At 44.3% G+C, this 72089-nt stretch overlaps 1 protein-coding gene across 4 annotated transcripts; it reads right to left on the reverse strand.

Annotated features, from left to right (window-relative positions):
• Positions 1-1266: 1266 nt before the first annotated feature.
• On the reverse strand, positions 1267-28296 carry LOC141178624 (uncharacterized). Of its 4 annotated transcripts, none has more exons than XM_073660512.1 (8): positions 28215-28296; positions 8520-8667; positions 5632-5781; positions 5323-5502; positions 5117-5240; positions 4936-5033; positions 4648-4738; positions 1267-2655 (listed from the first exon to the last, which is right to left on the reverse strand). In XM_073660512.1, exons 3-8 carry the CDS (start codon positions 5707-5709, stop codon positions 1784-1786), a joined length of 1443 nt encoding a protein of 480 aa, XP_073516613.1. In that variant the 5' UTR covers positions 5710-5781; positions 8520-8667; positions 28215-28296; the 3' UTR covers positions 1267-1783. The 4 variants fall into 4 exon arrangements, with proteins under 4 accessions (XP_073516613.1, XP_073516611.1, XP_073516612.1 ...); XM_073660511.1 differs by having other exon boundaries at positions 1269-2652; positions 4648-4750; XM_073660509.1 differs by having other exon boundaries at positions 1269-2655; positions 4648-4750.
• Between the last annotated feature and the right edge of the window lie 43793 nt (positions 28297-72089).

A 72089-nucleotide genomic window follows, 5' to 3' on the forward strand; every position in this document is an offset into this window, starting at 1 on the left:
CAACGTCCTCACGTGTGGTCTGAGGCACAACCTAGCAACGTCCTCACATGTGGTCTGAGGCACAACGTAGCAATGTCCTCACGTGTGGTCAGAGGCACAACCTAGCAACATCCTCACGTGTGGTCAGAGGCACAACCTAGCAACGTCCCCACATGTGGTCTGAGGCACAACCTAGCAACGTCCCCACGTGTGGTCTGAGGCACAATCTAGCAATGTCCCCACGCGTGGTCTGAGGCACAATCTAGCAACGTCCTCACATGTGGTCTGAGGCACAACCTAGCAACATCCTCACGTGTGGTCAGAGGCACAACCTAGCAACGTCCCCACGTGTGGTCAGAGGCACAATCTAGTAATGTCCTCATGTGTGGCCTGAAGCACGGCAGGCACAATCTAGTAAGGTCATCGCGTCTGCCGCTTCCGGTCTGATGTATTAGCTGAATATGATATTCAACAGTAAATAACATTAAAATCTCAGTGACACCATACCATCTGCGAGGTCAGGCGTTATAGATGCCCCTGAAGGAGAGGCCTGGACCCACCGGAGGATTCTCCAGACAGCCAGTCTAATGATGAAGTCTATGGCTTCTAAAAGTATATTGTAATTGGAACACTGCAGCGTTTCACAGTTAATCATATATGATGAAGTGAGACTGACTGCTTGCTGTTCAGCCATCATGACTATTTAAATAGCAATGTTTGGATGGTTAAAAATATGTTAATTTTGGTTATAGGAAGTTTCGCCCCCAGCAATTTGCCCCCAGCAGTTCGTCCCCATCTGTTTGTCCCCAGGTACATTTCACCCCTATCAAGATTTGCCTCCGCACATTTTGCCCCCGGACGGAGGCGAACTGGGGGAGATATGTGTGGGGGTGAGATGTGCGGGGGCAAAAACATCCTGGGGGCCAAGTGCTGGGGACGAAATGTGCGGGGGCGACCGGCTGGAGGTTAACTGCTGGGGTCGAAACATCCAATTCCAGTTACGGAGATCGGCTTGGGGACTTATATGCAGCATTCTAGAATAGTGTATATAAAGGCCATACAGGTGGTGGTCGTACTTTATATGGGGAAAATCAGGTGACAGGTTCCCTTTAAGCAGGTTTTCATCTATGCAGCTTGTACAAGTGAACTACATAGTTTCAAAACTGCTTTACCTGTCTAAGCCAGTACCTTTTATATGGTTTACACAGATGCATCATGGGCTTTTCCTGCCCTATGAGTAAAATGAAAGGCTAAAATACAATGTGGAAACTTAACCAGAGAAATATTTTATTGACACTCAGAACAGGTTTAAAAGAAACAAATAACCATTACCACAGAAATCTCAAACTTTTACTTGTAGAAATATTGTCAAAAGAACATATATAGAAACAATTCTAATTTTACAAAAGTGCATTTTATTAGCATTGAAAACTTTATGCCTTTACTTGTTTCATTTAACGCATGTCTGATGTATTGTAAAACTGTGTAATAAGCTGTTGGTGCATAAGGGCAGGATTGTGGGTAGGCTTTGACTTTGCCCCGGCCCCTTGGCCTGCCTCCAGTGTCTGATGTTTCGGTGTCCTGGAACTGAGATCATGATGCCTGCTTTGGATAGCGAATCAATAGCCTTGAAAAAGCCGGCAATGAGGGAAAGAGTCTTACGGGGATGGGTCTCGAAAACAAGGGAGCATGGAAAATTCTATTTTGTAGCTGTAGGAGACAATGTCTCTGACCCAAGCGTTGGTGGCTATAGGTGTTGGTGATGTAGGTACGAGGTGATTTTAGTTGTGCAGCTAGGGCCTTTCTAGTCTGTACAGAGACCAGTTGGGTGTTGTTGCAGCATTCTCACCTGTGTGGGTTCTCCAGTGGCTACCAAAATGCGTTTTCTGATTAAAACATTTCGCACATTTTGAACATGAAAAGGCTTCTCACCTGTGTGACTTCTCTGATGTTTATTAAGAGTTGATTTCTGTACAAAACATTTCTCACATTCTGAACATGAAAAAGGCTTCTCTCCTGTGTGAGTTCTCTGATGCTTATTAAGAGTTGATTTCTGTACAAAGCATTTCCCACATTCTGAACATGAAAAAGGCTTCTCCCCTGTGTGGGTTCTCTGGTGCTTAACAAAATTTGATTTATGGTTAAAACATTTTCCACATTCTAAACATGAAAATGGCTTCTCCCCTGAGAGGGATATTTGGTGGATAACAATATCTGATTTATGGTTAAAACATTTTCCATATTCTGAACATGAATAAGGCTTCTCCCCTGTGTGAGTTCTCTGGTGCCTAACAAGATCGGATTTCTGGTTAAAACATTTCCCACACTTGGAACAAGAAAATCTATTCTCTGCCGTGTGAATTCTTTGATGTTTAAGAAAAGACTTTTTGAGGGGAAAACTATTTCCATATTCTGAACTTGAAAATGGCTTCTTTGCTTTAGGAGCAGTTCGTTTTTTAATGCTTATTTGACTTTGATTTTCCTTAGTAGTCGGTAATGTATCAGAAGACCGGACCTGTATGAAAGGATCAGATGACAGATCTTTGCTGTGAAGGGATGATGGTATATCTGGAGTAATGGCATTCACTTCAATTGTATCCTGTGGGATCTCAAGATCATCTGATCTAAAAATTGAAGATGTCAGCTGTCCTTCTGATCTCCTGGCACAGTCATCTGCTAAAGAATAAAACAAATTAATATTTTTTAATAAAATATCCTTGAATTTTATATTTTTGAACATTTCTACTTAAACTGTCCATTAAAATGGCAAGATATGTAAAAAAAAATATTATTAATTATTCACCAAGACAATGACAGTTCACAGTCCAATAGAAAACCTCATAGCATGAACCAGTAGAGCGTGGTGTTCAATTGTTTGTTCATTCTGCCTCCCAAATATGGAATAAAAAGCCACCAATGTTATGTAGGTAAAAATGATACCAATAAAAACTTCTACTCATCTCACAAAAAAACAAGTCCCCACTCAGGTCCATCATCTGTCAGTGGGAAAACAGAGGTTTCCACATTATTAGTGGCTCATAGGTTCTTGAGAATCAACATGGCTTCCATAAACCAATCCAGCAATATCCGCTCTCCCAAAGTCAGATCTCCCCTCACTTCTGAGCCTTGCAGTGTGCCCAAACCACATTCAGCATCCATGTATTTGGCATTACTATAGTGAGAAGAACCCACTTAATTTACGGTGTGTGTCTCCTGGAGCACAATCTGGGCACTATGTGTTGGGTAATAAAATGGCATATTTGTAATTTCACTCTCCAACATCCACTTCATGCTAATTTCTGGAAAGTGGCTGTAGAGTCAAAATAGTCACTATTTCTAAAGATTAATTATTTGAGGTTTATAATTTCCAAAATGGAGTCACTTTGTGTGGATCTATAAAAATTAGTAACTAGTGATGAAACCTCTCTGGGGTAATTAGAGTATGGGGCTCGATGGCTCTTGGGAATCTAAACTATCGTAAGGGACAATATTTTCTATTGGATGAGTTTCAAGAAGAAATATTAGACATTCAAAGAGAACTTTTTATAATAGTGCAGAGATGAGGTATCTTAAATTTGAACCTCGGGCATTTGGCAGAGATAATGGAGACTTTTTTTTAAAGAATATCAGGGAGTTACAGACTCAAATAAGTGAGACAGATCCCACCACAATCAAAGTATCATAGAGAATGAACCTGTAAAAAAAAGATATAGACTAAATAAATGTTAGATCCCCAACAACGTATATATAAGAGAGAGCTCCAACACTAAACCAGAGCCGCACTCATTTATGGTGGACCATTGGAGCTACTATGAGTACTGACCAGAAGAGTAGAGAAAGTATTAGCGCCCCCATTTCAGGAGAGATTGTGCAGTAATCTGAATTCTTTAGGATTGAAAACATAATGGAATTTATGACGTGGACTGAATCCACGAAACCAGGGCTCGAGCCAACACATCTCCTGCAAGCGTGAATAAATGTATATTACAGCCATCAGCCACGCACAGCTTAGAGATATATCATGGCACAGGTGTAATGTTTTTAGTATAGTTTATCGCAATCTTATTTGAAGTTAGTTGGTTTGAAAAGAAACTGTAAAGTCAGGATAAAGGGAAACTCTGCTGTTATTGTACAGAAATTCACACTTGGCCCTCACTGCACATTTAATGTTGTCGATCATAAAAGTGAAGTTTGGCCAGAAAGACTGGACCTGGTCTTGTAGGGACCATATGAGGACATTCAGCAGCACAGAAGGGAGAGATGGTAGATTCATCCAATAAGATATCAGGGTTCTAGGAAGCCAACAGCATCATTACCCTCCGCTTTCTCTTACAGGCCCATCATAATATTTTTCTTCAAGTGATTTTCTAACTTGTCAGCACATTCTACGTACGCTGTCATTTTACTTTGTAGTTTACAGATCTGGGCAGGTAACGTCTCCTAATCCCAGGGGGTAGGTGGATCTTACTGATTGTAAATTCTATACAAAAGGGCTTTCAATACCCAAAGTCATTTGAACAGTTTTGAGTGGAGGAAAATGTTGTGGTCTAGAGGCAAAATGGTGATCACACTATTGTGATACTGCCGGACTACACCACTGATAAAGCAACCACAGACGGGGACTGAGAAGAATCTGTGACTTCTCTGCATTTAGTGGTCACTACTCACCTGGGTAGTCATATGTAGGAATCTCCTCTTTACACCGCTCATCAGCCCTCACATATGTCTCTGTAGTATTAATATGGGTCAGATCTTCACCCTGAAACAAATACTGTAAAAGTCACAGACAGATGAGAAGTCACATCTATGATCAGCTCTAATACTGCCATCTCCACCTTTCTCATTACACAAGAATAAAACATAAAATAGTGGTGGGTAAAACAAGACTGAGCACAAGACCTTCACAGCCATCTACACATCATAGGGGAGATCTCATGACACCTTCTCTCGATCTACCTGATGATCCTGAGGAACATTGGGGTCTTCTTGTTTACAGTCCTGTGGAAGAAGAGGACGGGGACATCTCTCTGGTGTTGTCCTCTTACTGGATAGATCTGGAGGAAACACATACAGGGACTGAATTCATTCTTTACATACAGATAATTATAGCCCGCGTGTATTTAGTCCAGTCTATTACCTGGTGATGTGAGGGTCTGGGGAACCTCCATCATGACGTCCTTGTACAGATCTTTGTGTCCTTCTAAATACTCCCACTCCTCCATGGAAAAATAGACGGCGACATCCTGACGTCTTATAGGAACCTGACACATACAATGACATCGTCATCCCCCGATCCCTTCATAGCGTTACTGTATAATGTCCCAGCATTCCCAGCAGTGTCACCTCTCCAGTCAGCAGCTCAATCATCTTGTAGGCGAGTTCTAGGATCTTCTGGTCATTGATGTCCTCATGTATCAGGGGGTGAGGTGGAGGCCCTGTGATTGGGCTCAGGGGTCTTCCCCATCCCTCAGACACAGGGTCCTGACATCGCTCACTAGAGGTCTTCTTCACTACTGTGTAATCCTGGTTATGGAGAGACACATTAATAAATCTCACTCCAGACATTTCCAGAGTCCTCACCTCTCCAGTTCTGTCCATCTGTTATTCCCATAGATAAGAATGATGTAATGTGACGTCATCAGAATCTCTCACCTCTCCAGTAAGACGGAAGAGGATCTCTAGGGTGAGGGGTAATATCCTCTCTGCCATCTTGTGTCTGTCCATATCCATCTTTGATGGATAAATCAGGAAAATTCTCTTTTATAGAAGATCTTCTCTGAAAGCATCTGATATTGTAGAGACCTGAACGAGAAAAAGATGAGCCGATGTAACATCATAAAGAATCCTGTATAATAATACAATTACTGGAGATAATAAGGTAAATATATGAGGAGATTTATTATTTTACAGTATTTAGTTTCCTTCTTTACATCTAATAAAACCTATATACACTGCTCAAAAAAATAAAGGGAACACTTAACACAATGTAACTCCAAGTCAATAACACTTCTGTGAAATCTCCCTGTCCAGTTATGAAGCGACACTGATTGTGAATCAATTTCTCCTGCTGTTGTGCAAATGGAACAGACAACTGGTAGAAATGATAGGCAATTAGCCAGATACCCCCTATAAAAGGAGTGGTTCTGCAGATGGTGACCACAGACCATTTCTCTGTTCTCATCCTTTTTGGCTGTTGTTTTGGTCACTTTTTCATTTTGCTATTGCTCTCACCCCTAGCGGTACAGTAGATTGAGGCGATGTCTACAGTACAACCCACAGAAGTTGTAGTGCAGTTCATCCAGGATAGCACATCAGTGCGAGCTGTGGCAAGAAGTGTAGCTGTGTCTGTCAGCACAGTGTCCAGAGCATGGAGCAGATACCAGGAGATGTGGAGGGAGTAATAGGAGGGCAACAACCCAGCAGCAAGACCGTTACCTCCTCCTTTGTGCAAGGAGGAACAGGAGGAGCACTGCCAGAGCCCTGCAAAATGACCTCCAGCAGGCCACAAATGTGCATGTGTCTGCACAAACGGTTAGAAACCGACTCCATGAGGGTGGTATGAGGGCCCGACATCCACAGATGGGGGTTGTGCTCACAGCCCAACACCGTGCAGGACGCTTTACTTTTGCCACAGAACACCAGGATTGGCAAAGTCGCCACTGGCGCCCTGTGCTCTTCACAGATGAAAGCAGGTTCACACTGAGCACATGTGACAGACGTGACAGAGTCTGGAGACGCGGTGGAGAGCTATCTGCTGCCTGCAACATCCTTCAGCATGACCGGTTTGGCAGTGGGTCTGTAATGGTGTGGGGTGGCATTTCTTTGGAGGGCCGCACAGCCCTCCGTATACTCGCCACAGGTAGCCTGACTGCCATTAGGTACCAAGATGAGATCCTCAGACCCCTTGTGAGACCATATGCTGGTGCGGTTGGCCCTGGGTTCCTCCTAATGCAGGACAATGCCAGACCTCATGTGGATGGAGTGTGTCAGCAGTTCCTGCAAGATGAAGGCATTGAAGCTATGGACTGGCCCGCTCTTTCCCCAGACCTGAATCCAATTGAGCACATCTGGGACATCATGTCTCGCTCCATCCACCAACGTCACGTTGCACCACAGACTGTCCAGGAGTTGGCGGATGCTTTAGTCCAGGTCTGGGAGGAGATCCCACAGGAGACCATCCGCAACCTGATCAGGAGCATGCCCAGGCGTTGTAGGGAGGTCATGCAGGCACATGGAGACCACACACAATACTGAGCCTCATTTTGACTTGTTTTAAGGACATTACATCAAAGTTGGATCAGCCTGTAGTGTGTTTTTCCACTTTCATTTTGGGGATGACTCCAAATCCGGGCCTCCATTGGTTAATAAATTTGATTTCCATTGATGATTTTGTGTGATTTTGTTGTCAGCACATTCAACTTTGTACAGAACAAAGTATTCAATGGGAATATTTCATTCATTCTGATCTAGGATGTATTATTTGAGTGTTCCCTTTATTTTTTTGAGCAGTGTATTTTAGGCCACAGACAACAAGTCGTTTCTTCCTTGGAATCTGCAACTGAATACGTTTCTCATAGACCCATCGTCCATAACGCTAATTCTTGTTTCATTTACCGACACTGGAATCGGCATTAGCAATACTGCAGGAGATATTCATTACACATGAAATGAGAAATAACTACTTCATGATGAGGACGACATCTTCATCTTATACTACGGCTCTAGAAATAAATTTGGCCAGAGTTCTTCACTGACTACATCACCACCGGCCGTCTATATGAATGTTTCCTGTCTTCCCCAGACTGTAATCTTCTATCACGTTAGATCTCATTTCTGATTCACACACAGAAGTTTCAGGCTTTTATAAAAGCTTTTTTGTTTGCACAAACACCATGGACAGAAATTATTTGATACCCAAGTCTACAAGTACAGTGTTTATGGGGTTTATGTCTGGCCTTAGGCTTTTCTATATTACAAGAAAAACACCTGAAAAAAGCAGATTTTAAAAAGTTTCAAAAGAAAATTGGAACCAACAATTCTTGTAAAAACAAAAAAAATGCAATACGCATAAGACACATTTCATTTTTTTTTTAACATGTTAAACATTTGTTTAAAAAAAAATTAACTATTTTGGGCACCAGAACATAGATGTAGCGAAATCTCTCCAATTCCTTGGACGCCAAACCGGAGCTATCAATCCATAAACTCCATAACTTATATTTACAGATAACATCTCTTTTTTCCAAGTTTACTAGCCAATTAACTTTGTCTATAAATTCTGACATCACAGGTTCCTGATCTGCTATCCATTTTTGGGCTATTAATTTCCTTGCCATATACAACATACGTGCCACCGCTATTTTGCCATGCTCATCACTAGTCATATCTTCAACATATCCCAGTATACATAGCAATGGTGAAAGTTCTGCATTGAATAAGGACAAAATATGAAGCATGTCTGCTGAGTAAGTGTTGCATCTAGTACAATGAGGACTTGAACGAAATGTTATATAAGAATTGAAGCGTCCTATATACTGTACCTGATGTATCACGTTGTGGTAAATCGACTCACTTGGTTGCTCATAGAGGTACACAGGAACACTGTCTCTTTAAAGCTTCTGCTGAGTTTATTAAGAGCACTGCGTAAACTACAGCAATGTTAGCAAAAACAAACACGGACTTCCTGGCCTAACAGGAAAAGAAAACATAACCATAATGTATGGCAAAGTCCTTGTTGCTACGGGTAACCATCTGCTTAAGAAACAAAACAACCCAAGGTTTAGCTTTCCTTAACATGCACACCACAGCTCCAGAGCTTTCATCTCCAGGCCCTCTACCAAATGCTCTGAAAAGGCTGTGATTTTATCCTCTGAGTTCCTCCCTTTCTACAGGTGTTTAAACACCCTAGCACTAAGATGGCTGATTAACCCACTCATGTGCTGGAACCATTTTCTATGTATAATTACTGCAGCTATTAATCGCAGTGCTGCATATCTCCCCGCTAGTACTTTGCCAGTGACCTTGTCACAATGTATATATGAGACAATTGAGATTCGCTCAAGGATAATTGTGGGACATTTTCCAATATATCTAGCCAATGATTTTCTTCTATAGGGCCTACCACACTCTCCCATTTTGTCTTTGATCACATAGGATGGTTTGTCAATATTATATCCAGAAGAATGTTATAAAGTAGTGAAATCAGTCCTTGAGACCGATGTGAACTAGCTATTTTCTGTATTATTGTGTTTTGAGGTAGCCCCACATCCAGAACAATGCCTTCTGCCTTATGTGTGTGCCGAAATTGTAAATTTTTATAGAATTTATTTTGCAGCTGTGAAAATTCCTTAATCAAATCACCTATTAACACTTGATTAAATCTATTTAAACCCCTAGAACTCCAGGATTCCAGGATTAGAATCCCACCAGTTGGTATCGATTTGGAAGCCATGGAGTGTTCCATAATGAAGTAAATTGCGAAACACCTTCTACACCCTGTAATTTTTTTTCATCGACCCCCAAAGTTTGTGAATTAATAGAATAGTTGGTATTTTACCTCCAAGTGTCCAAAATGTATGCGCCTCCAGCACTTCATAAAGTTTATCTGAATGGAGATAATGTTGTAGCAACAAACGATGAGCTTCCCCGTCCCATGGTCATTCCATCCCTGAATATGTTGAAGTTGAGATACCACATAATATACCCATGGATTTGGGACTGCAAGGCCGCCCATTGTTTTATTCCTTTGCAGTATTTCCAGCTTAATTCTCGTTGTCTGTTTGCCCCATATTAATTTTCTAAACTCCTGGTTAGCTTTCAAGAAAAATCTCTGATTTATCCATAATGGGGAGTTGTGTAGAACATACAGCAACTGTGGCATCCAGATCATTTTGACCAGATTAGCACGGCCCACAACCGATAACGGTAGCTTGGACCAAGCCCCCAGTTTACCTCTAAACTTTATTAAATATTAGGTCAAGATTCTCATAATCATTTATTTTTGCCATTATGTTAATGCCTAAGTACTTAAACTCAGAGACCACCTGTAACCCCGAGTTAGTTTAACGGGAAGCATTTTCATCTATATTATCCAATGGAAGTATAACCGATTTGCTTCAGTTTATCACCAGACCCGAGTATTTTCCAAATGTTTCTATCATTTCTATTGCTATAGGAAGGAACTCAGAAGCTCTAGCCAAGAACAGCAAAGTGTCATCGACATAGAGGGCAACCTTCTCTCTTCTATTCCCTCTACGGAACCCAATTACTTCTGGATTCTCCCTGATAATCGCTGCCAGGGGCTCAATGGCCATTGCAAAGAGCAGGGGAGACAGTGAACACCCCTGCCGTGTGCCCGTGCTCAGTCCAAAGGCCGAGGTGAGATGCCTATTTACTCATATTCTAGCCACCAGCCTACTATATAGTAATTTAAGCCATGAGATGAAACCATATCCCATGGCAAACTTTTCCAACACCACCCATAAATATTCCCACTCAACAGAATCGAATGCCTTAGTGGCATCAAGCGAGCGTACAGGTCTATCCCCATCACGATCCACTGGTTAAGAAAAAATCTTCGGATATTGACAGTTGTGGATCTATCAGGCATGAAGCCTGACTGGTCAGTATGGATTGCTGTAGATATTACTGTGTTCAATCTAGAAGCCAAAACCTTCACAATGATCTTGATATTTATTTATTTTACTCATTTATATAGCGGCATTAATTCCACACCACTTCACAGGCATGATCAGTTGATAAAGATATGGACCTCTATGAATCGGGAAGTAAAGGATCTTTGCCTGTCTTAGGTATAACATCAATCACTGCCTCTTGTTATGATCTGCTACAAGCATTAAGGAAAGAGAGGAGATCTGTCCCTACAATAGAACTAAGCTAGATCCCTACGATGTAACGGGGAACCTGATCCTGAGATCAGACCCACTACAGTCCTCAGCTAGTCTGAACGAAGACCTATAGATGTGAGGGAGGGATCCCTACAAGAACTAGGGACTGGGAGAAAGATGGACACCTCCTAGCAGAAATTGTAGCAGTAAAAAGACAAACAAACAACATAGAACATAGAGGTCCAAAGACCTAGCTAAACTGGCAGAGAGGTTACAAAGCACCTGGCTAGCTTAAGAGTAGAAATTACAATGAAGTCCAGCATGGCCAGAAGGGCGGAGCAGGATTAAATAGGCAAAAAAGGTCATGTGACCAGCAAGATAGAAAAAAACTAACAGGAGAGTTCTAACAGTAGCCCCTCTTCTAAGAGGATCCTCCGGATCCCCTAGGCCCAGGCTTATCAGGAAACCTCTTATGAAACGCTCTGACAAGTCTGGAAGCAGAAACATCATCCGCCCTCACCCATGAGTTATCTTCGGGACCGAAACCCTTCCACACGACGAGATACTGCAAACTCCCTCTATACCGTCTAGAATTTAGGATGCGGGAAATTTCATATTCCCCGTCCTCCACCACCGGGGAAACACTGGCAGTGGCGTCTCTGATACATCAGCTTTTTTCAATAGAGAAACATGAAACACCGGATTAATCTTCCAGGAGGTGGGAACCTCCAACCTAACAGCAGATTGATTAACTACCTGAAGCACCTTAAAGGGCCCTACAAACTTGGGACCCAATTTTTTAGAAGGAATCCTCAACCGCAGATTCTTAGAGGACAACCAAACCATGTCACCAATAGCAAACAAAACCTCTTGCCGTTTCCTATCAAAGTACCTCTTAGATTTTTTGTTAGCCTCCTGAAGATTACCACGCACATCCGTCCAAACTCTCTCCGAATCACCAGAAAAACTCTCCTCCTCAGGCACAGCCGATACCAATTTGGAGAATGACCCAAAAGACGGATGTCTCCCAGAACAACAAATAAAAGGCGAACACCCAGCAGAAGAGGATGTATGGTTGTTAAGAGCAAATTCAGCAAGTGGCAGAAACTCAGACCACCCCTCTTGATTGTCTGCCACAAAACAACGCAAGAACTGCTCAACATCCTGATTCTTCCTTTCTGTCTAGCCATTAGACTCAGGATGATATCCAGATGAAAATGACAAATGAACTCCCAACCTGTCACAAAAGGTACGCCAAAAACGAGCCACGAACTGAGGTCCCCTATCAGAAACAATGTCAGTAGGAACACCATGGAGTCTGACAATTTCCTTGACAAAGGCCTTAGCGAGTGTCTTAGCACAGGGCAGTTTGATGAAGGGAACCAAGTGACACATCTTGCTAAAACGGTCCACGACCACCCAGATGACCGTGAAACCCTCAGAGGGGGGAAGGTCAGTAATAAAGTCCATAGCCAGATGTGTCCAAGGGGCACTAGGAACCTCCAGAGGGCAAAGCAACCCCGCAGCAGGAGCATGCAAAGACTTAGATCTAGCACACACAGTACATTGACGCACCCACTTAATGACTTCCTTCTGCCATCCAGGCCACCAAAAACTGCAACCCACAAGTCTCTTGGTCTCAGAAATTCCTGGATGACCTGCCAACCGAGACTCATGACACAACAAACAAATCTCTCCTAAAGGTCCTAGGCACAAACAACCTCCCATGGGGAGTGTTAGATGGGGCATTCTCCTGTGCTTTAAGAATCTCATCTTCCAAAACGGAGTCCAATGCAGCAATCACAACACCCTCCTGTAAAATGCTCTCCTCCTCCTCAGCACCGACCATGGGAGAAAAGCTGCGAGACAAAGCATCAGCTTTAACATTCTTGGTACCCGGGATGTAAGTAACGGAAAAATTAAACCGCAAGAAAAAAAGTGCCCACCTAGCCTGACGGGCATTCAAGCGCTTGGCAGCATCAAGATAGATCAGATTTTTATGATCAGTGAAAACCTGAATGGGAAATTCAGCACCTTCCAAGAGATGACGCCAGTGTTCAAATGCGAGTTTAATAGCCAGCAATTTCCGATTACCAATATCGTAATTAAGTTCAGTCTCAGAAAACTTTTTGGAAAAAAAGGCACAGGGATGCACTCCATCCTTGTTTTCCTGAGACAACACCGCACCGACCCCCACAGAAGAAGCATCAACCTCAACCAAAAACGGCTTAGTCACATCAGGCTGAATAAGGATGGGGGCAGAGCTGAACCTCTCCTTTAGAAACACAAAAGCTTCAATGGCCTCAGTAGTCCACTGAACCGTATTCGCACCTTTCCTGGTGAGATCGGTCAGTGGTTTAACAATAATAGAAACATTTTTAATGAATTTTCTGTAATAATTAGCGAAACCCAAAAACCTCTGTATCGATTTCAAACCAATAGGCCTAGGCCATTCCTGCACAGCTTGAACTTTCACCGGGTCCATCTCAAAGCCCTCGCTGGAGATAATGTAGCCCAAAAAACTAATTCTCTGTACAGTGAACTCACATTTCTCTAGCTTAGCAAAAAGCGAATTGTCAATTAATAACTAATACCTCACGTACGCTCCGCCAATGAAACTCCAGATCAGGCGAATAAATCAAAATGTCATCCAAATACACAACCACATTTTTGACGATCAAAGCTCTAAGGATGTCATTAATAAGATTCTGAAAAAATGCTGGTGCATTGGTAAGACCAAAAGGCATAACCAGGTTCTCAAAATGACCCACAGGAGTGTTAAAAGCAGTCTTCCATTCATCACCCTCCTTCATGCTTCATGCGCAACAAATTGTATGCCCCCGGAGATCAATTTTAGAGAACCACTTGGCCCCCACTAACTGGTTAAACAAATCAGGAATCAATGGCAGTGGGTAGGGATTGCGTACAGTAATTTTATTAATCTCGCGAAAGTCCAGACAGGGACGTAAACCGCCGTCCTTTTTTTTAACAAAAAAAAATCCAACAGCCACAGGAGACTTGGAAGGCCTAATGTGACCGACGGCCAAGCTCGTCTGTATGTATTCCTCCAAAGCCTTTCTCTCAGGAATAGTAAGATTAAATAAACGACTTTTAGAAAGAGTCGCTCCAGGGACAAATTCAATGGTACAATCATAGTCTCTATGGGGAGGCAAAATTTGCAACTCCTCCTCAGAAAAAACTTTCCAAAAATCCTGAATAGGTACAGGTAATTCCCCTTTATCCACAGCAGTAATGCGCCCGTTACAACACTTGTCATAACACTTAGGGCTCCAGGACTTAATTTCATTGGTAGACCAATCCAGTACAGGATTGTGCAATTTTAACCAGGGTAACCCCAAAACTACTGGAGAAGGCAAATTATTTAATACCACCAAATCCAAATTCTCTTGGTGAATACCATTAATAGTGAGGGTCAGGAGAAAATGAAAGGATTCATCCAGTCAGTTCAGCGCTCCCAGGAGACAGGCACCAGGCAGAGGTATTAAAAGTCTTCAGAAATTTACTTAGATAAAAATAATCATAAAAAAAGATACATAGAACAACGCGTTTCGGCTATATACTGGTACAGAATAGCCTTCCTCAGGTAAGATATTGCTTTACAGTCTGTTAGAGTTATATAGTCTATATAGGTTCACTTGAATAAATTAATTATGTTAAATGGTTGAGACCTGGTGGTTCTTCATTAGCTTAATTGCTGCTTGGTGGTTTTCAGTATGCAGCTTTAGCTTGTCCTTATTTCTTTTGTTGTTACAGGTATATTTGCATACATGATAAAATACATGGTGAAAAACACACACACATAAAAAACATTACAAACATTGATTTGCGTGTATACAGCATGAGTGGATGTATAAAAAATGTAAATCTATAGCATTATCCACACATACAACATATATTCAATGATCATATTAGGACTATTATATTATACTTCTTTTACTAGAAAAACTTTTCTTTATGAGAGAAAACACAACACAAAAGAAAAAAAATAAATAAATAAATAAAACAAAAAAAATATATATATATATATATATATATATATATATATATATAAATAAAAAAAAATAAAAAAAAATTAATATATATAATAATAAAATAAAAAAATAAATAAAGAAAATTTTTAAAAAAAAATAAAAAATAAAAATAAAAATATATAAAAAAATGAGGAAAAAAAGAAAAAAAAAAAAAAAAAAAAAAAACATCTTACTTTAATCTAGTCATATTGTGAGTTCTATATCTTTAATTGCTGTGGGAACTTCTTTGATAAGTTAGTTTTTTCTACTGGGATTGAACTCGTGTAGTCCACACTCTAGGGTCTATTGTGTTTCTCTCATTGGTATTTACCTCTATGCTATGGATGTCCTCATGATGCTGGCTTCACTAGTCAGGGGTTTATGGGCAAACCCAAGAGTATATCATAAAAAATATATAATAAAAAATATATCTAGCCTAGGTTACCATATATTCTATTCTTTCTAAATATTTCTATTGGTCAGCAATGCTGTCCTGATCTAATTCGATGTTCTATATGTTTTCCAATCTATCATTGAGGCCGTCCGGATGTAGAGAGCGCAATCTGTACATCCAGAAAGCCTCTTTCTTATTCAGTAGATGGATTCTGTTTGATATGTTCTGCGGAATTTCTTCGACAGGAGTCAAACTTATCTCAAAGCTCTTATTATGATTTAGTAGGAGATGTCTCGATAGGCTATGTGTTAGTAGCCCAATTTTCGCATTATGTTGGTGTGCGTTTAACCGTGATCTGACCATCTGTGTCGTCCGGCCAACATATTGCATTCCGCAACTACATGTAATTACATATATAACATAGCTGCTAGTGCAAGTCAGGTGATGTTTTATGGGAAAGGTTTCTCCTGTGCTATTGGAGGTGATAGATTGATGGCCATGGGTTATTGTTTGGCAGCATTGGCACTTTTTCTGGTTGCATTTAAAAGTGCCATTGAGTGTATTGGTTGTCTTTTTTGTTATAGGATTAGTAGTTTTAAATTGGAGAGACGTTTGTTTTTTTCTTCCAGAGCTTTTCACTACAGATGTTTTCAAGCGACTAGGTGCTATAATGTTTCTGAGTGTTTTACCCCTTCTAAAGGTGATGCCTGGTCTCTCTGGTAGTACATCCCGTAGAAGGGGATCTTGTCTCAGTATGTACCAGTATTTTTGTAGTATTTCTCTAATTTTTTGGTACAATACAATAATTGCCTGGTACAATAATTTTCCACATTACCTGATCCCTGCCTCAAATGTCTCAATTCAGTCTCAGCTGATGAGACACCATCAGGATCATCATACAACAACCCCAAAGCAGAAAAAAAACTATCCACTAAAGCACGGATGACTAGGTTGGAGAGAAAAGGCCCATCCCTGAGGTTCCTTGCGCAAAAGTGACATTATGAACCCTATGCGCTGTAATTCATCACCAGAGGATCTGGGTCTCAAACGAAAATACAACAAACAAGCATTTTTAAAGGAAAAAAAATCTTGCTGTTCACCAAAAAATAAATCAGGCAGACGTACCTTTGGCTCCACAAAATGCGCTCCAGAACAGCTACTCACGTGTTGCTGGAGCTCAGCCACCTCCAGAGAGAGTCCCTGCAGGCGTTGAGCCAAATCCTGAACCGACACCATGATGGAAACTGGAGATCTTTCCTTACAGATATTTTTGGGCTGGACTTACTGTTATGATCTGCTACAAGCACTAAGGAAAGAGAGGAGATCTGTCGCTACAATAGAACTAAGCTAGATCCCTACGATGTAACGGGGAACCTGATCCTGCGATCAGACCCGCTAAAGTCCTCAGCTAGTCTGAACGAAGACCTATAGATGTGAGGGAGGGATCCCTACAATAACTAGGGACTGGGAGAAAGATGGACACCTCCTAGCAGAAATTGTAGCAGTAAAAAGACAACCAAACAACATAGAACATAGAGGTCCAAAGACCTAGCTAAACTGACAGAGAGGTTACAAAGCACCTGGCTAGCTTAAGAGTAGAAATTACAATGAAGTCCAGCATGGCCAGAAGGGCGGAGCAGGATTAAATAGGCAAAAAAGGTCATGTGACCAGCAAGATAGAACTCTCCTGTTAGGTTTTTTCTAACACCTCTTGCATTGAATGAGGCAGAGCTTCCCCCTTAATTGTATCCTGAAAGGTAACCAGTAAGTGAGGAAGTAGGATATTCCCAAATTTCTTATATATTTCCGTGGCAAGCCCGTCCAGCCCTGGCGACTTATTATTTGTCATAGAGGCTACCGCCATTTGTAATTCCTCCAACTGTAAAGGACTATTCAGATATTCTTGATCTTTACCCGAGAATGTCGGCAGGTTAATTTCCTTTAGATATGATAAATTTGCTCTCTATTGAATTGCAATTTAGATTTATATACAGGTGCATCTCACTAAATTAGAATATCATCAAAAAGTTAATTTATTTCAGTTCTTCAATACAAAAAGTGAAACTCATAGAGTCATTACACACAGAGGGATCTATTTCAAGTGTTTTTCTGTTAATGTTGATGATTATGGCTTACAGCCAATGAAAACACAAAAGTCATTATCTCAGTAAATTAGAATACTTTATAACAACAGCTTGAAAAATGTATTTAAAATCCGAAATGTTGTCCTACTGAAATGTATGTTCAGTAAATGCACTCAATACTTGGTTGGGCTCCTTTAGCATCAATTACTGCATCAATGCAGCGTGGCATGGAGGCGATCAGCCTGTGACCCTGCTGAGGTGTTATGGAAGCCCAGGTTGCTTTGATAGCAGCCTTCAGCTCGTCTACATTTTTGGGTCTGGTGTCTCATCTTCCTCTTGACAATACCGCATATATTCTCTATGGGGTTAAGGTCAGGAGAGTTTGCTGGCCAATCAAGCACAGTGAATCTCTTGTTTTTAAACCAGGTATTGGTACTTTTGTCAGTGTGGACAGGTGCCAAGTCCTGCTGGAGAATGAAATTTCCATCCCCAAAAGCTTGACACAAACAGCAAAGCCTCACTAAGAAGAATTAAAATTCCCCCAAAAATTCAAGAAAAAACACAGCAGTGTTTACCTGCCCAGATCTTCAAAACCAAATGCACTACCAGGGTGCAGCAAACCCACATAAAGATGGCGGCTACACAGGTGCAAAATACTGATGAGACAACCACTCACAACTTACCATTTATGGGCAATAAAAATGAAAAAAAGCATATACAAAATGGGAGGAATAGAGCTAAGCAACAGTACATGTGAAAAAGACTTAGGTATACTAATAGATCATAGACTGAACATGAGTCAACAGAGTGATGCAGCAGCAAAAAAGCCAAATACAATTCTGGGATGTATTAACAGAAGCATACAGTTTAGATCACGTGAAGTCATTATCGGACTTTACTCCTCTTTGGTCAGACCTCATCTGGAATACTGTGTCCAGTTTTGGGCACCACATTTTAACAAAGACATCGACAAAGTAGAGCAAGTTCAGAGAAGAGCGACCAGAATGGTGACCGGTCTGCAAACCATGTCCTATGAGGAACGGTTACAGGATTTGGGAATGTTTAGCTTGAAAAAAAGAAGACAGAGGAGACTTAATAGCTGTCTACAAATATCTCAAGGGCTGTCACATTGTAGAAGGATCATCTTTATTCTCATTTGCACAAGGAAAGACTAGAAGCAATGGGATGAAACTGAATGGGAGGAGACACAGATTAGATATTAGAAAAAAAAATTTGACAGTTAGGGTGATCAATGAGTGGAACAGGCTGCCACGAGAGGTGGTGAGTTCCCCTTCAATGGACGTCTTCAAACAGAGGCTGGACAGACATCTGTCTGAGATGATTTAGTGAATCCTGCTTTGAGCAGGGGGTTGGACCAGATGACCCAGGAGGTCCCCTCCAACTCTACCATTCTATGACTCTATGATTTCATGGAGGGGGTGACTGCTTAGTATTTGAATTGCACACAAAAAGGCTTGTATAGGGTGCTGTTCACACTAGGGTAGTGCACAGTATCCGGCTTACAGCCTGTTACACCCATACTATTAGACTAGACGGGAACTTGTGGGTTGTCTCATCAGTATATTATGGGCAAAAAATAAAGGGTAGTCAGCAGGGGCGAGTGGTTTGATCGCAATTTTAATTACCCCTTTGGAGCAAATTCCTATGACTTCTCATTAGGAGATCAGTTCTTAATACTAAAGAGTCCTATAAGATCTATTGTTTTGGTCAGTTTACATCCAGAGAGCCTTAAAGGCAATCTGTCACCCCCTAGGACTTAACAGACCTCTAATATGGGCATACAGGTGATAGAAATGTAAATATATAGCCGGGAAAAAAAAGTGCCCCTTGCGTTATAGGAGATTTGCGCATGTGCCGGATCTGGAAGACAAGACTGCACGTCACAGGACACTGTGACTTGCAGGGGGGGTGGTGGGGACATTGTAATTAGCAAAGTAGGCAGGGATTTCTTCCCATCCCCCAAGAATGAGAAAAAATAAAGAATAAAGACATTTCAAAGCAACCAGACCTCTAATATGAGGCATTCAGGTATGTATAGATTCACATTTCTATCACCTGTATGCCCATATTAGAGGTCTGATAAGTCCCAGGGGGTGATAGATTCCCTTCCATTCACATTCATCTTGGTTTGATGCTACTGTTTTTCCTCTGAGACAAAACTGATGTGAGCGTGAGGTAGAATTTGAGAGGGTCTTCTTGTAAATGTTCATACACAACATGAATACTCAGGGAAATTCATTGACAAGCTATACACCGTGCCTAGAGATAGGATGTAACGAACGGAAAAATAAAAGAGAGAAAAGGAGAAAAGGGAAAGAAAAAAAAATGTTTTAAAGAATTTAAAAAAAAATTAATAATAGGTACCGTGTTTAACAATTGAGTTAGGTCACTGCCAGGCTATGTGGTGACATTTTAGACATACTGCTCAAAAAAGTAAAGGGAACACTCAAATAACACATCCTAGATGGTTTCCTGTGGGATCTCCTCCCAGACCTGGACTAAAGCATCCGCCAACTCCTGGACAGGCTGTGGACAGTCAGTTGGTGGATGGAGCGAGACATGATGTCCCAGATGTGCTCAAAAGGATTCAGGTCTGGGGAACGGACGGGCCAGTCCATAGCTTCAATGCCTTCATCTTGCAGGAACTGCTGACACACTCCAGCCACATGAGGTCTGGCATTGTCCTGCATTAGGAGGAACCCAGGGCCAACCGCACCAGTATATGGTCTCACAAGGGGACTGAGGATCTCATCTTGTTACCTAATGGCAGTTAGGCTACCTCTGGCGAGCACATGGAGGGCTGTGCGGCCCTCCAAAGAAATGCCACCCCACATCATTACTGACCCACTGTCAAACAGGTTATGGTGAAGGATGTTGCAGGCAGCAGATCGCTCTCCACGGCGTCTCCAGACTCTGTCACGTCTGTCACATGTGCTCAGTGTGAACCTGCTTTCATCTGTGAAGAGCACAGGGCGCCAGCGGCAACTTTGCCAATCCTGGTGTTCTGTGGCAAATGCAAAGCATCCTGCACGGTGTTGGGCTGTGAACACAACCCCCATCTGTGGACGTCGACCCCTCATACCACCTTCATGGAGTCGGTTTCTAACCGTTTGTGCAGACACATGCACATTTGTGGCCTGCTGGAGGTCATTTTGCAGGGCTCTGGCAGTGCTCCTCCTGTTCCTCCTTGCACAAAGGCAGAGGTAGCGGTCCTGCTGCTGGGTTGTTGCCCTCCTACGGCCCCCTCCACGTCTCATGGTGTCCTGGCCTGTCTCCTGGTAGCGCCTCCAGCCTCTGGACACTACGCTGACAGACACAGCAAACCTTCTTGCCACAGCTCACATTGATATATCATCCTGGATGAGCTGCACTACCTGAGCAACTTCTGTGGGTTGTAGAGTCCGTCTCATGCTACCACAAGTGTAAAAGCACAACCAACATTCAAAAGTGACCAAAATATCAGCCAGAAAGCATTGGTACTGAGATGTGGTCTGTGGTCCCCACCTGCAGAACCACTCCTTTATTGAGGGTGTCTTGATAATTGCCAATAATTTCCATCTATTGTCTATTCCACTTGCACAACAGCATGTGAAATTGATTGTCAATCAGTGTTGCTTCCTAAGTGGACAGTTTGATTTCACAGAAGTTTGATTTACTTGGAGTTATATTCTGTTGTTTAAGTGTTCACTTTATTTTTTGAGCAGTATATATATAAAAACAAGATTGTAAATTAAAACATTCAAATGCCACATATCACATATACCTAATGCTCGGTTTAAGAGTGAACAAAGTGCCATTATGGGACTAATGTAAAAATAGTTTCAAAATAAAAAAATAAAAAAAAGAGCTAAAATTGATGCTGAAAACTAGATCAGTTTTTCCTAAAGACAATCCTATCTGAGATTGGTGAGTGAACCACATTTTGAAAACAATGAAACGTGATATCATGATTAGCAGGCAAAGAAAATTTGGTGTTGTCATTGTGAAATGCTCATGATATATATATTTTTAAGGCTATGTGCGCATGATGCATATTTAAAGCAGAAATTTCCTGAGCGTTTCTGCATATCCTTGGCAGGGATAAAGCATGCAGATTTTACATGCGTTTTTGACGCGGTTTTGTACATCAATGAATACTTTTTGGAGCTAAATAAAGTTATTTGGTGGGACATTGCTTAAACCTTGGATTACCATCAGAACTGGGGTGAGTATATTGGTTAATTTGAATGATTAAAGAATGTGCCTGTTGCATTTCCAATAAAGTGTTTACACTGTGTCTGTGTGTTTATTTAACTCTTTACTTTACTTTAATTAAGTTTGGTCATGAAAAGGTCTGATTGACACCTTGTCGTAACCAAACTAAAGAGCTAGGTGTCAGCTAGTCCCATTCACCCAATCTTCATTAGCATTTCTATTCATGTAATTTATGCGGCTGCTGAGAGCTGCTATTTTTAGCCTGGGAAGGTGCCATTTGCAAACATGGCCCCTGGCTATAATTAACATCTCACAGCTGGCTCACTAGCCACTACCTCCACACGATCAGCACTCAGCAGCGATTTGGATGCAGCATATTTTTGTAGCGTCCAAAACTAGGTGTTCTAAAGCAGCACTTTTGTTGTCAATACATGTGAATCCACTGCATATAATGACACTTCAATTGGTCAAAATCTGCAGCTGAGACTAGCGTGTCTGCTGCAGAAATTGACATGCTGCGGGTGAGTTTGGGTAGGTGGCCACGAACAGGAGCCATTGCAGGTTTGATGCTGCGTGTTTATACAGCATCAAACCCACAGCGTCCAGCTGTTACAGTATAGTGGATGGGAATTCTAGAAATCCCATGTCCACTATGCGTGCATCAGAGGCTGAGAATCACCTGCGGACACTGACATGCAGTGTGTCTTTGAGTACCGCAGCATGTCAAATTCTCTTGCGGAGTCGCCAGTCTGCGCAACAGAAAATTGACCACTAGAAAGTATAGAATGCGGTAAATACGCATGGTTCAGTGAATAGAATAGTACAGAATGCAATGTTTTGGACTCAGCAAAAAATATGCGTCCAAACCGCTGCTACGTCCGGATTGTGGGCACAGAGCCTAAAATCTATTAAAAAAAAATGACGTGGGCTCCCGCGTCATTTTTATAACCAGCAGAGGGAAAGCCGACCGCTGGGGGCTGATATTAGTAGCTGCGGAAGGGGCCATTAGCCAAAAAATTTCCCTGGCTATTAATATCAGCCCACAGCTGTTTGTTTAGCCTTTACTGGCTAGATTACAGAAGGACCCGAGAAAAAAGTTGACGTGGGGTCCTTCTATAAAATCTAACCAGAAAAGGCTAAACTAGACAGCTGCGGCCTGATATTAATAGCCAGGGAAGGGTGCATAGATACTAGACCCCTCCGCAGCTATTAATATCACCCCTCAGCAGTCCCAGAAATTGCGCATCCATAAGATGCGCCAAATCTGGTGCTTAGCCTCCGCTCTTCCCACTGCTCTGTAGCGGTGGCGAGTGGGGTAATGCGGTTGGGGTTCACGTCAGGGGGTTCAATAATGTACTACGCCTGCGCTACTTCTCATGCGCTAGAGGTCAGATAATGTCCATCCCCTAGTGTGCATGTTCGGAAGGGACGTGCTTTAGACTGAAACACCAAAGAAACTGATTGCTGCCGCTCCACTCGTACCCGTTTACTGTGCATGCCCTTAGTTATGCGTTCCACGCCAGAGTGCATCTTGCATCATTGTCTATGATTGCGCATAACCGGATGTGTGCGATCCACGCTGGAGATCATCAAAAGTCTCCTACCTGCGACTGCGCATGTCTGCAAGCATGCGTTCCACGCCAGAGCGCATAATGGATTTGGATTGCATTCCACCAATATAGAAAGTCTTATCTCTGAGATCAGCGTCATGGGAGACTAAAAACAAGTATTGCACATCGTCCCATCATGCAATAGGCATGTAAATATACTAGATCACTACAATAAATATGGGATGATAGCCCACAGTATATTCCTAAAAGGCTAAATGCAAAAGTCAAGGATGCTATAGGATTTTTACAGGATGAAAATGCTAAAGTGGTAAAAAATAATGCTGAGAAGACCAAACTTTTAAATTCCTATTTTGCTTCTGTGTTCTCTAAGAAAGCAAATGTAACATCAATTGATCTTCTCGGTACTATTGAAGGAATAGAAGAATCCACACTATCTATAAACAGAGAGATAGTGAGGGAATACTTAGCTAACATAAATTAATTCAAGTCTCCAGGTCCAGATGAATTACATCCTAGGGTACTGAAGGAGATAGAGTAAATTATTAAACCACTCTCCATAATCTTTGAAAATTCATGGAGAACAGGAGAAATCCCAGAAGACTGGAGAAGAGTGAATATTGTCCAGATCTTCAAAAAAAGAAAGAAGGTGAACCCAGGGAACTATAGGCCTGTGAGCCTCACTTCTATACCGAGAAAGATCTTTTAACAAATTATTAAACGACATGTATGCAAGTATCTTTATGAGAATGAAGTGATTAACCAGAGCCAGCATGGGTTTGTAACTAATAAGTCATGTCAGACTAACTAATTTCCTTCTATGACAGAATCACTGACTGGGTGGATCAGAGAAACACAGTATAGTATATCTTGAATTCAGCAAAGCATTTGACAAAGTATCTCATACCATACTTATTAAAAAAATGACCAACTATGAAATGGACAAGGCAACTGTTGGGTGGATTCATAACTGGCTTAGTGATCGGACCCAATAAGTGGTCATAAATGGTTGCACATCCAGTTGGAAGAATGTCTCAAGTAAGGTACCACAAGGCCATGTACTGGGCCCTGTGTTGTTCCACATCTTTATCAACGGTTTAGATGAAGGAATTAAGGATAAACTGATTACATTTGCTGATAATACAAAGCTAGGAGGGATAGCTAACACTAGAGAAGAGAGAGAGCATTCAAAAAGATCTAAACACACTGGAATTGTGGGCAGCAACTAAAATAAAGTTTTTTAAATGCAAAGTCCTACATCTGGGCAAGAAAAATGAAAAAAGCAAATACACAGGGGCTAAGTAACACATAGGGCTAAGTAACAGCACGTGTGAAAAAGACTTGGGTATATTAATAGATCACAGACTGAACATGAATCAACAGTGTGATGCAGCAGAAAAAAAAAGGCAAACAATTCTGGGTTGCATTATCAGAAGCATACAGTCTAGATCACGTGAAGTCATTATCAGAGCTGTGAAGTCGGTAAGCCAAACCTCCGCCTCCAACTCCTCAATTTCCATGACACCTCAATGATACAAAAGGCGAGGTCTCCGGTTTCTCCTCGATGTACACTGTTCATTTGTCTTGCTAATGGGGTGTCGCGACTATGGCGTATATCGCCCAAATGGTCCCCCATCCTCCTCCTAAACTCCCTCTTGGTTTTACCTACATTATCTAGGGGGCAGGTGCATGTGGCCATATATACAAGTCCTGAGGTTTTACAGTTGGAATAATCCCTCTGGAAAAAGGTTTTAGCCGTAGAGAAACTCGATTTACTTGGTCTCAGCCAAGTAAATGTAAAATGTTCTCCACATCTAAATAAACCACAGATTCTTTGATCTAGTCAAGTCCCCTGGGGTCCAGGTTTTTTATATAAACTATGCACTAAATGGTCCCTAATTGACCAACCCTTTCTGAAAGTTATTGTGGAAGTAGATCCCACAGCACCCCAAAAGGTCCAAGTCGACCACAAGTATATACCAGTAATATAACTGATAAATAGACACATATACCAGAAATAATAAAATAGTCACATTTATTTCATACTTAATATTAAAAACAGAATACATAAAAATAGGAAAAAGGGAAAGGTGATAAAGACACTCACAAAGAGAGTACACTGGGGTGAGGTATTCTAGACCTATCAGAATAACAAATATCACATGCGAGGAAGTCAGATGACACTCAAGTGTATATATCCACAAACAGTGGAAAGTGCATAGTGCTATTCAATGAAACATGATAAGTATATAAATATAATCATACCCATAATATATAAATCCAAGTGGATAAGTAATAAATAAATAAATAAATATATCATGAATATTGCACTGCAAGAGTAACCATGACCAAACAGATCAATGTAACAATAAGTAAATGAATAGGTACTGGATGCAGGACTCACACATGAGACACCACATGCTCCAGGGTTAGTACCTATTCATTTACTTATTGTTACATTGATCTGTTTGGTCATGGTTACTCTTGCAGTGCAATATTCATAATATATTTATTTATTACTTATCCACTTGGATTTATATATTATGGGTATGATTATATTTATCATACTTATCATTTATATATATATACTCTCTTTGTGAGTGTCTTTATCACCTTTCCCTTTTTCCTATTTTTATGTATTCTGTTTTTAATATTAAGTATGAAATAAATGTGACTTTTATTATTTCTGGTATATGTGTCTATTTATCGGTTATATGTGTGTGATTGACACATTATCCTATTTACTCATATGGATTTGTTGTAAGTATATACCAGTGTTTTCTGAGGATATTAAAGAAGTTGTGCACTACTTTATATCCCCCCCCCCCAATGTATCCCCCCGGGGCCCCTAAGGTATTTACAAAAAGTCTTATGTTGCTGATAATGCCTGTGAGCGGCGCTATCACTGGCCACTCACAGGCAGCACGTGACTCCCCGCTGACGTCACGACAAGTGAGGCGTGACTGAGCGCTGGGCTCCCCGCGGTGGCTGCTGGGTTGTGGGCGGGGTTACCCCCCCGCATCACACCCAGCATCCACCACGCGCTTTCCCAATGAATAGGGAATGGCAGAGGGCATGGTGGATGCCGGGTGTGACGCGGGGGGGGTAACCCCACTCACAGCCTGGCATCCACCTCGAATACGGAACGCGAAAGACAAAGACCTCCGGCTGCTGCCAGCATTTGTCGTGACATCAGCGGATGTCAGAGCCGGCTGCAGCTGGGTTCACGTGATGCCTGTGAGCGGCCAGTGATAGCGCCGCTCACAGGTATCATCTGCAAATTAAGGTATTTACAAAAAGTCTTAGGGGCCCCATTGGGGGGGTAATATAAAGTAGTGTACAACCCCTTTAAAGATATGGTCACTCTGATTGTTGTAAGTTCCTATTACTTGTGTTATCCCATCTTTTCTTGGTCTCTTGGTTTGGAATGGAGGATTGTCTGTCTCTTCCATTTTTCTGCAAATGATCGTGTGGAATCCAAAATGTACTGTGGGTATCTTTTTCCCAAAATCTGGTGTTCATGTCCATTGCCTGTATATTAAAATCTGTGACACTAGAACAGTTCCTTCTCAACCATAAAATTTGTCCCTTGGATATTCCTTTTATTAGGAGGATGGGGTGGTGGCTATCCCACTTCAATAGTTTATTAGTGCTTGTAGGTTTATGGTAGATGAGTGTTCCTAGGGTCCCATTCAAGTTCTTTCTAGATTAGTACATCCAGGAAAGGCAACTGGTAATAATTAAACTCCGATGTAAATCTCAGGCCCACTCTATTGATGTTGAGTTCCCTGACAAATTCAAGAAATTGTTCACTTGTCCCGACCAGATGATAAAAATGTCATCAATATATCTATACTTGTACCCCAATACATGGATGCCACAACTTGATCATCCCTGAATATTGTGGTTTCCTCCCACCAGCCCAGGAATAGATTAGCATACGAGAGGGCACAGGGGCTCCCCATCACAGTACCCCCTGAGCTCGTGGAAATACTTACTGTCAAAAAGAAAGTAGCTATGAGAAAGAATGAATTTTAGAAGCTCCTACATGAAGTCATTATGTCTGCTACACTCTATTGATCTTGATTTCAAGAAATATCTTACTCCACTGATACCATCCTCATGCGGAATATTACTGTACAAAGCCTCGATATGTAGCAAGGCCTGCTCCCCTACATGCATGTATATATGCTCGAGGGTCTACATGTAGGGGAGCAGGCAGAGGGAAAACCATTTCCCAGAGGGATTATTCCAACTACAGGACGTCAGGCGCTACTGGGGGAACATTATACTGTGTGGTGGCATCAGACATGCTGCATAAGGGGCATAATGGGGGCATCATACATACTGCATAAGGGGCATAATGGGGGCATTACACTGTGTGGGGCATCATACATCCTGCATAAGGGGCCTAATGGGGTCATTACACTGTGGGGGCCTCATACATACTGCATAAGGGGCATAATGGGGGCATTATACTGTGTGGGGGCATCATAGATCCTGCATAAGGGGCAAAATGGGAGCATTACACTGTGTGGGGGCATCATACATCCTGCATAAGGGGCATAATGGGGGCATTACACTGTGTGGGGGCATCATACATACTGCATAAGGGGCATAATGGGGGCATTACACTGTGTGGGGGCATCATACATCCTGCATAAGGGACATAATGGGGCATTACACTGTGTGGGGGCATCATACATACTGCACAAGAGGCATAATGGAGGCATTACACTGTGGGGGGGTATCATACATACTGCATAAGGGGCATAATGGGGGCATTACACTGTGGGGGGTATCATACATACTGCATAAGGGGCATAATGGGGGCATTACACTGTGTGGGGGCATCATACATACTGCATAAGGGGAATAATGGGGGCATTACACTGTGGGGCAGTAAAGGGGTCCTGTACTATGAGAACAATACGTTTCCTCCCTTCCTGTCTCCATAGTTGGGTCGTATGTATCTATTACAGGAAACAGAACAAAAACCTTATGGTTCTTATAAAGGGGCAACACAAGACCCCAAAAGAGTCTCCGTACTGAAGGGGTTAATGCCCCCTGCGCCCAGTAATGGGGTCTCCACATACCTCCACCTGCAGAGCCGCCACCACATATATGGCTGCTCTGTGCGCACAGGAGCTGTGATGAGGTCACAGGAGGGGAGGAGTCAGGGGTCACATGATCAGGGGCCTCAGTGGATGCAGGACTCTGCTGTGCTGGTTGTCATGGTGCTGGATGAGCTGAAGTTTATGTGTGGGGTCAGGAGGGGTTTACAGTGTGGATGTAGCAGAGCCGTGTGTGTATGAGGTGTACGGAGCGGAGCCGTGTGTGTACGAGGTGTACGGAGCGGAGCCGTGCGTGTACGAGGTGTACAGAGCGGAGCCGCGCGTGTACGAGGTGTACGGAGCAGAGCCGCGTGTGTACGAGGTGTACAGAGCGGAGCCGTGTGTGTACGAGGTGTACGGAGCAGAGCCGCGTGTGTACGAGGTGTACAGAGCGGAGCCGCGCGTGTACGAGGTGTACGGAGCAGAGCCGCGTGTGTACGAGGTGTACAGAGCGGAGCCGTGTGTGTACGAGGCGTACGGAGCGAAGCCGCGCATGTACTAGGTGTACGGAGCGGAGCCGTATGTGTACTAGGTGTACGGAGCGGAGCCGTATGTGTACGAGGTGTACGGAGCGGAGCCGCGCGTGTATGAGGTGTACGGAGCGGAGCCGTGTGTGTACGAGGTGTACGGAGCGGAGCCGTGTGTGTACGAGGTGTACGGAGCGGAGCCGTGTGTGTACGAGGTGTACGGAGCGGAGCCGTGTGTGTACGAGGTGTACGGAGCGGAGTCGCGTGTGTACGAGGTGTACGGAGCAGAGCCGCGTGTGTACGAGGTGTACGGAGCAAAGCCGCGTGTGTACGAGGTGTACGGAGCGGAGCCGCGTGTGTACGAGGTCTACGGAGCAGAACCGCGTGTGTACGAGGTGTACGGAGCAGAGCCGCGTGTGTACGAGGTGTACGGAGCGGAGCCGCGTGTGTACGAGGTGTACGGAGCAGAGCCGTGTGTGTACGAGGCGTACGGAGCCGTGTGTACGAGGTGTACGGAGCGGAGCCGCGTGTGTACGAGGTGTACGGAGCAGAGCCGCGTGTGTACGAGGTGTACGGAGCAGAGCCGTGTGTGTACGAGGTGTACGGAGCGGAGTCGCGTGTGTACGAGGTGTACGGAGCAGAGCCGCGTGTGTACGAGGTGTACGGAGCAAAGCCGCGTGTGTACGAGGTGTACGGAGCGGAGCCGCGTGTGTACGAGGTCTACGGAGCAGAACCGCGTGTGTACGAGGTGTACGGAGCAGAGCCGCGTGTGTACGAGGTGTACGGAGCGGAGCCGCGTGTGTACGAGGTGTACGGAGCAGAGCCGTGTGTGTACGAGGCGTACGGAGCCGTGTGTACGAGGTGTACGGAGCGGAGCCGCGTGTGTACGAGGTGTACGGAGCAGAGCCGCGTGTGTACGAGGTGTACGGAGCAGAGCCGTGTGTGTACGAGGCGTACGGAGCCGTGTGTACGAGGTGTACGGAGCGGAGCCGCGTGTGTACGAGGTGTACGGAGCAGAGCCGCGTGTGTACGAGGCGTACGGAGCCGTGTGTATGAGGTGTACGGAGCGGAGCCGTGTGTGTACGAGGTGTACGGAGCGGAGCCGCGTGTGTACGAGGTGTACGGAGCAAAGCCGCGTGTGTACGAGGTGTACGGAGCAGAGCCGCGTGTGTACGGAGCAAAACCGCGTGTGTACGAGGTGTACGGAGCGGAGCCGCGTGTGTACGAGGTGTACGGAGTAGAACCGCGTGTGTACGAGGTGTACGGAGCAGAGCCGCGTGTGTACGAGGTGTACGGAGCGGAGCCGCGTGTGTACGAGGTGTACGGAGCAGAGCCGCGTGTGTACGAGGCGTACGGAGCCGTGTGTACGAGGTGTCCGGAGCAGAGAGGTGTGGAGCAGAGCCGCACGTGTACGAGTTGTAGGGAGCAGAGTCTCGTGTTTACGAGGTGTACAGAGCGGAGCTGTATGTACGGAGCGGAGCCGCGTGTGTACGATGTGTACGGAGCAGCCAATAGCAAAGCCCTCGAGGTGTGAAGAACATACGACCGCCTAAAATTACCCCATTTCAGACACTGTACCCACGAGGGAAGTCATCTGAGGGTGTAATGGGCGTTCTTACGTTCTTATCCCACAGGTGTCTCACTGATTTCTTTACCTCTCGTTTGTGTGTAAATAATATTACATTTGCTCAGAGCCGTAGCGAGGGGTTCAGCCAGGGGTGGACACACCACCGATGCAGCCGCACTGGGGCCCAGAGGTGAAGGGGGGCCCATGCAGGAAGGGGCGTACTGCTCAGGCAGTAGACCACACAGCTGCTATGGAGCCCCTTAACGGAGGGCTGATGCTGCTTAACCCTGTCCACTCCCACCCGTAATGATTTTTGATACCCTGGGCAGAGTGTGGACAATGAAAAAGGGGGCATGTCATGCAGGAGAGAGGCCGCTGGCCAATGAACGATTCCTCATCAGACTGATGAGAGCGCTCATTGGCAGCTGTGTCTGTCATCCTGCAGGGTCTTACAGTGGGTCTTCTGTTCCTTTCCCAGCAGCATTTCCTCAAAGAGTAGAGGGTGGGGGAGGAGAGTCCACAGCATTGGACCGCACTCAGGGGCAGGAAGCTGAAATCAGTCCTGTCTGCTGTGTTCCCTCCTCCACAGTGCGTTCTGCAGCTCTCTCCAGAAGACCCCTATATCATAAAAGATTATATGAGTGTATGTATATGTGGGCAGGGCTGCCACCAGGAATTTCAGGCCCCATACTGGCAAAAAAATTTCGGGCACCCTTGAGTCTCCGCCCAGGCTCCACCTCCACTCCTCAAACCTTCCACAGTCACACCGCCCACTCTTGGAAAAACTCCACTTCTGCACCACATCCATATCAATCACACATTAAGGGTATGTGCCCACGCTCAGGAGGTGCCTGCGGCCCCGCCTCTGCGGAATAGCTGTGCGGCTTCTGCCCTCATTTTATGCAATTGAGTGGCGCGATTTTTTTTTTTTTGTACATGCGGAGTTTCCTCATAGATGTTAGTCTGTGGAGAAAGTCCACATGTGGACCCGCAAGAGAAATTGACATGAAAGACGCGACGCATGTCAGTTTCCGTTTGTGATCCATAGGTGCACAAAGTCGCATAGTGGACATGGGATTTCTACAAATCCTATCCACTATGCTGTAACACCTGGCCGCTGCAGGTTTGATGCTGCATAAGCTGCAGTGCCAAACCCACAGCGGCTCCTGACCATGTGCACATACCCTAACAGTTCCCATAGAACACCATATCACATACATAGCCAGCAGCTTTTCTTTTGACCAAAAGATTTTGTAAGCCGCCGCCACAAGGTAGACTCTTCTGGCCGGGCCCTACTCTACTCTAACCTATTAAACATTTCTTAAAATAGCCAGTACTCTATTTAGGTATATTTTTCTTTATTTTTCTTTAAGGGAATGTGTCACATACATTTTTTCAAATAATATCACATACAAATGGACAAAAACTGTCACACAATGGCCGGACTACATATTACCACCACATAGTGACCGAATAATACCACATACAAAGAATACCGACACACCATGACTAGACCACATATCACCACATAGTGACCGAATAATATTACATACAAGGAACTGTGACGCCCAGCTGCGCTTGGTATCACAGATCCTAGAAGAGTGCATTGATGGATTCCTCCACAAGAGGCCCCCATAAACATTCACACATCACCTTCCACCTCAGACCAGCAGAGGGAGCCCGTTAGGGATATAAATAGGGAAGGTGGAGCTAGGCTGTTAGGAGTTCCTCTGGAGAGTTCAGCAAGTACAGACCTGAATACAGAGTCAAGCTCAGTCTAGTCTAGTTTCAGTTTGCAGTCTAGTCCAGTACAGTTTGAGAAGAGTTACCTCAGAGGACAGAGCGATTCCAGCTCCTGCAGTTGCTAGGCTGCAGTGGAGCTCATCCAGACTAAGACTCAGTTGTAGCTCAGAATAGTGAACTTAAGGTGTCCCGGCGCCATAAGATCGGTGAAGCGCGGCAAGCTGCTGTTAGTGTGAGTAGCCTAGTCAGGGCCCGAGCATGGCCGAAGGCAAGTGGAAAGTGAGTAGCAGTGGGGGCAGAGGAGCTTACCCAGCTCACCCCGAAACATATACCGGACACGGGGTCCGAGCTTACCGGGATCTCTACGACCCAGTAAGGCATAACCGGAATCCCTGGAGAACTACAGGTCCCAGGTTCACCAGAGAGCTGATACGTAACAGAGCCAGGAGACACATAGGCCCCGCAAGCTGGGAGCGTGCACTCCAAGAGATAAAGTTAGGCCTAGCTTCAGGCAGGTCAGAAACTTACTACGCAGAGGCAAGAAACAGGAGGCCTTACACCCGCTCATTGGGGATGATCCTGATATGCACCCTTCACCCTACAGTGCTCCGGGACGTGCCTGAATTTCCATCAGTAAAAGGTACTGAAGTGACTATCGTGTCTGTCCCTGTTCTTGCTCTGACCCGGCTGGGTCTCGCCTGTCCTGCATCCCCCTCTCCGTACGCTGCCCTGAGGCCTAGCTCCACATGTGGGGAGCTATACCATCGAGCTGCCTTATCAACGGCCTCAGTGGACTGCCGCAGCGCTGGTGATTCTCACCAGAAACCACAGGTGGCGTCACGAACTTTCATAAAACTAACAAACAATCCCCTTTTTAAAGCTGACCCCAGGGTACGGGCCCGGGAGCCGACCACCGCGACATCCCCAAGGCCAGGCAAAGGCCCGGGTACCGAGTCATCCCCATCCCCTAGGCTAGTCAGAACAAATACCACCACACCATGACCGGACCACATATTACCACCACATAGTGACCAAACAACACCACATACAAGGAACAAATACTACCACACCATGACCAGACCACATATTACCACCAGATAGTGACCAAATAATACTACATACAAGGAACATATAATTAAACCTCATACTCTTGTTTATGCATATTTGTATCCCACCCTGTATATAAACTGTTTATTGCAAGAAATTTGAGTGAAAACCACCTATGTTAGGAAATACACCCGCATCTGATCTGGTGCAAAGCATAATATCCTGGCAAAGGATCATAGAGCTGCAGATATACCAAGCATTATCAATCATATCAACGGGAGGCAAATAGATGCATCATTGTAAAACAGACGAAAACAAGTATGTACAAAACACTGGTGAGATTACTGTGGAACATTGCAATGGTGAATCATATTAGATGGAACGTACAAATCCATGCTATCCAGGAGTTGGATGTCTAACAGATCAATTGCAATGGGATACGTCTGCATAGAGTCTGATGCAAAACTTGATCGTGAGGCTATAGGTATAGCAAGCATTTCTATCTGTATCAATGAAAAACAGATTGTCATGGAAATATTGAAAATCTTTTCTTCTCCCCTGTCATAGATATTAAGAAGTCTCTCTCCCAGACTCCTGTTCCCTCCTCCCCTATTGTAATTGTCCACAGGAGAAGAGCTGACACTTTGGCCAGTGGCCTCTATGCAAATTAACACACACAAGAAGGGCCTTGTAGGCAAATGCTGGCCCAAAAGGTGCTACCAAACCCAATTAACACAGTCTTGTGATAGACTTACAGCTAACTGAGAAGGTTGTATTCCCAGTGCTTCAAAGGGAATGTAACAAAGGCCTGCAGATGGGCCGAAGCCGATACGGAATATGGAATAACTAAAGTTTCATATGTCCAATAATAATGGGGTCTATATTTTGGGTGGCAGGTTCAGCTAAGGAACAATATGGATATTTTCCTGTGGCTGTAAGCCCCTCCGGGGAACTGTGGCGAAAAGTAACAAAATGGACGGCAGCTATACCGTGTGTGGTCTCTGGAGAAAGGTAAAATCATAACAGAACATATGGAGTCACTTTCGGGCCTCTACGATCAACCCACGATAAGTTATCGCAAAAACCAGATATCTAATAAAAATATGAAGACTGGAGACCAGCCCCCGTGATGTCATCACGGTGGTGTGTGGGCAGGTCTCCCCTTAGGCATAAAAGCATCCACGGAGGATGGATCAGCACTTATGTTGGAAGTTACATATTTTGTGTAGTATGGGTCACTTTGACTGAACAGGCATTGGAGTGCTTCCCTCCAACTATACTGAGTCGCCCCTGCGAACTGTATAGAGTAAGTTGAGAATTGAAAGACACATTACTGTAATGTGTTGCCTGACAAAGGTTTTCTATAGAGTGTGATGTCCATTTTATGAGATGTTACTATCCCTGTCAGGAAAATATCCAGAAATGGAGTGGAAATCAAAGGTCCGCCGACAGTGAATTTTAAATTTAAGGAATAGGAATTCAAATACAAAACAAATTGTGACACTAACTGGGGGTCACCTCTCCATACCAAAATTATATCATCAACATATCTACCAAACCAAAAAATGTGCTCAAAAAATGGATTATCATCAGAAAAAATGTAGATTTCTTCCCACCACGACATGTACAGAATAGCCAAAGATGGTGAGAATTTGGAGTCCATGGGGGCTCCAAGTACTTGTAAATAATATTTAGAATCAAACATAAAATTGTTGTGGGACAACAAGTATTTTATGTTATAATGAACCTTTGTAAATTCACAGAATATCCACTATATTTATTTAAATGGTGTTGAACGGCAATGACGGCCAATGCGTGAGGGATGAAGGAATACAGGTTGACAACATTGCTGGTGACAAACCTATATTCTTCCTGCCACACAAACCTGTCAAAAACCCTCAGGACAGACGTAGTATCTTTCACATAGCCTGGTGTTTGAATAACCAGAGGATACAAATGTTCACCAGCCATTGGTTAAATACTCATTCAATGAACCCATACCCGAGATAATAGGGCGAAGGGGGGGGGGGGGGGGGGATACCCTTGTGTGTTTTGGGGAGCCCATGAAAAATGGGACAATCAGGTAACAGCCAGCGCTGAATTTTGTTATTAAACACCGACAAATAAATGCCTTCCTCCAGAATAGTGGACAACATTGTTTTATACAAATTGGTAGGATTCATAGAGACCACCGGAGCAGATTTCATATATCAATAGTTCTAATAGCACATACTCCGGGGCATCAAAACATTGTGTCCATACAGAATAATGATCTCACACAGTTTCCTTTCTTTGGTCTTGAAAAAGTTAATTATCCGGTAAGGGGTGGAAACAGACAGAAACACCTTAATATGCGTGAAGCCTTCTGGATCTGACGTGTAAATACTAAATACCCTTCGGGTAATGAATTTCCGCAATGACCTGTTTTACATCTATTGATGAAATTCATACTGGTTTATTCCCAGCAGACATCTATATGGTGACATTCCAGGTTTTCTGAATTTATTTTGTGCTTTTTTGGTTATTATTTGCCGGTGTACTTATTTGCCTTTCTGTATATTGCGCTATCATCGCTGATTCATCTTCGCAGAACGCACATAAATGATGCAAATATCTTATAGATTTTTCAGCAATGACTGAGTATTTCCATTGCAATGTTCTGCAGCTTATTTATCTTCCATTTCTCATATATTTATTTTTGTCAGTTTTTTCGCAATATAATTCAATGATTTGTTTTTCGTTGATACAGATAGAAATTCCCGCTACATCCACAGCTTCACGATTCAGTTCTGCATCAGATATTTGTTTTTGTCAGTTTTATTATAATGTAATTACCTGTTTTTCATTGATACAGATAGAAATGCTTGCTACATCTATAGCCTCACGATCAGGTTTTCCATCAGACTCTATGCAGACGTCTCCCATTGCCATTGATCTGTTATACATCCAGCTCTTGGATATCATGGATTTGTACGCTCCATCTAATCTGATTCGCCATTACAATGCTCCACAGTAATCTGATTCGCCTTTACAATGCTCCACAGTAATCTGATTCGCCATTACAATGCTCCACAGTAATCTGATTCGCCATTACAATGCTCCACAGTAATCTGATTCGCCATTACAATGCTCCACAGTAATCTGATTCGCCATTACAATGCTCCACAGTAATCTGAATCGCCATTACAATGCTCCACAGTAATCTGATTCGCCATTACAATGCTCCACAGTAATCTCACCAGTGTTCTGTACTTGTTCTCGTCTGTTTTACAATGATGCATCTATTTGCCTCCCGGTGATATGACAGATAATGCTCGGTATATCTGCGGCTCTATGATTCTTTGTCAGGATTAGAGATGAGCGTTGTTCTACTCGAACTGTTCGCCAATCTCAAATTCGAGCTGTTTTGGGCGGTGTTCGAGCCGTTCGGCGAACACGAACAATTTGAGAAAAATTCGGCTGTTCGAGGTTATGTTCGATAAATGTTCGTGCACCAAAATCATAACTGGATTTTTTCTCAGTAATGATGAAAATTAATGTTAATACGCAGTTTGAGTGTACAGCGGGGTGGGGGGAGGGGCAGGGGATGGATCTCTGCAGGAACAATGAAGATCTCCATTTTTTTTTCTCTTTCCCGCATTTACAGTGGGGAGGTGCAATCTGTCAGCCTATCAGCAGCGCACACACGGAGCGAAGTGCTTTTTTTCACACAAGCAAGGGCATGTGTCATTGGCAGTGTATGTCACATGTCCTTGCCCTATAAGACCAAGCCATTTTCCCCGTCGCCACCATTTTCTCACTGCTGCAGCTGCGTGTTAGACGGCACCGCTGTTGTTGTGTGCGCTATACCTTGTTAATTTCAAGCCAATTTTCGCACAAATCTACAGATAGCTTGGGAGTAGGGAATAGTTGTGATTGCAGTCCTTTTAAGGACTAGGTTACAGCATTTCCTACGACTTTTATCAGGCAGGTCTGTGCTCTTAAATAGATTGTGGGAGTAAAGACTAATTGTAATTGGAGTCCTTTTCAGGACTAGGTTACATCAGTTCCTATAAGTTTTTGCCAGGCAGGTCTGTGCCAGTGCTGTGCAAGTTTTTTTCACAGCATTTGGCTGAATCTAGCAAAGCTAATCCTTTTTGGCCTATTGCAGAGTGTGTTAGTCAGTGGAGTAGCCTATCTGTGTTGCAAGATATACCACCTGTGTATAGAATACCAATTTTTTTACTGCACCTAGTGAAGTAAAATCTTTTGGGCATAGCATCATTCTATTAGTCCATCTATACTGACCTCCATCAGGTTGCAAATTGAATATAATTTTTTTCTGCATCTAGCTCTGAAAAAATATTGGGCTTCTAGCTGTGTGTGGGACTTGTTGTATTAGTCCATCTATACTGACCTCCATCAGGTTGCAAACTGAATATATTTTTTTCTGCATCTACCTCTGAAAAAATATTGGGCTTCTAGCTGTGTGTGGGACTTGTTCTATTAATCCATCCATACAGACCTCCATTAGGTTGCAAACTGAATATATTTTTTTCTGCATCTACCTCTGAAAAAATATTGGGCTTCTAGCTGTGTGTGGGACTTGTTGTATTAGTCCATCTATACTGACCTCCATCAGGTTGCAAACTGAATATATTTTTTTCTGCATCTACCTCTGAAAAAATATTGGGCTTCTAGCTGTGTGTGGGACTTGTTTTATTAATCCATCTATACAGACCTCCATCAGGTTGCAAACTGAATATATTTTTTCTGCATCTACCTCTGAAAAAATATGTGGCCTTCTAGCAGTGTGTGGGACTTTCTCTATTAGTCCATCTATACTGACCTCCATCAGGTTGCAAACTGAATATAATTTTTTTCTGCATCTAGCTCTGAAAAAATATTTGGCCTTCTAGCAGTGTGTGGGACTTTCTCTATTAGTCCATCTATACTGACCTCCATCAGGTTGCAAATTAAAAATAATTTTTATCTGCATCTACAGTACCTCTGAAAAAATATTTGGGCTTCTAGCTGTGTGTGGGACTTGTTCTATTAGTCCATCTATACTGACCTCCATCAGGTTGCAAATTGAATATAATTTTTATCTGCATCTAGCTCTGAAAAAATATTTGGCCTTCTAGCAGTGTGTGGGACTTTCTCTATTAGTCCATCTATACTGACCTCCATCAGGTTGCAAATTGAATATAATTTTTATCTGCATCTAGCTCTGAAAAAATATTTGGCCTTCTAGCAGTGTGTGGGACTTTCTCTATTAGTCCATCTATACTGACCTCCATCAGGTTGCAAATTAAAAATAATTTTTATCTGCATCTACCTCTGAAAAAATATTTGGGCTTCTAGCTGTGTGTGGGACTTGTTCTATTAGTCCATCTATACTGACCTCCATCAGGTTGCAAATTGAATATAATTTTTTTCTGCATCTAACCCAGCCAATAGTTTTGGCCTAATACCACAGTTTGGCCACTCAGCTCTGCTCGGTTCCCATCCATTGTTTTTTTGTGCAAACAACTCCAGAGTTGTGAATTAGTTAACCACCAAAATGAGTGGAAAAAGGCCTGCTGCTGGTGGAAAGGGGAATAGGCGTGTTGGGAAGGGGAAAAAAGGTTGTGTCCGTGGGGTAGGTGTTAAAGCAACAGTAACATCTGCAGAAGAAAGACCATCTTCCAGCCAAACTAAAATGTCTACTTCTTTTAGCGGACAATGTGATAAGATCCCTTTCTTACGGCCACGCCAATCGCTACAAATTCCAGATGAGGCACAAAAACAGCAGGTGCTTCAACGGATATCAAGTGCTCCTTTAAGTGGGCTCTCCTCCACATCAACTTCAACATCACAAATACTCCAGTCCTCAAAGGTGTCACCCCAATCGCACTTGCTTCCTCACAGCTCCCAAATCTCCAGCTGCCCGTCTGAGTATGAGGTAGAACAGATGGTTGAGTCTGCAGAGCTGTTTACTCATACTATAGCCTGGGAATCAGAGGTCGACTCCAGCGCTTCTGTGAATCCAGACGAGGAAATGATCTGCACTGATGCCCAGAATCTTTATGAGTCGGATCCAGGACCAGACGCAGAAGGTTCTGACCATAATGTAGACCCTCATTCCCAAACTGTAACTCCTGTTGGTGGAGACAATGAGGAAGACGATGATAAGACTCAAATACCTGATTGGAGCGATAACTTTAGTTTTTTGTCAGGGCAGGAACAGGTTGGCTCTGAGGACGACGGGTGTGATAACGCACAGGGTGATGATGATGAGGTTGGAGATCCCACTTACTGTCAACCCACAGTCAGCGAAGAGATGAGGTCAGCAGAGGAGGTGGAGGAAGATGCTAGTGACGACGAGGTCAGGTTGCGCCTTCCTGGACAGAGACGTAGTACTGGAAGCACGTCAACAACTGCATCCTCAAACACAACTCTGCCTCTCACCACAAGTCGTGGTGGCTCTTCAGGTCGCATGGGTGCTAAGCCTTGCATAGCCTGGGCATTTTTTCAGATCGATAAAGATGACCCAACTCGTGTTATCTGTAACATTTGTCAGCAAAAGCTAAGTAGAGGCCAAAAAATACATAGTTTGAGTACTTCATGCATGAACCGGCACATGGACATGAAGCATAAGTTGCAGTGGGAAGCTCAGTGTGCTACAATGCGGCCTAGCCGGCCGGGCCAACCACCGTCTGCCATATCTTGTGCATCCGCGGCCTCTTCATCCTCTGTGACTGGGGGGACAGCAGTCACACCTGTTTTGGGGCGCAGACCTGCCACCTCTTTACCCGCAACAGCCAGCGTGATTGGCAGGTCATCATTTTCTTTGGAGGTGGTAACACCGGCTGGTGTTGAGCGCTGTCCGACATCGATAGCACCACCTTTGGATCAAGGCAACCTAACATGTCCGCCTGCATCTTCCTCACAGACCGGCAGTTTGCCGGGGACACCCTTATCAACCCCGTCTAAGCACAATAACCAGCCCTCGGTCCCTCAGATGTGGACAAGTAAAAGACCATTTCCTCCTAGCCATGAGAAAGCTAAGAGGTTGAATTTCACCATCTGCAAGCTCTTGGCTACAGAAATGCTGCCTTTCCGCCTGGTGGACACAGAGGATTTTCGAGACCTTATGTCCGTCGCAGTGCCCCAGTACCAGATGCCCAGTCGGCACTACTTCGCAAAGAAAGGTGTGCCTGCGCTCCACCAGCATGTCGCACACAACATCACCGCTTCTTTGAGAAACTCTGTGTGTGACAGGGTGCATTTCACCACAGACACTTGGACGAGTAGGCATGGACAGGGGCGTTACATGTCGCTGACTGGGCACTGGGTAACTATGGTGACAGCAGGACAAGGGGCTGCTGTCCAAGTCTTGCCGTCCCCACGAGTTGTGCGTCAATCCTCTTTATGTCAAAGTTCCTCCACTGCTTCTGCCTCCTCAACCTCCTCTCGGTCTTCCACCTGCACCCAAAGCCTGTCTGGTCATGCCACAAGCTTTCTAACTGCGCAGAAGGGATCCTGCACACCTCCTTACTATGCTGGCAGTAGGGCTCAACGTCATCAGGCGGTTTTTACATTGAAATGTCTGGGAAATGTGAGTCACACAGCTGAGGAGTTGTGGTCAGCTCTGGAGAACCAATTTCATGAATGGTTGTCTCCACTGGACCTGAAACCAGGGAAGGCCGTGTGCGACAATGCTGCAAACCTGGGTGCGGCCCTTCGCCGGGGCAATGTCACACACGTGCCTTGTATGGCTCACGTGTTGAACCTGGTTGTCCAGCAATTTTTAGCCCACTATCCCAGACTAGATGGCCTTCTGCAGAGGGCACGGTCGCTGTGTGCTCACTTCCGCCATTCGCATCCCGCAGCTCAGCGACTTACATCTCTACAGAAGTCATTGGGCCTGCCACTTCATTGGCTAAAATGCGATGTGCCTACCCGGTGGAATTCAACTCTGCACATGTTGCAGCGACTGTGGCAGCACCGACAAGCCCTGGTGCAATACGTTCTGACGTATAGCCTGGGCCAACGAGATCCAGAGGTGGGGCAAATCACGCTGGAGGAGTGGTCTCAGATCAGGGACCTATGCACCCTTCTGCACAGTTTTGAAATGGCGACGAAGATGTTTAGTGCTGACGATGCCATTATCAGCATGACTATTCCGGTGATTTACATGCTGGAGCACATGTTAAACAGAATTCGGAGTCAGGTGGTGGCACAAGAGGAGGTGGAGGAAGTAGAGGAGGAGGAGTTGTATGCGGAAGGGCTAACATCTGCAAGGTCCAGACGGTCGGCAGCACCAAGGCGGCAGGCATGGGAGGGTGGGGGAGATGGTTTTACCAGGGCGCATGGGAGCAGCCAAACTAGTGAGGAAGGTGCAGGAGCCCAGGAAGAAGTGGAGGACGAACTGATGGAAGACTCATCAGATGAGGGAGACCTTGATCACATTTCTGTTGTGCGAGGTTGGGGGGAGAGGACAGAGGAAGGAAGCATGATTGTTACCTCGCCACCAACACAACAGGGACTTGGTGCTCCTGGATGCGCAACACACATGAGTGCCTTCTTGCTGCACTACCTGCAACATGACCCTCGAATTGTGAGAATTAGAAATAATCCTGACTACTGGGTTGCCACACTGTTAGATCCCCGGTACAAAAGTAAATTTGCAGAAATTATTCCTGCCATAGAAAGGGATGCACGCATGCAGGAGTATCAGCAGAGACTGTTGCAGAATCTTACATGTGCTTTTCCACAAAATACCAGTGGTGCACGTAGTGAATCTCACAGTTCCAACTTGCCAACCGTGGGACCGTCAAGTGTTCAGCACTCAAACCGTAACAGAACCACAGTATCTGCTGGTAACATCAATTTTGCGGAATCATTTCACCACTTTTTTAGCCCATCCTTTGCAAGGCCACAGGAGACAAGAAGTCTGACACATAGTCAACGCCTAGAGACGATGGTACAGGAGTATCTCCAAGTAAACATTGAAGCCATGACTGTGTCACTGGACCCTTGCTCTTTTTGGGCTTCCAATCTGGATAAATGGCCGGAGCTAGCCACTTACGCCTTGGAGATCTTGTCATGCCCCGCAGCCAGCGTTCTGTCTGAACGTGTGTTCAGCGCTGCTGGTGGTGTGCTGACAGATAAGCGCACGCGGCTCTCCACTGATAATGTAGACAGACTCACGTTCATAAAGATGAACAAATCATGGATCCGAAACGACTTTTCTACCCCTGTGTCATCCTGGGGAGAGTAAAAGCTTGATGATTGGTTAAAATCACCCTACCAACCGTTTTAAGCTTTCAAATTACTAATCATGTTTATCTGTATCTTGGCTGGAAAATAATTTGGGCTTTGTAGCAGTGTGCAGCACTGATTCTATTAGGCCATCTATAATAAGCTCCACCAGATTTAAAATTACTAATCATGTTTATCTGTATCTTGACTGGAAAATAATTTGGGCTTTGTAGCAGTGTGCAGCACTGATCCTATTAGGCCATCTATACTAAAGCTTCACCAGATTTAAAATTAATAATAATTTTTAGCTGCATCTAGCCCGGAAAATAATTTTGGGGCTCCGAGATGCGCAAGACACATAAGTGCCTTCTTGCTGCACTACCTGCAGCATGACCCTCATATTGTCAGAATTCGAAGTAATCATGACTACTGGGTTGCCACACTCTTAGATCCCCCAAACTTTTCGATCAACCTTTTCATTTTAATAAAGACCAAAAAAATGGTCATTTTTGAAATTATAAGCATTAGCAGGTTGTTAGAAACTGAAATCAAACAGTTTTCAACTCAAAACTTTATTCTAGGTGATGTTACATTTTCACATAGGACCCCTTGTTCGAAAGGAGCTTCTGAACTCTCTCGTCCATTGAATTTGTCAGGTTTTGGATGGTTTCTGCTTCAATTGTTTTGCATGAGGACAGAATACCCTCCCAGAGCTGTTGCTTAGATGTGAACTGCCTCCCGCCATCATAGACACTCCTTTTAATGATGCTCCAAAGGTTCTGAATGGGGTAGAGGTCAGGGGAGCATGGGGGTCACACCATAAGTTTGTCCCCTTTTATGCCCATATCAGCCAGAGATGCAGATGTTTTATGTGCAGCATGAGATGGTGCATTATCATGCAAAAAAATGATCTTGCTGTGAAATACACGGTTCTTCTTCTTGAACCATGGCAGGAAGTGCTGTTTGAGAAAATCCACATACATTATGGAGTTCATCTTTAGCGCCTTCAGGGATCCTAAAGGGGCCGACAATCTCTCTCCCCATGATTCCAGCCCAAAACATTACTCCACCTCCTCCTTGTTGGCGCTGTAGCCGTGTTTGCGTGGGGTGTCCATCAACCAGCCATCCTCCACTCCATCCATCTGGACCATCGAGCGCTGCACGGCACTCATCCGTGAACAAAACAGTTTTGAAATCAGTCTTCATGTAATGTTTGGCCCACTGGAGCCGTTTCTGCTTGTGTGAAGTGGATAGAGGAGGTCGACAGGATGGCGTATGCACAGCTGCAAACCTCTGAAGGACCCTGCATCTTGTTGTTCGGGGGACGTTGGAGGCACCAGCAGCTTCAAAAACTTGTCTGCTGCTATGACAAGGCTTTTTTGCCGCTGCTCTTTCAACCTGACGTAATTGCCTGTAGGAAAGAGTCCTCAATTTGCCCTTATCAGCACGCACACGTGTGTACTGTGAATCAGCTACATACTTCTTGATTGCCAAGACACTTCATCCTGATCATCGCACAATGTTGATTGTAGTCATGCCTTGACCTAAACACTCCACAATTTGTTGCTTCTCAGCAGCCGACACATCCTTTTTCTTTCCCATTTTGGCAGAAAATGTAGGCTGCTTAATAATGTGAGACAGCCTTCTTAAGTAGTCTTGCCTTTCATTGGACACACCTGCCAAACTAATTAGCACAGGTGTCTGCAATTGCTTACAGTGATATAAAGAGCCCTGACACACATCACCATCAATGAGTTTAACTGACAAACAAACAAATTCTTCCCTTATCACTCCTAAACACTTTTTGCATAATAATTTGGAACACAGTGTACATGTGCTTTTCCACAAAACACCAGTGGTTCACGTAGTGAATCTTACAGTTCTAACTTGCCAACCGTGGTCTGTATGGAGTTGTTCAATAAAGGGCCCAAAATTAAGATAACATAGATGGGAGAGGTCTCTATGAATAGGAATTCCTAAGTATTTGATACCCTGTGAGGGCCAGGCAAAGGGAAAGTTGGACTGGATGGAATCCTATATGGATTTGGGGAGGGAGACATCGAGGGCCTCAGACTTCGCTGCATTGATTTTAAAATTTGACCATGTAACAAAGTGATCTATTTCAGCCATAACAGCATGGATGGATATATGTGATTGAGTGATATATACTAGGACATCATCAGCAAATAGAGAGCACTTGTACTCGGTGCCTCCCACCTCAATCCACCTAATATTGGGGTTATGGCGAATTGATGAGAGCAGGTGCTCCGTCACTAGGATGTATAAGAGAGGGGACAGAGAACATCCCTGCCTTGTCCCATTGGTGATTGTGAAAGGTGATGAAAATGTTCTGACGCGCCCCCTGGGCCTTGGGACACCCGGAGCCGGACCCTTTTTGGTGGATGCTGGTGGTTGTAGTCTCCGTGGCGGCGACCCGGTTCCGTGGCTCAGGGCGGTCAAACCAGTGGCGGAACTATTTATGTGGTTTTGATGTTTAAATGTCCGACTACGCCACCCGTGGATTGCGGTCAGAGTGAACCGCCGCTCCAGGGCAGACTGCTGAGGCTGGTGTTGTGGGTGCAGCAGAGCGTAGCATAACTCCCCACGGGAGGAGTATAGCCTCAGGGCAGTGTATGCGGAGGATGGGGGTGATGGTGCAGGGCAGCAGCAGTAGCGAGTCAGTGATGCAGTCCAGGGCCTTTACTCACAGTTCTTATTATCCAGACCACGTCTGCAGGTAACGGCTGCCCACGTCGTACTGTGCTCACCAGGTGAGGGGCTCAGACAACTCCCAGATAACTTTGGAGCGCTTCACAGGACCCCCTTTGTGTGTCCTTTGTCTACAGGTTTCCCCTTCCTCAGTGTTCCCTCCCCCCACTCCAGCCAGGGACAGGGACTGTCGTGCCCATCTCAGGGGCATATTGGTCGCCCTGCACCACGGCAATGTGGTGTAATGCATGCAGGTGTCGGGTCCTGATCCACACTACATCCTTACCTGAGAGTGAGATATCACACCTCTGGGTGAGGTGCAATACCTCTGTAGCAACCGAGCCCTCAGGGTGCTACAGTTCCATTCATCTTCAGCCTAGGTGACGTATTGCGATACAGGGCCATGATTTTGGATATAAAAGGGTCCCCTAGACCCCTACCCCAAGCTTTTTAAGAGAATCATATATGGCGTGCCAGGAGACTCTATGGAATGCTTTCTCAGCATCCAACGAGAGTATCTAATTACAAATTTTTAACTGCATCTAGCCCAGGAAATACTTTGTGCCTAGTAGCAGTGTCTGCTAGTCAGCGGATTATCCCGGCTGTTAAGCAAGCTACACCACCTGTAGTTTGGACACTTAATTTTTTCAAAGGAAATGCTTCGGGACCACGGGATACTCAGTGAAGAGCATCAGGAGGCACCCCAAGGCATAGGGGCTGGGACTGGCAGTAGGATGCCTTGCGGTGGACAGCCGAGCTCGATCCTTATAAAAGCTTTTTAACTGCAGCAGCTTTAGTGGACGCTACTGGAGCTGGAATTACGCGGCTGCTGGCATGAGACTTGCCCTCCAATAGATCCTTGTAAATGGATTTAAAGTGTATTCATTCAAATTAGAGAGACAATTTAAATTAAAAAGCTTAGAGCTGCCTCCACCACAGGGGGGCTCGCTCGACCCACCAGCGGACAGGCACCAGTATTGGGAGAGGGGGGCTGGCCGTCAGGGTTCACCGCGGCTCTGGCACAAACCCGGCGACACGGAGGTGGCACGGGCAGGAGCGGACTGAACGTGTCGGCTTCTCACTTTTTGGATTTTAGAAGGGCATGACATGCCTATATTTGTGTCTCCCCCTCCTTTTACTCCTCCACCTCTTTTCTTTTCGCATGACTATATGTACTTGTCACTTTTCCATGTGTTAGTTGTGTCTTCTGAGCAGTTTGTCAGCTTTTGGACACCTTTGAAGGTGTTTTCTATGTGTTTCTATGTGTTTTTGTTTGCCTGCCATTGGTTTTAACGGTGTTCGAAGGTGTTCGACGAACAGTTCGGCGAACACACGGGTGTTCGACGAACCGAACTCGAACACTACGGGGGTGGCTCAACACTAGTCAGGATATTATACTTTGCACCAGATCAGATGCGGGTGGATTTCCTTGTAAATCTTCTACTATGTAATCAAATTGCATATTTTTTTTCCCCTTTATATGTTCATTGTTATAGGTTTATAGTTTCTCCATATTGGTTATTGTGCATATTATTTTATATGATATTTTTACGTGTGTCAGATCGATAAGAACAATATTTCTATTAACAATTTAGACATTGATGCGTTTTCTCTGTTTATTGGACATTGTTATTGCGATGCTCTATACTGAATCTATCATCCATCTCATGTATACATGTTCCTGTCCCTCTATAATCAGTATATCCTCCCACCTTCCGTTGCTATAGTTGATGGCATTTGTGATGTTCTGACCCTGTGATCTCACACCTGTACACTTAATCCCGGTGTTGTGTTCCTATATGGGATAACCCCTGGCAGCTAACACCGGTGGTCTTCACACAAATGTCCTGCAATAAACAGTTTATATACAGAGGGGGATACGGATATGCATGAACAAGAGTATGAGGTGTAATTCTATCTTATTTTTCACCATCATGGTGTTTTGCTTTTCTGTATTTGATCTCGTTGCCTTCAGTGTGAACTGTGACTTGGATTTTCTTCACATCTTTTGCATGTCTAATTGATTTCTCATTTCGTGTCATGTGACTCTATTGTGCTTGTATATATATATGACTTCATTGTCCTTTTCTCATATGCTATAACTATGGGCACAACCCTAGCGCCAGAAAACACATAAGAATTTAAAAAGTTTTTTTTTTTTTTTTAATGATCCAATAATTTTTTTTCATATTTTACCTGTTGGAGTGCTGATTTTCTCCTTTTCGTTTCCTTCATATGTCTGTGCTCACCAGCGGGACCGGCACCCTTCAGTGGACTATCTTCACCCTATTTGGATTCAGCGTTGCAGCTCCCTAACCCTCCCTCCTGTTTCTTCACAATATTGTAACACGTATCCTAGGCCTCGATCTTTCCCATACAAACTTGCTGTTAGAATGGTTGAGACTGGAGAAAAAGGTCTGAGGAACGCAGACCGGAACGGTCTGAAATATATAAAGAAGATCTGGTAAAATGTCCATTTTGATCACACTAATACGACCAAACCAGGACAAGGGTTTCAAGTTATAATTCATTCGATTTTTAACCATTTGTTCAAGGATGGGGGATATAATTTAAAAGATACAGATCATCCAAGTTCCCCAGAATTTGTATATCCAGGTACTTAATTGTGTCTTTCTGACACTTAAAGGGGAAGTTAGAAATGAGTTATTGTGTCAGTTCAGCGTTAAAAGTTATGTTCATGGCTTCTGTTTTAGAGTAGTTGAATTAAAATTGCTTACATGGCCGAGTTATTCAAATTCCTTTATTATAGAGGGAAATGAGATCATTGGGTTTGAAACATAGAGCAACAGGTCATCTGCGTATAGAGCTAGTTTATAGTGATGTGAGTCTATAGTAACTCCACTAATATCTGGATTTGTATGTAATGCTACCGCTAAATGTTCCATCACCAATGTGTATAGGAGAGGTGATAAGGGACACCCTGGTCTCGTCCCCTTTTTAATAGAAAATGTGTCATATAGAAGGCCGTTTACCCTATCGCTTTAGGGTCAGTGTAGAAGGATAGAAGTTTAGGTAACAAGAAAGAGTCCAACCTAATTTGTGGTAGGGTGCTCTTCAAGAAAGTCCAATGCACTGTGTCGAACGCTTTTTTAGCGTAGGCAGAAACAAGGCACATTGGGATCCCCTGTTTTTTGCATGTGAAATTAACAACATTTTATTTTTATTATCACAAGCTTCTCTGCCCTTAATGAAGTCAACCTGATCGTTGCTGACAATTGAGGGTAGGTAGTGGGAGAGCCGTGTTGTAATCATTTTAGAGAATATTTTGACGTCTACATTATTTAATGATATTGGATGAATATTAGGGCAGGTATTTGGTTCTTTTCCAGGCTTTGATGAAACCGTTATATGAGCCTTAAGTGATTGGGGGGCAAAAGGGGGAGTCTTCTGAGATATTATTGAACACTTAGGCTAAAAATGGTAATAACAGAGGTGCAAACATGTTATAAAATCTATTATTGAATCCATCTGGCCCCGGGCTCTTCCCGATAGGGAATGATTTAATGGCCTCTCCTGTCTCTTGTTCAGTGAAAGCTTTGTCTAGTATCTCCTGCTCAGGGGTCTGTAAGGAAGGAACGGCAGTGTCCTTAATATATTTGTCATTTTTAGTTTCAAGAATATTAGGTGGCATGTCGTGGTGTTGTCCATGAATATTATACAGCGAACTATAAAAGAAACTAAATGCTTCCGCTATGTCAATGGGGTTATGAGTTTCTGGCCCGGGTGCCCCTTTTATTTTGGATACGTATGTCCTTTACACGTGTGGATGTAACCTTTTTGCCAATGAGCAACCACATTTATCTGTGAATTCATACGAGAACCTTCACATATGATCTTGATATTTTGTATACGTTTGATCTAGTAAAGACCTTCGCTCCTTTCTTTTTTTCAATCAGATCATTTTTATTTAACAAAACAAAGAATTAACAACATTTCATTTTTTAAATAAACTTTGTGACAAAAAAAAAGAAAAAGAAATAAAAACCAGTAAAGAATACAAGAACCGGTTTACAATGATATAAAACCCAATATCGCTCTATAGTACAATGTTTGGAATAGTAATTTTACATTTGTACATAAATATCTGAATACTTCCTGACGGCTTTTTTTCCCCTATTGAGACATCAAAAGAAAAAGAATATATCTAAGAAGGGGCAATTGTGTGGACTGAGACAATTATTATTTGCTGACACCTTAGGTATAAGGATATAAATTCCTGGTTTACTGTAAGGAAATGGACAAACGGTCCAGGATAGTATTTCTGTGAAGGTTCATTGAGCGTTCCTTTAATATAAGATCCCCTTTCCAAGCATAGATTGTTATTTATCCTGGATTTTAGTTCTGTTATTGTTGGGGGAGAATTGTCTATCCAATGTAGTGCCAACAACTTTCTGGCTTGGAATAATATTCTTGAGCTATCTACTGCCATATGGGAGTCTGGGTCTACGTCTTCTCCCAGGAGTCCTAGGATACAGATTTTAGGTTCCAACTGAAGTTGTATCCCAAATACAGATCATACAAGAGCCATCACCCCCTTCCAGTAGTCGCCAATATTTACACATTCCCACATCATATGCATCAGGTGGGCGTCCTTTTCACCACATCTAGGACATGTGTCATCCGTTTCTATTTAAATTTTAATTGAAATACTTGGATCTATATACCCTATGAATCAGAAGAATTCGGTACAATTTTTGTGACTCTGACAATGAAAGATTCGGTGTCAAATCCAGTATTTCCCCCATTGCTCCTCAGATAACGGACCCACATCCTCCTCCCATTTTCTCTTAACTATCAACATTATCCAAATGTAGGGCCAGTAACTGCCTATAAATAAGGGTTAATAGACCTTTTGTATCCACTGCTTTAGCAATGGTATCTATTGGGTGATGTCCATCAATCAGTATGGCGTTTATTCTAGCACCCCTATCCTCCCACTCACTAATATTATTTAGCTTCTGTAACTCTGGTAAGTTATAGTTGTGCCATAAAGGAGTATAGTTTATGTACTTTTCAATCCCCAGAATATTTTTACCCCTATCCCACACCTTATATATTAACTTTAGTGTACGACATTTTAAGTAATTTTCTCGAGGAGGCCCCATATCTAGTACCGAGAATGGAAGCTTTCACTTGGTTCCTTCGATAAGTAGGTCCCTGAAATTACAAAATATTTGTGAGTACCCCATGAAACTACTTTAGCTCCATTCTAGGGTTAAGCAGGTCTGCGTATACCTGGAGGGAAGCAGATCATTTATGTTGTTTGTCAAGGAGATCAATCCGCTCAAGCAAATGGGCGACTTTAGCTGTTCTCTCCTTTTTTTAGCTTTTTCGTATGTTTTATTATTATACTTCTAAAGACGCATGTGAGTGCTTCCCATTTAAATGGTAAGGCAGTTTCATCATGCTCATATATTTGAAGGAGTCTATAGTCTCAAGAAGGTCTGAGACACAGTCAGTCTTTCAGCAGATTATCATTTAGGTTCCAACATCTGAAGCCTTGGTGGAGTCCGGCATAGTCAGATCTATAATATAACGGGAGATGCGTATCTCTGTCTGAAGCCTTTATAGACTGCGCAAGCGTGACACGCCTGCGTAGTCTGGCTCCAAACAGAAGAACGCATGGAGCCGTTACAGGTAAGAGGAGTGTGTATTGCGCCGGAGATCATGGTATGCGTAGGCACTGAACGCATACCACGATCTCCGGCGCCATACTTACATACTTACCTGACCTCTCTTCGTCAGAGACCGGGGCAGGAGTCAAGGCGTCAGAGTCAGCACATGCGCATAGCGCTATCTGGCGCCATTTACTGAAGACACATTTGCAGTGTGTCTTCAGCAAAATGGCGCTGGACAGCGTGGTATGGGCATGCGTTACTCCGGCGCTGCACTCCTCCCCCGGCCTCCGGCAGAACAGAACACCACAGCGCTAGAGCACAGGGAAGAAAGGTGAGTATAAGTGTTTATTTTTTTGTATGTGTGCAGAGTGAAAGGGATGAGGGGTGCCATACATACCAGGATTGGGGGGCGAGGGGGCCACACATCAGGATTGGGGGATGAGGGGTACCATGCATACCAGGATGAGGGATGGGGTGCCATGCATACCAGGATAGGGATGAGGGGTGCCATGCATACCAGGATGAGGGATGGGGTGCCATGCATACCAGGATAGGGATGAGGAGTACCATACATACCAGGATAGGAATTGGGGGTACCATGCATACCAGGATGAGTAGTGAGGTGCCATGCATACCAGGATAGGAATGCGGGGTACCATGCATACCAGGATAGGGATGAGGGGTACCATGCATACCAGGATTGGGATGAGGGGTACAATGCATACCAGGATTGGGGATTGGGTGCCATGCATACCAGGATGGGGATGAGGGGTGCCATGCATACCAGGATAGGATGGTGGGGACAGGATGGGGGCAGCAGAAATACTAGGAGGGGGGCAGCACATACCAGCATGGGAGACCATATACCAATAAAAATGCTCGCCACCCGGGTATAGAACGGGTTCAATAGCTAGTTACAATATACAGGAGCATGATCTGACCATACGGCAGTTCCTACCTGAGATGTAGGTTGCCATGTAGGCAAGTGACGGCTAATTAAGAAAAGGACTATATAGCTATGCATATTGAGTATGGGAGAATAATAAGTATAATCCTTTACGTCTGGATGTAGTATCCTCCATACATCGACTGGTTGAGACCAAAGCACAATTAGCAAAGCTTTTGTTTGTGGTTTAGATAGGTGACTCCGGCCCAGGAACCCGTCTAAAGAAGGATCCAAGACAAAATTAGAGTCACCTCCAATGATGATAAGGTCCTCCGCAAAATATTTTAGTTTGTTTAAGTATTGACGGCATGTCGTAATTTGGTCACAATTAGGGAGATAGAAGTTTGCCAAAGTCAAAATTTTGGAGTAGATGGAGATCTTAACAAACACGAACCTCCTCTCCGTGTCAGACAGTGTTTCTACAATAGTACGCGGCAGTGATCTGTGGCGGCCTATACTCAGCACCTTAGACTTCAAAACTGCATTTTTCTGGGACGCCAAGATGAATGCTATCTATTAGTAAACTGAGGTACAGTATATGATCGCCTCTAAAGTGTGACTCCTGAAGAAAGAGAAAATGTACGTGCTGTTTATGCCTATGATAAAACACTTGAGCTCCTTTCTCTGGAACATTAAGTCCTCTGACATTCAATGCGCAAGGTTTGAGTTGTGCCATACTATATGAAAAAAAGGAGGAGGGGGAAGAGAGAAAGGTTAAGAGAAAAGAGGACGTATAGACGGTAGATAGTAACGTCTACCTCTCAGTGTCTAAGAAGTATAGATTATGAATATATCAAAACAGTAGGAAATTGTGAAACAAGCAGATCCCAATGCAAGTCCCTAACTGGGGGTTGTCTTTACAGGCGTAAGTCAAACTTTCAGTTCTAGGATTCCTATTAGGTGTAACCATGGAATATAAAGCAAGTAATGTAATACAGCCTGATATTACAGTAGTATCATGTGAACTCAACTTATATCCTGGTCTAAGATCTTTTATGAACTTAGACATTCTATATAGTAGAAGAGTGGCAGCTAACGCTCTATTTAGATATATCTAATTATATGCTTAAAGAAATAAGTAAGCATCTGCAAACTGTCTCTCATCAGGAAAGACAAGATTCATTTCAGGAGCTCATATGATTGGCAGGTTCCTTTCCCATCTGGCTGCATCACCATCAAGTTCCTGACCCATTGAACACCTTCTGCGACGTGCTGGAACTCTCTGTGGCAATGGTGGAGCAGGTGGCCAGTCAGATATATGGAATGTCCAGGGCATCACAGAAAGGTCTCATGTTGCTTGGATCTTTGAAAATATACAGCTGGAATGGGTACCCCCAGGAGTTCATCAGGCCATTTTCCCGGATGGCATCAAGTAGTGGTTTCAATACCCTTCTTTTAGCAAGTGTCATTCAGGATAGATATGTGAGCAATTATATGCGTTTTCCATTGAAATCACCAGGACCCAACTCCCCTGCTTTCCTCACAATGGCCTCTTTTACTTTGAAAAAAAGTATGCGACAGATAATGTCTCTTGGACGCTCAGGATCTGGGCCATGATTGCCTATTGTACGGTGCGCCCTGTCAATCTCCTTATCAATAGGATCACTAAGGATATTATTGAATAATGTCCATAGTGTTGACATTGTGGGGGTCGTGATGACATTCCACTCGTCCTCCAGTCACTCCAAATTCAAACTATGAGCATGGGTCAACCATTCAAAGAATGAGTCAGACAACAAGCTGGTTCAAGCTCAGAGCATGCTCAGAAGGCTACTACAGACAACGTCCTCAGCAATGTTCTGCCTTTATTTTTTTACATGCACAAATCTAAATACACTACATAATGGGGAGGGGATAGGGGTTGTCCGGAGCGGGGTAAGCCATGAAAGTCCAGTGTCTGGCCACTCCTGATTGGTCCACATCTCCTTATCTCAGTCTCTGGGCAGATATTGCAGCCGTCAGCTTATAATCTTGTTTCGTTTCTCTGAAATAAGTCTTGGCAACACTGGAACTGTCTTAGTTTAAGTTTCGATTTGAGTAATATATAGCAAGGAAAGCTTATTGTTATATGACACAAAATGGTGGTTAGTACATTAGCAAAAAAGCGTATAAAAGTTACAAAAGTATAAAAGTTACAAATATATATATTCTCTTTTACCCCGACATTCCCCCCTAAACACTAAGCTTTCCCTTGCTTCGGGGCCTTTGAGACTGTCCATGTGTGGGGAGAGGGGAGGTGGATTTCTTCACCCAATCATCTTAGAAGCTGCCCCCTTATGGGACGCCCCCAGACAATCGAGCCCTATCCTGGGTGACACATGGAGTTCTCCCAACTATCCCTAAACTAAATCTCTCAATTGAACTTTATCATGGGGGGGTCTGGTCAGGCTTGTTCAAAAAAATGTATTTCTCCATATCTTCTCTTGATTCAGAAAGGTCCCGGAGGTTGGGACAGCATTGGTTATATTTTCCTGTATAAGGGGACTATGCAGCACAGGACCACCAGGCCCAATACTAATAGACCTCCCATTACTAGACAAACTTGTTGGAGGAATCCCTTGAGCCCTCCCAACCAACTTGAGAAAAAGGAGGTATCTACCCCTATGTGGTAGCTGTCCACCCTGGGACAGACAGTAAGCATATGGAAAGGATATAGAAAAAGGTAGTCATCTTTTATAGACTCGTTCTGTCTCTCTTGCAGTGGGAGGCGTGAATCCAGGTGCTCTTGCCCTCAAGCTTCAGAGCCGTCGGGGTGGTGAGAAGCACAGTGTACGGTCCCTCGAACTGCGGCTGGAGGCAGTCTTTCCGGACAAACTTCTTCACATACACTAGATCGCCTGGGATGAAATCATGTACTGCATCACCTGTAGATTCTGGGAGAGAAGCAGATACTGGAGAGCGGGTGTTAGTCAATTCTCTAGACAAGGCAATCACAAATTTTACCACTCTATCATGTGTTTCAGACAACTCTTGGGGCCTAATCTCTCCTATCTTGGGTGGGGTCCCAAACAAAATTTTATAGGGAGTCAGCCCATGTTTGGCCTGAGGAGTGTGTGTGATATGATACAATACTATAGGGAGTAGGTCGGGCCAGGGGAGGGGATGATCTTAGGTCATTTTCAAGAGCTGGGTCTTGAGTGTGGAATTCATTCTCTCCACTTTGCCTGAACTGGCAGGATGGTATGGAGTGTGGAGGCCCAAATCTGTTCCCAACATGTTCCAGAGTTCTTCGTAGATATTTGCTGTGAAAGCTGGTCCTTGGTCCGATTCTATGACTTGGGGAACTCCAAATCTGCAGGCAATTTCGGTGATCAGTTTCTTGGCTGTGACTTTAGCAGTCATGTTGACAACCGGGTAGGCCTCGGGCCAGGCTGAGAACATATCCACGGCTACCAAAACGTACTCCTATTTTCCTGCTTTAGGCATTTGGATATGGTCGACTTGTATTCTCTGCCAAGGGTAGTCTGGTTTAGCCAGATGTTGGAGAGGGACCCGTGCCGTACACGTTGGGTTGCAGGTAGCGCAGACAGAGCAGGATTTTGAGTACGCAGTCACAGTGGAAGAGATTCCGGGTGCAAAGTACAGTTTCTTGATACATGCCAAGGCTTGATTCTTTCCTCTGTGTATAGGCCCGTGAGCCCATGCTGCCACAGCTGAGTACATGCGTCTAGGCAAGCAAGGCTTCCCATCCACTTGGTAAAGAGTCGAGTTGACCTTTGAATCTTTGCGACCTGCCAGCACGGCTCCTGCCGATTTCCATTGCTTGACTTCTTCAGTGGGGGGTCTTCCTTTGTTCCTCACACAATTTTTCTTCAGGCATCTTGACCCCCCTGGATTCCACTCGTGTCTCCGCTGGACTTGTATGGTCTTCCGCCGGCTGTTCTTTGGCTCTTGCTCTAGTGAGCGCCACAGCTACGGTTTGCAGGGTCTCCCCCATCTCTTCTTCCTTTTCCTGCCACTTTGATGACACATTCTCCACTGCCACAGTCTTGGCTGCTTGGTCAGCTAGGTGGTTGCCCCTGGCTTCTCTGGATTCTAGTCTTCCATGAGCCTTGACCTTCATAACAGCAACCTGAATGGGTAGTTCCAGGGCCTTCATTAGGGCCTTAATCCATGAGGCATGTTTCACTGGTGTACCTGCAGCTGTGATGAATCCTCTAGACTTTCACAAGAGTCCAGAATCATTGCAAATTCCATGTCCATACCTGGAATCGGTATATATATATATTCGCCTTTGTTCCTGCTGCCAGGTGGCAGGCCTCTGTGAGAGCCACAAGTTCAGCTTCTTGTGCAGACATGTATGGTGGTAGAGCTTCAGCCTTGAGGACTGTTAGGTCCGTTGTGACAGCATATCCCGTGTGGAACTTCCCTTGAGGGTCTGCGAGCGGATGTGCCACCATATTCTCTGGAGCAGAAGTCTCTTCCTGCAAAATTTTTATACAATCATGAGGTTCCACCAATGGACCTTCACCCTCTTCACCTTCCCCCCTAGAAGGTGGAAGCAAAGTGGCAAGGTTGATAGTCAGACATCTGGTAAATGTTATATTGGAGGGCAACAATAGGGAACACTGCAGCCGCAGGTGTCTTTGGTTGGTTAGATGTTTCGGAGATGTTTGTTGCAGAACAGCTGAGAGATCATGGCCGGCCTGTATAACTAGATCATGTCCAAGGACGATATCAGCTGACTTGTCAAGGAGGATGTGAGCAGCGTGGACCGCCTTAAGGCACGTGGGGGCAGTTCGGGCGACAGGGTCCAGGCGGGCTGAGTAGTAGCCCAAAGGCCGATACTTATGATCATAGCGTTGTGCTAGAACTCCAGAGGCATGACCTTCCGATTCCGAGACAAAAAGGTGAAATGGCTGAGTATAGTCTGGTAAGCCCAAGGCCGGGGCAGAGACAACAGCCTGTTTAAGGCGGTCAAAACATAGTCTGTGTTGATGAGAAACACGTGGATCTTCAGCATGAAACCAAACTGAGCCTTCATTTTTGAGACAGTCGTACAGAGGTTGCATGAGCTTTGAGACATCAGGGATCCATTGCCTGCAGTAAGTGATGAGACCAAGGAAAGTCTGCATAGCGGAATAGGTAATTGGGAAGGTGATATCCATGATGGCTTGTTTTCTTTCTTCAGTCAGATGTCTAGCACTTTGTGATATACAATGTCCGAGGAAAATGACCTTGGGCAGACACCATTGGACTTTGCCTTTCGAGACTTTACAGTTAGCTGAGTGAAGAAACCAGAGAAGGGATGCTGACATCTCTGGCAAATTTTCTTCAGTGCCACAGAGTAAAAGATCATCCACATACTGTAGAGAGGTGACCTGAGGGTTCTCTTGAACCCATGGCTCCAGAATAGACTTCATAGAATGAGTGAATTGGTTAGGAGAGTTCTGGGCTCTTTGCGGAGTCCTGGTCCATGTAAGCTGTGCTCCTTGAAAGGTGAAGGCAGAAAGAAACCACGAATCTTCATGTAAGGGTATACTGAAGAAGGCGTTGGCCAGATCTAACACCGTAAACAAGGTGGCCGTTGGAGGCACCTGAGACAAGAGGGTGTTTGGGTTGGGTACCACTGGAGTTTCTAAAATGGTAGCTGCATTGACCGCTCTGAGATCCTGAACCAACCGGTATCTTGGAGGCTCTCCCGGAACGTTTTTCTTTTTTACAGGAAAGAGGGGTGTATTGCATGGAGATACACATCTGACAAGGACTCCTGATTCCAGGAGGGAAGCGACTTGGGTACTCAAGCTTTGTTCTTGTGCAGCCTTGAGGGGGTATTGTGGCAACCGTGGGTACCTGTGTCCAGGCTTGAGGTGTACTCGGACCGGGGGAACCTGCAGGAGGCCGACGTCCTCTGGCCCACTGGACCACAGAGAGTGAGGGAATTGTGAGGTATTAAGAAGAGTGTGAGGTTGTATGGTCATCATCATGAGAGGGAAGGCTTTAAGAACACAGCGGTCTTCAGTCCCTTGTTCGGAATGAGGGTCCCGCAAAAGAAGCTCCATACCATGGTTTCCGAAGGTAATTGTTGCCTTCATCCGCTCTAAGAGATCGGCTCCCAACAGGTTGACAGGGCAAGTTTCAGAGACCAAGAATCTTGTGAGTACTCCGGTGAACGGTCCTGCAGACACAGGGACTGTGAGTGGAGAAGAAATATGTTGGCCTCTACCCCAACACAGGTGAGGGTATCCGGTGATAGGGATACAGAAGGAGGGAGCTGTGCAGAGGAAATGACAGATGTGGCCGCCCCAGTGTCCACCAGGAACTCCAGTGGTTGATGGTCCATGGTTGTGTGGACCGTCACGGAACGACCGGTCATGGTACTGTCTGCGGGTTGGACAGTCTCTGAGGATGTGGTCAAGGCTACCACACTCCCAACACAACATTCGTCCTTCAGAATCACGAGATGGTCTTTTGTTTCTGGATGGTCCCCTGTCATCTCTTCTGTCTTGTCTTCTATATGTGGGAGGAGTATCATCACCTGTGCCTTTAACCATTACCCACTTGATTCCATGTTGGTTGCCAGGGGGTGGGTAGCTTTCTTGAGCTTGATATACCATGGCAGGAGCGGTTTTCTTCTTTGGCTTAGTATCTTTTTCCATTTTTAGCATTGATTTTTGGAAAGCTTTAACGAAGTCCACCGCGTCGTTGAAAGAAGAAGAACGAATCTCGGGCCGTACTCTCAGGACTTCATCTCTGAGAGCGTCTTGTAGGCCATCTACTAGGGCCTGAACCAACAGGGCGGCCTGCGTCTTGACGTGAGGACTGTATCCGAGATCCTTAAAATGCATGCTGAGTCTTGCAGCATATCTTTCCACTGATTCATCAGGGTCTTGTTGAACATCTTGTACAGACCCAGCTTGATCTGACAAGCGATCCTGAGCCCAGACTTTTAACTGTTTCATGTATTCTAGGCCGGATTCATACGTACTAAGGGATCCTGCTTTTGTGGAATCCATGGCCTTTTGAAAGCTCTCCGTTTTCGGCTAAGTGAGCCTGGCATTCTGCAGCCAGAGTAGAACCAGCAGCAAGGGAAATTTTGCGAGCCAATCCTCCAACATGGCTCATACAGGTGTTTGCAGGGTTGACTATGGCCCCCACCCGATGTGTAAGGATGTCACCATAGCCTATTGACAGAGTGACAGGGCGTCCTGATGGGTCTACTAGGTTCCGGGAGCGGCAGGGGTCCCAGACTTCTGAGGGGCTGGGGGGGTGGTGCTCTTTCAGCAGTTGCTTGGAGCAAGGGCCGGAGTACGGGTAATGGATATGGGGTGGAGGATGCCATAGGAGACGTATGGGGTAAAGGAAGGGGGGGGGGCTGGAGTATCTTGAGCCCATCCCTCATCTGGCTCCGTATCGTCTTGAGTAACAGTATGTTGGCGGAGGGAGAGCAGTCTGGCCTGAAATTCTGGGGGGGTTGAGGAGGATATCCCCAGGGTTGTGGGTGACTCCCATAGGAAACAGGGGAAGCGTCTCAGCATCGTGGACTGGAGCAGAGGGTGTCACATTAGTTTCAGATGGGTGCTCTGGGACTGCGGGCTTTTCCACCTGTGCTGGTGGCTGGTAATATGCACCGGACGGATCTAGTAGTGGATATAGGCCGGATTGGGGCTTTCCGGGCCTCCCACAACAAGTAAGAGGTGTAACAAGATGGCCGTGGGAGGGAGGAGTTAGAGTGGGGGTGGGATTATTCTTGGGGGCAGGCTGGGCATCGTGCCATGGGCGGCCCGCCCAGAGTGGGTTTTGCTCTCCACACACCCGACACGTCCACCCTTCCGGTGATTTGGCGTCGGCGCCATTATAGGGTGGTGACTGAGGGCTCAGTGTAGTGACAGGCATCAAAGGTGCAACGGCCATTTTGGGGGCACATAACAAATCACATTCTGCAGCTTTCATGTATCCGAACAAAGGCTCGGCATTCTCTGTTCCCCCCTGCACCATCTACTCTAAGATGTGCTTGAGTCTGGTGCAAAAATCCTCACCCAACTTTCCCAACTTCTGTGTAATACATTCTTTCTACACTGAAAACTAAAGCCTGCCTGTACTGGATAAGCTTATCATATTATACAAATTCCTAACATTCTTCTTGCCTTCTTGCCTTCCCGTAACTCCACTAATTGGCTTAACTCCTACAGCAGCATTCCGCAACTTACGAGATCTTTCAAATTTGAATATACACAACATTTTCTTATAGAATGCAATGATCTGTCGCGACTCAGATCACTGGTGCAGTCCACAGGTCGCCACTCCTCAGTGTAGAGCACACCTCAATACACTGATGAGATAGAGAGACACCTCAATCTAACTCCTTTCCTAGCCTTGAATGGCGACTTTACAGTGCGACTCACCACGGCACCCTGACTACAGGTCACCACCCGTCAGTGTAGAGACACCTCAATACACTGATGAGATAGAGAGACACCTCAATCTAACTCCTTTCCTAGCCTTGAATGGCGACTTTACAGTGCGACTCACCACGGCACCCTGACTACAGGTCACCACCCGTCAGTGTAGAGACACCTCAATACACTGATGAGATAGAGAGACACCTCAATCTATCTCCTTTCCTACCACGGCACCACCCGACAGTGTAGAGACACCTCAATACACTGTTTCTTAACCTTGACTTTACAGCAGTCTCTGTGTTAGACGAAGAGCACTCCTCAATTCGTCACAGATTCTGACAGCACAACACCTCCTTACACTACAATTCAGGAATGCTTTGAAACCTCGACTATCAGTTACGGGAAGCAGCTATCTAAGAAAAGTACAGTGACCGGGGGAGGAGGAGGTGGTGTGCACACGAGCACGCGCAGGCATGCGACGTCACTCGTTTTAACACTTGCTGGTTCAGGACGTGGTGCGGGACGCCTGAGGTCTCACCACTCGACCGATCACCCACCCAGATCCAACCTGACAACCCAACAGGAACCGCTGCGGCTGATACACAGGCAAGTGAGACATATAAAATACATCTCAACTTACCGTGTTCGATGGAGGTTGATCAGGCCTCAAATTCAGCCACCGCGGTCACCACCAGGGAAATCAGCGATATGGGTCCGGGAGGGCGGCGTACCGCTAGCCACGCCGCACGTTGAGCGCCATTTGTGGGGGTCGTGATGACATTCCACTCGTCCTCCAGTCACTCCAAATTCAAACTATGAGCATGGGTCAACCATTCAAAGAATGAGTCAGACAACAAGCTGGTTCAAGCTCAGAGCATGCTCAGAAGGCTACTACAGACAACGTCCTCAGCAATGTTCTGCCTTTATTTTTTTACATGCACAAATCTAAATACACTACATAATGGGGAGGGGATAGGGGTTGTCCGGAGCGGGGTAAGCCATGAAAGTCCAGTGTCTGGCCACTCCTGATTGGTCCACATCTCCTTATCTCAGTCTCTGGGCAGATATTGCAGCCGTCAGCTTATAATCTTGTTTCGTTTCTCTGAAATAAGTCTTGGCAACACTGGAACTGTCTTAGTTTAAGTTTCGATTTGAGTAATATATAGCAAGGAAAGCTTATTGTTATATGACACAAAATGGTGGTTAGTACATTAGCAAAAAAGCGTATAAAAGTTACAAAAGTATAAAAGTTACAAATATATATATTCTCTTTTACCCCGACAACATGATTGCTTGTGCATTGATGCTTTCAGGTATACCCCTTATCCAGATATTATTGTGATTTTCTTGATCATCAACCATATTAAACAGGTGGTTTATTTACTGCCTGTGAAGATCCAGTGTTAGTTTCTGAGCATTATGATGGCCTCTAACTTGGACGACATTATCCTCTAATCTCTGTACCTTGTCCGTAAGCTGTGACAGGATAGAAGTGAGGGGACGTATTTCAGTATTGTATGTGGTCTCCAGCCTCTAAATATATTGCTCCCATATCTTCTTTAGTAGGGATAGACGCAATCTGATATACAAATAAGTTATGTTGTTCCCCATATCAGAATAACCTGTGGCTGGGGGGTAAATGTCCCTGTGAAGCAAGCACTGCTCAGTATGTGGGCTTTGGTGAGCGTACAGGGAGATTTGTGGAGCTGTTTTCTTGTGAGGCATACATTAAGAGAGAAGTTGGTGCAGGACTTACAGTCTGGAGCTGTCTGGCATCATGAGGGTTAAGACAGCTTCTTTTTCCATGCTGAGGTGAGGCAGTAATAGCTCTGAAGCAAGAAGATAAGACCTTCCATAAGAAATGCTGCATACCAGACATGTTGACAGAGGTGGAGGACCTCAGATTAACCTCTGATCTTGTCTTTCTTTCCCATATCGGACAGCATGTTTGAGGCTGTAAATTGCTTATAATTCCCCCAGGAACACGGTCTGAAGAGAGTGCTTTCAGTGTGTGCGTTCTCTTGGTGCTATGTCCAGGCCATGTCCTTCCTGTTGATGTACAATACGTCTGAAGGTGGCATTGATTGGGAGCAGGATTGTGAGATGTAACAATCTTGTGTGATCCTTACGGAAACGCGATGGAAACGGCGCCAGAACAGGAAGTGCGTATGTGTGTTTTTATTTTAACAAGGCCAAACATAAGGAATGAGAAGGAGTTGTCCTAGTAGTGGACAACCCCTTTATGAAAATACAATTTTTGGTTAAAAATGAAAAAGGCTTCTCTCCTGTGAGACTTCACTGAAGCTTGTAAAGAGTTGATTTCCATGTAAAACATTTCCCACATTAAGAACATGAAAATGGCTCCTCGTCTGTGTGAGTTCTCTGGTGACTAAGAAGTGATGATTTTTTCACAAAACATTTCCCACATTCTGAACAGGAAAAAGGTTTCTCCCCTGTGTGAGTTCTCTTGTGCTTAACCAAATCTGATTTATCTTTAAAACATTTCCCACATTCTGAACAGGAAAAAGGTTTCTCCCCTGTGTGAGTTCTCTGGTGCTTAACAAAATCTGATTTATATTTAAAACATTTCCCACATTCTGAACAGGAAAAAGGTTTCTCCCCTGTGTGAGTTCTCTGGTGCTTAACCAAATCTGATTTCTGGATAAAACATTTTCCACATTCTGAACAGGAAAAAGGCTTCTCCCCTGTGTGAGTTCTGTTGTGCTTAACCAAAACTGAGTTATCTTTAAAACATTTCCCACATTCTGAACAGCAAAAAGGCTTCTCCCCTGTGTGAGTTCTCTGGTGCTTAACCAAATCTGATTTCTGGTTAAAACATTTCCCACATTCTGAACAGGAAAAAGGCTTTTCCCCTGTGTGAGTTCTCTGGTGATTAACCAAATCTGATTTCTGGTTAAAACATTTCCCATATTCTGAACAGGAAAAAGGCTTCTGCCCTGTGTGAATTCTCTCGTGCTTAACCAAATCTGATTTCCAGCTAAAACATTTTCCAAATTCTGAACAGGAAAAAGGCTTCTCATGTGTGTGAGTTCTCTGGTGATTAACCAAATCTGATTTCTGGTTAAAGCATTTCCCACATTCTGAACAGGAAAAAGGCTTCTCCCCAGTGTGAGTTCTCTTGTGCTTAACCAAACCTGATTTCCGGCTACAACATTTTCCACATTCTGAACAGGAAAAAGGCTTCTCCCCTGTGTGAGTTCTCTGGTGCATAACCAAAGCTGATTTAAGGTTAAAACATTTCCCACATTCTGGACATGAAAAAGGCTTCTCCCCTGTGTGGGTTCTCTTGTGGCTATCAAGAATCATTTTACGATTAAAACATTTCCCACATTCTGAACATTAAAAAGGCTTCTCCCCTGTGTAAGTTCTTTGGTGATTAACAAGATCCAATTTCTGGTTAAAACATTTCCCACATTCTGAACAGGAAAAAGGCTTCTCCCCTGTGTGAGTTCTCTTGTGCTTAACCAAATCTGATTTCCGGCTAAAACATTTTCCACATTTTGAACAGGAAAAAGGCTTCTCCGCTGTGTGAGTTATCTGATGTCTGATTAAACTTGATTTCTCTGTAAAACACTTTCCACTTTCTGAACAAGAAAATGGCTTCTCCTCTGTGTGACTTCTCTGGTGATTAACAAGATTTGATTTCTGGTTAAAAAATTTCCCACAGTTGAAACCAAAAAATCTATTCTCTGCTGTGTGAATGCTTTGATATTTAAGAAAAGACTTTTCGAGGGAAAAACTATTTCCATATTCTGAACATGAAAATGGCTTCTTTGCTTTAGGAGCAATTTGTTTTTTAATGCTTATTTTGTGACTTTGATTTTCCTTAGTAGTCGGTAATGAATCAGAAGACAGGACCTGGTTCAAATGAGCAGATGACCGATCTTTGCTGTGAAGAGATGATGGTATATCTGGAGTAATGGTATTCACTTCAATTGTATCCTGTGGGATCTCAAGATCATCAGAATTAAAAATTGAAGATGTCAGCTGTCCCTCTGATCTCCTGGTACAGTCATCTGCCAAGAATAAAACCAATTATTATTTATGAATAACATATCCTTAAAATTTATATTGTTGAATATTTCTACTTAAACTCTATGTAAAAATGTACATTATGTAAAAGTATCATTATTTACCAAGAAAACATCACAGAAAAAATCAGCCTTACCAACACCAAATCAGATAACAAATGCATTAGCATTTTAGTGTTGGTTGGGTGTACTGGGGTGTCTATACATGTGGGGTGCACTTATATAGTGCTGGGCAGTCTTGCTACCCAGTATGGACATCATCAGTATCCTAAGCCAGACACTGTGCATCAAACCTGCCTGTGTGACTGGCGTCCTATGCAAGCTTCATCTGTGTGCATCTTTAATACTAGGCAACCATCCTCTCCATGAATTGGTACGATTATTGGTGTTAGTAAGGCTGTATTTTTTTCTGTGATTTTTTTTTAATTTTGCCTTATGTTAGCCTTCATTATTCACCAAGACAATAACAGTTCACAGTCTAATAGAAAACCTCATAGGATGAACCAGTGGAGCGTGGTGTCCAACTGTTTGTTAATTCTGCCTCCCTAATATGGAATAAAAAGCCACCAAACAATGTTATGTAGGGGAAAATAATATCAATAAAAACTTCTACTCATCTCACAAAAAACAAGTCCCCACTCAGGTCCATCATCTGTCAATGGAAAAACAGAGGTTTCCACATTATTAGTGGCTCAAAGGCTTTTGAAAAGCAACATGGCTTCCATAACCCAATCCAGCAATATCCGCTCCCCCAAAGTCAGATCTCCCCCTCGCTTCTGAGCCTTGCAGTGCGCCCAAAACACATTCAGCATCCATGTATTTAGCATTACTATAGTGAGAAGAACCCACTTAATTGATGGTGTGTGTCTCCTGGAGCACAATCTGGGCATAATGTGTTGGGTAATGAAACTATATATTTGCAATTTTCACTCTCCAACATCCACTGCGTGCTAATATCCAGAAAGTGCGTCAAAATAGTCACTACTCCTATAGATTATATCACTGAGGGTTATAATTTCCAAAATGGAGTCACTTTATGGGGATTTCTACTGCTCTGGTTTTCTGTTATTACGTCATATTAAGGTTTCTGTAAATGGTGGGTCCCATCTCCTCTGGGATCTGCTCCTGCAACGTCTGCTTCTCTCACCAGGAGCCGCCTTATTCATCCTGCAGGAGGAGCTGGTGATGGAGGAGACGTCAGAACCAGAAGCTCTGGGTGGCACAGGTTCTGACCAGCCACTAAGATTAGGGTTGCTGGGACCAGTAGTACTATCCAGTCTGGCAGTATGGGTGTGTGTGCTGTCCAGCTGGAGTAATCTGCTCCCTGCTTCAGCCAACTGGAGAGCACCGCACCCTACTAAAGCTGGAAGCATATTGCTGGAAGCTGCCAGATACAGCTTTGTTCTCCTCTGGTTCAGTCCTCTGTGCTCAGCTCCCGGCTTGTGTATTTGTTTCCTGTTGTGACCTCGGCCCGTTTACTGATTACTTTTGTGTGATTTTGTATTTTCTCTGACCCCCTGGTTCTGACCCGGCTATCTCACTATTCTTCTTGCCATCTCACACCACAGAACATTAGATAACACTGTGGCCCAAGCTTAGGGGGTCTCTGTCTAAGTCCAAATCCATGTAGAGGGGTTAAAGGATGATGAGCAAGGCAAACCCTGGGATCTGGAAAATGGAGTAGATAGCGCCAAGCCTGTTTGTGGTAGCCATCTGTTGAGCTGCCAGGTGACAACGAATAGTGTCCACAATATATTGTGTCTGCCAACTATCCCAGCAAGATCTGCATTCAAATAGCTAAATGGCGCTTCTTCCCTTTTTAACCTGTCATGTGCCAGACAGTAGTGTACGATCGTATATAGGGGATTGTCAGATTCAAGAGAAGATGGAATATAATTTGTAAGGTTCATTTGTTTCCTATTATCCTTTGTGAAGAATTCCAAAGTTATCACCATATAAAGTGACACACGTCAGATTTGAAAAATGGGCCCAGATAGGAACACAAAACTGGCTGCAGGAAGGGGTTAAATCAGAGTATTTTGGGCACTAACTACTATAGTCAAAACTGTGAGTATAGACAATAACACATCTACTGAAATTATCAAACTCAACAGTCTTCATCAGTAAGTAGTGAGTAACTAGTGGTGAAACCTCTCTGTGGTAATTGGAGTATGGGGCTCGGTGGCTCTTGGCAATCTAAACTATCGTAAGGGACAATATTTTCTGTCAGATGAGTTTCAAGAAAAAATATTAGACATTGAAAGAGAACTTTTTATAATAGTGCAGAGATGAGGCGTGTTATATTTAGCTTAGAGATATATCATGGCACAGGTGTAATGTTTTTTTTTGTTTAGTTTATCACAATCCTGTTTGAAGTTAGTCGGTTTTAAAATAAATTGAAAAGTCAGGATAAAGGGAAACTCTGTTGTTATTGTACAGAAATTCACACTTGGCCTCACTGCACATTTAATGTTGTAGATCATAAATGTGAAGTTTGGCCAGAAAGACTGGACCTGGTCTTGTAGGAACCATATGAGCACATTCAGCAGCACAGAAGGGAGAGAACGTAGATTCATCCAATAAGATATCAGGGTTCTAGGAAGCCAATAGATCATTACCCTCCGCTTTCTCTTACAGGCTCATCATAATATTTTTTTCAAGTGATTTTCTGGTTTTGTGGTTTACAGATCTGGGCAGGTAACGTCTCCTAATCACAGTGAGTAGGTGGATCCTCCAGGTTGTAAGTTCTATGGAAAAGGGTTTCAATGCCCATAATTATTTGAACAGTTTTGGGTGGAAGAGAATGTTGTGGTCTAGAGGCAAAATGGTGATCACACGATTGTGATACGGCCGGACTACACCACTGATAAAGCAGCCACAGCTGATGACTGAGAAGAATCTGTGACTTCTCTGCATTTAGTGGTTACTACTCACCTGGGTAGTCATATGTAGGAATCTCCTCTTTACACCGCTCATCACCCCTCACATATGTCTCTGTAGTATTAATATGGGTCAGATCTTCACCCTGAAACAAATATTGTAAAAGTCACAAACAGATGAGAAGTCACATCTATGATCAACTCTAATCCGGCCATTTCCACCGTTCTCATTACACAAGTATAAAACATATAATACTGGAGGATAAAACAAAACTGAGCACAAGACCTTCACAGCCATCTACACATCATAGGGGAGATCACATGACACCTTCTCTCCATCTACCTGATGATCCTGAGGACCACTGGGATCTTCTTGCTTACAGTCCTGTGGAAGAAGAGGACGAGGACATCTCTCTGGTGTTGTCCTCTTACTGGATAGATCTGGAGGAAACACATACAGGGACTGAATTCATTCTTTACATACAGATAATTATAGGCCGTGTGTATTTAGTCCTGTCTATTACCTGGTGATGTGAGGGGCTGAGGATCCTCCATCATGACGTCTTTGTACTAATCTTTGTGTCCTTCTAAATACTCCCACTCCTCCATGGAGAAATAGACAGCGACATCCTGACACCTTATAGGAACCTGACACATACAATGATATCGTCATCCCCCCGATCCCTTCATAGCGTTACTGTATAATGTCCAAGGATTCCCAGCATTGTCACCTCTCCAGTCAGCAGCTCAATCATCTTGTAGGTGAGTTCTAGGATCTTCTGGTCATTGATGTCCTCATGTATGAAGGGGTGAGATGGAGGTCCTGTGATTGAACTCAGGGGTCTTTCCCATCCCTCAGACACAGGGTCCTGACAGCGCCCACTAGAGGTCTTCTTCACTACTGTGTAATCCTGGTTATGGAGAGACACATTAATAAATCTCACTCCAGACATTTCCAGAGTCCTCACCTCTCTAGTTCTGTCCATCTGTTATTCCCATAGATAAGAATGATGTAATGTGACGTCATCAGAATCTCTCACCTCTCCAGTAAGACGGAAGAGGATCTCTAGGGTGAGGTGTAATATCCTCTCTGCCATCTTGTCTCTATCCATATCCGTCTTTGATGGGTCCATAAGGAAAATTCTCTTAAATAGAAGATCTTCACTGAGAGGATCTAATATTGTGTAATAATACAATTACTGGAGATAATAAGGGGAAACATATGAGGAGATTTATTATTTTACAGTATTTAGTTTTCTTCTTTACATATACTAATAAAACCTATATATTTTATGCCACATACAGCAAGCAGTTTCTTCCTTGGAGTCTGTAGCTGAACACGTTTCTCAAAGACTCATCTTCCATAAAGCTAATTCTCGTCTCATTTACCGACACTGCAATCGGCATTAGCAATACTGCAGGAGATATTCATTACACGTAACATGAGAAATAACTACTTCATGATGAGGACGACATCTTCATCTTCTACTACGGCTCTACAAACATATTTAGCCAGATTTCTTCACTGACTACATCTCCACCAGTCGTCTATATGAATGTTTCCCGTCTTCCCCGGACTGTAATCTATTATGTTAGATCTCATGTCTGATTCACACACAGAAGTTTGAGGCTTTGATACATGGTAAGGTTTTTAATATTAAACAGAGTAGGACTATCCCGAATGGGTTCATCTTGCCATGGTGGGATAGCTTTCATGCTATTTTTGATCAAAAACAGTGTTGCTAAGAACCCTATTTTATTTAAATGCACTTTTGGTTTTTATTTATTTACAGCAGGGTTTATGATCATTTTTCTTCTTATAGGTTTTTTTCTGATTTATGGCCATAGTAAACATGCGTCTATGTGCTGCATGGATACCAACTTAAACCAAGCTCAAATTCTGTGTTTTTTCACGGGCACCATAGTGGCCCTGTGGGCTGCTGCTATGGATGATACACCCCTAACTATCCAACTATCATATGGTAAAAATCTCATAGGTCCTGGATTTATTAGTATCTGCATGAAGAATGGGGCTAAGTGAGTATTTATTAAAGGGAATCCACTCCCCACGGCCAGCAAGCATCAGAATCTTCACTGAATAAAAAGCCATTTCTCAGCAAACAGACCTCTAATATGAGGCATTCAGGTATGTATAGATTCACATTTATATCCCCTGTATACCAATATTAGAGGTCAGATAAGTCCCAGGGGGTGACAGATTCCCTTTCATCAGCCATGGGGTAATCATAAAACCAGATATGTATCAAGGTACTGTAAGGTGGATAATGGTTGCGTAGTCAATGGGAGGCATGTGTCACAGAGATGGCTGGTGTCTGTGATGTAACCAGGAGTGTTTCTCTAGGGCACATAAGCACTAAGAGGATCGGTTGGTGCACCTGGGAGCTGGGTTACGGGTAGCTAGGAGAGAATGGGCGAGTCCAGCTGCCTACATACCTCACCTCTGGGTGTGGTTAACAGCCTATAAAATGGAGGCTGTTGTTTGGTACATGGTCTGTGTGTTTGGAGGGAGAAGGCCTCCTGTGTATGTTTGTCTTCAGACCAAGCCAGGACACTGGACGCTACCCCAGCTTGTGTGCCACACAGGCCTGGCTGAGCAGAGACCTGCTAAGGACATTTACTTTGTTTGCCTGATCTAAAGGCTATTTTCTTTTCTGTTTGGCTTCTGGGTTTATGAAGCAATAAACCCACATGAACTTTTAAAGGAACATGCCTCCTGTTTTCCTCCTGTCACACCAAAGTGAGTAAAACCTCCACAATTGGTGTTAGACTTGCGGGCAGCGTTCCCAGCAGAGACGTGTGACTGCTACAGGATGGGCTGCATGCCCTGGGTGAAGTCTGTCGCAAGCCAGCAAGCATCGCCAGACGAAATGGAGGACCTGCTGAAACACCTGGTCCAGTCGCAGCAGCATCAACAGGAGACCAACAGGCTGTAGTTACAGCAGATCCAGCAGCACTAGCAGAAACAACGTCAGCAGATGCAGCTTCTGGCAACCGCCATCCAGGACAGGATGAGCGCTCCAACCCCAGGTCCGACTGAGGACTCCCATGTCCGGAAGGCGGTATGACGGGCTTTGCAGAAAATGACCCAGGGGGATGACGTTGAGACCTTCCTGATGGTGTTTCAAATGGTGGCCGAGAGGGAGAAATTTCCACAAGAGCTGTGGGCAGAGGTACTGTCGCCATACTTGACTTGGAGAGCCCCAGAAGTACGCCTGGTAGGCGTACTATGATTTAGCTTTGCAGGATGCCAAAGAGTATGGCAAGCTAAAAAGTGAGATTCTCGCACGCTTGGGGTTGACAATGACTATCAGGGCACAGTGGGTTAAAATCACCAGAACAAACCACCTCCGTCCCAAATGTTTGACCCGCTGCACCTGGTCCAGAAGTGGCGGCAGCCAGAGTCCTCAATGCCTGCGCAGATGGTAGAGTGGGTGGTGATGGACCGGTTTGTGCACTCCCTGCCGAGGCCCATACAGCCTTGGGTTGCCCAGGGTGATCCCCGGTATGCGGATGAACTGGTTGGACTGATCGAGAGATACCAGGGGGTTGAAGGTTCCTTGGGAAGGCAGCCCACTACATGCTGGAGTTCCCAACAGGGGGTGCAGGCCCAAAAGGTGGTGGGACTTCCAAGGTCCAAATGGACGAGGGAGGTGGTGCCCAAGGTCCATACAGGTGATGTTGTTTGCTGGCGGTGCCACGGCCCAGGCCATATAGCCGCCCTTTGTCCCCTGACCCTTGAGCCGATGGACTGCAGCATAGGACAACGTTGTTCATATTATGCTTATCCGGCCAACAGTGTGAACTGTCCACCCAGCGAGGGGCCACAAGCATGTCACATGAAGGTGAACAGATGGGAAGTAACGGCACTGCTAGACTCTGGGAGCCTGGTGACCCTTATGAGGGCCACCCTTCCTCTCCAAATTATCCCGGGGAAAAAAGTCGGCGTTCAGTGCATTCATGGTGATGCTAAAGAATACCCTACGGGCCAGAGTGGACATTGAAATGGCCCACGGTACAGAGTCCCACGAAGTCGGCGTCGTTCAGGACTTGTTGCACCCTATTATTATAGGCTGGGACTTTTGCTTGTTTTGGGATCTGTGTGGGAAGGGTTCTGGGTTCGCTGGCTCAGATAAGAAAAAAATTAACCCTAATGAGGTATCACCACACCCAGAGTCAGACAGGTTTCCTTTTTGTGTCCTTGTGGGGGATGAGGAGGTAGTGCCCCCTGAGTCTGCAATTCCAGAGTTAGGGGTGACCAGAGAGCATTTTGGGTCTGCCCAACATAGGGACTAACTCTGAAGGAAGCCTTTAATAATGTCACTATTATAAATGGGGTTGCACAGGAGTCAGGGACTGACACAAGGTTTCCCCATTTTATGATGAGTAAAGAGTTGTTGTACCGGGTCAAGAAAGTGAGGGAGGAGCGTGTGGAGCAGTTAATAGTGCCGGGCCCCTTTACACGGAAGGTGTTGGACATGGCCCATTCACATGTCTTGGGGGGACATCTGGGAGTGGTTAAAACGCAGGAACGGATCGTGCAAAGGTTCCATTGGTGAACATTGGACATAATTTCAAAAAACATCACAGTAAAAGATAATACCTTACCAACACCAGGTCAGATTGCCAATGCACTGCAGGATGCAGCAAGCCTACATGATAAAGGCAGGGCCAGCACATGTGCAAAATACTGAAGCAGACAGCCACTCACTAACCTACCAAATTCATGGAGGGGGTGACTGTGTAGTATTATACATGCACACCGATGGAGTCTGCATAGGGCGGGCGCCAGTCACACAGATATGTGTGATGCATAGTGCAAAAAAATGTGCAAAAAAGATGAAAAATAGTGTATAAGATAAATACACCACATGATAAATACCCCACCAGGCCTCTTTAGTGTTGGCTGGGTGAATTGGGGCATATGTCTTGTGTGCTTGCATGTATATAGTGCTTGGCAGCCCGTCTGATCTAAGGCTATGTGCCCACGATGCTCACGATTTTTTCCTGAGCGTTTCTGCATCTCCCTGGCAGAAAAAAATGCACGCGAATTGTACATGCGTTTTCCTGCCAGGGACATGCGGAAGTGAAGCGTTCTTCACTTGCGTTTCCGCATGCGGGTTGACAAGCGCTTCCCAAGCGATTTTAGCATCGCTTGGAAAGTGCTTGTCAACTTGGTCACACTATATAAATCCATGCAACTGGCATGGATTTATATAGTGT

This window comes from Phyllobates terribilis, unplaced genomic scaffold (assembly GCF_046119375.1).
Source record: "Phyllobates terribilis strain yellow unplaced genomic scaffold, ASM4611937v1 Scaffold_29__1_contigs__length_15306474, whole genome shotgun sequence".
Classification (NCBI taxonomy): Eukaryota; Metazoa; Chordata; class Amphibia; order Anura; family Dendrobatidae; genus Phyllobates; species Phyllobates terribilis.

What these genes read in the sequence shown, in the direction of transcription:
- LOC141178624 (XM_073660510.1), bottom strand. Translation starts at nt 5,709, where the DNA reads ATGGATATGGACAGACACAAGATGGCAGAGAGGATATTACCCCTCACC. An exon ending in TCTTCCGTCTTACTGGAGAG is followed by an intron (nt 5,503 to 5,631) that starts GTGAGAGATTCT and finishes CTCCATAACCAG; the next exon opens with GATTACACAGTAGTGAAGAA. An exon ending in ATGTTCCTCAGGATCATCAG is followed by an intron (nt 4,751 to 4,935) that starts GTAGATCGAGAG and finishes TGACTTTTACAG; the next exon opens with TATTTGTTTCAGGGTGAAGA.